Below are 72,089 nucleotides of genomic sequence, written 5' to 3' on the forward strand. Positions count from 1 at the left end.
GGAAAAGGCAATTTTTTGGACGTCTATAGTGGTCAATATTCATCATTAAAGCAATATTGAGAAAACTGCCTACACCCCTAGCAGCAAAAATTGTAAACTCTAAGACAATATGCTTACACCGAGCTGAGAAAACAGTCTTTAATGATAACCTAATGTCCTTAGAAAATTCCACAGTGACTAAATTAAAAAAAATGATCTCTTGAGTGTTCAAAAGTTTTCAATAAGCAATATAAGGAAAACGTCCCTGAACTTTTTGGCCATGTTCTTTAACTGATTGGAAGAATTGTCAAACTCAACTGCTACTAGAACAACAGTCTTATGTAAGCTTTATTACTATTACACATGTAGAGTGACCTCAATCTTGTCCTTTACTTCTATCTATTGATGTGTTTTTTAACCAATGCAACCCAGTTTTAAATTTAGCTGACATTTAATTGAAATAAATGTGCTGACTAGATTTCATAAAAATGGGCAATAGTTGTGGCCTCTTATGTGTATATGTTGTAAATATTGACAATGCATAACAAATGGCACATGACGCATGACAAGAGATCAACAAGTTGATAAGACAAACCTACTAGGAATGATGTGCTCAGGTGAGCTAAAATGTCATTTTTAATGAGAAAATTAAAATTCAGCCTTAATAAACTGATATTTCATTTGTACATGTTAATCTTAAAATGTCCACATAGTGGCGAATACTACATTATTGATACAGATATGTAATATACATTACTAAAAGCTCAAAAAGATAAATGCAGAAAGCAAAGTAAAATTATCATCAAAAGTACACACTGTACAACAATCGCCACAATGTATTACTAAAATTCACAATTAACTTTATGACCTTGATTCAATAAAATAGGAATGTTATTTTTAAACGATATGTGCTCTAAGTAAGGTAACATTAATGAATAAATCATACTGTTTGTACTGCATTTATCGTTGACTTAGCTTACAAATACATATAGCATTATTTTATTTATGAAACAAACAAGATGTGTTTGTGAAACACAATGTCCCCCTATATGACGTTTGACCTTGTAGGATGACCTTGACCCTTCACCACTCAAAATGTGCAGCTCCTTGAGATACACATGCATTTCAAATATAAAATTGCTAGCTTCAATATTGCAGAAGTGACATTACATGGGCAATTTTGACCCATACATTTGACCTTGAAGGATGATCTTGACCTTTCACCACTCAAAATGTGCAGCTCTATGAGATACACATGCATGCCAAATATCAAGTTGCTATCTTCAATATTGCAAAAGTATTCATAAAATTAGCGATTTGGGCCACATATATTTGACCTCTGACCTTGACCTTTCACCACTCAAAATGTGCAGCTCCATGAGATACACATGCATGCCAAATATCAAATTGCTATCTTCAATATTGCAAAAGTACTCATAAAATGAGCGATTTTGGCCACATATATTTGACATCTGACCTTGAAGGATGACCTTGACCTTTCACCACTCAAAATGTGCAGCTCCATGTGATACACATGCATGCCAAATATCAAGTTGCTATCTTGAATATTGAAATACTGCTAAAGTGTACATTAAATGAGCGATTTTGACCCATATATTTGACCTTTGACCTAGAAGGATGACCTTGACCTTTCACCACTCAAAATGTGCAGCTCTATGAGATACATATGCATGTCAAATATCAAGTTGCTATCTTCAATAATGCAAAAGTTATTGCAAATGTTAAAGTTGGCGCAAACCAACCAACCAACCAACAGACCAACCAACAGACAGGGCAAAAACAATATGTCCCCCACTACTATAGTGGGGGACATAAAAAATATCATGCAATTTGATGCAACCTGTCCGTCATTGCCAGTGCAAACCATAAATACTGAACATCAGATCAAAATACTATATTATGGACCAAAGGTTATACAATACAGCAGCATATATTAGTTGTAAAAATGTAATGTAAAAAAGAGTGTCATGGTGGCCAGCAGGCGCTTATCTGAGTTGAAGGCATGTTAATATTTGAAAACTTGACATTGTGCAGAAGTGTTCCAGCACATTTGCCCTGTGAAATTGATATTGTTATTCTAGCAATGTTTCATCAATATTGAGTCATAAATGAGGCTACTGGAGTGGCAAAATGGTTTTCCTAAGATCTAACCCGGTTACCTTATTTTTAGAGGCAAATGCCCATATTGGATCTAGCTTCATAGAGATTTAGTCATAAACTTTGCCTTTACAGTGGCAATATGTTTTACTTTGAAGATTTAACAAGAAGACGTTTTTTTGAGATGCACATGACCAAGATTTGAATCTGCCTAGATGTTGCTATGGTCATAACCATTATGAAAAAGTTTATCAAAATTTAGCAATAAATATGACTTCTAGCCTGGTATAATTTTTTTTCTAAGATTACACATAGTTACCTGGTTATTGAACACATTTGACTGGTATTCTAATTTTCCCAGGTATTTTAAAGACAAACATTCTGAACAAGTTTTATCAACATTGATTCATAAATAGTGCTCAAAGAGTGGTTAAAATGTTTTTCAAAATTTGACATGGTGACTTAGTTTTGTGACGCACAAGGCCCAGATTTCAGTATACAATGTAGTATACATATTGTCAAGAAAAATATTCTGACCAGGTGTCGTGAAGACTGAGTCATAAATGTGGCTTTTAGATCGTTTTTTTTCTCAAATCCAAACTTCATGTAGTGCCCATCTTTTGTACGCACCTGACCAAGATGAAAACTTGCAATATACATTGTCAAACATGTTGATAACATTTTTTCAAGAGCATAAAATTGATGGCATTGACCAGTGCATAACAATCAGAAGCTGGAAAAAAGGGTGATCACAATAGCTCACCTTGAGAATTTTGTAGTCAGGAGAGCTAAGAGCATTTTACAACATATGAATGATACTTGTCAAGTGAAGTCAGATTTTGTCTTTGGCGAGGATATGTATTAAAGCTCTTGGAAAATGTAAACAATGTGTAAATGATTATCCTATAAGCATATGAATACAAATATGTTCAATTTTAAAATGTTAACTCGAATGTAAAAACGTGTTTAAAATCAAATGCACACATATCTTGGTATGTAGTTTTGGGCAACATGCATCTTTGTATAGCCCTGTCTATTATCACATAATATTTTTCAAAATTGATGAAATTTCATAAGTTTCAACATGGCTGCACAACCGAGTTAATTTTATAAACATAGAAAAAGTAACAAATAAATTCTACTTCAACAAACTATACTATACATAGCATACAGTGAACACAGCCAAAAACATTACAATATGTCTCTAGTGCTAACAGTGTTGTTTGATATTAGAAAAAGTTGGCCAAAATTCTATTAAATCACCACTTTTAATTTAAATACCAGGTATACCATTTAGATTTGTTATCATCTTCTTGCAGCTATCAAACTATTTGCATACTTTTCATAATGGTTTAATCTTAATCTAAAAAAAGTTAATTTGCTTGTCAAAGTCTTAAGAACGAAATAAGTAATTGCATATTGACTAGATACTGGGAGACAAGTTTTCATAATAAAAAATTATCTATGAAGTACAATGCTGTATAAACACAATTCACAAAATATTTTTATAAAAACACTTAGCACAGTTATAAAGTAGCATGCGTGTACATCAAGTCATGTAATAAAAATGGTAACTGGTAGGTATACATTAAGTTCCCTGTTTGGTTAAAAGCACTCTGTAAAATATATAATTTGATAAAGATCTGGCAATTATTATGGCAAATATGGCTAGCTAGTTTAAAATTGACTACAAAATAGTAAATAAATTCATAAAAAAGATAAATATAAATTGATTAAAAGGGACAATGGAATTCATTAAAAATTAGTATTCATTAGTAAATTCAAGCAGGAATTTACATGTTTGATCCGCTTTCAAATAAAAATGACAGTGCAAATGACTTTTTGTGTGGGAGTAAGTAACAAAATCAGATGAAGACTAGTTTGGACATGTGTTTTTTTAAAACACTTCAGAAATTACTTGAACACACACAGCACCAATTTTTGTATTTTTATGCTAAAAACTTATTGGCAAGTATATAAGAAAACTTCTTATTGTTGTATATGTTAGATAACAAATAAAATTAATGCCAATGCTCATGAATTTGCTAGGTTTATATTGATAAGCTATCATGCAACATTTACTGAAGTACAGTCTTACAAGAATACAGTGAACACATCAAATTAAGTATCAATTGCACAAGTGCCCTGATGGTACAGCGCTCTTTATGGAATCTTAATAAATAAATATCAACAAATAAAGCTTGTAACAAATAATGCCAATATTAAAGGACTAAAATTAACAATACTGATGCTTTTAAGTACTGACATGTGAATGAAACAGAGCATTTATTGACTTTAAAAAACTTTTAAATAAAGCAGACATACATAACATATGGATACATTGGCAAACAGTAACATTGGCAAACAGTAATATGATAAATATCAAAAACAGGGACATCGATGTAATCTCTTGTCAACTAGTTTTATACTGTCTGGCAATAGTGTAAAACTGTTAAACAGCTTTGGATTTTATGTTCAGTAATGTGGAAATCTTAGTTAATTGTACAATTACAAAATGATAAGTCGCATACAAATGGAATTCAAGGATTTGTCATCAAGCACTCTACCAACTGAGCTAGCTGGCCTATGATGTCAGTCATCTTTTATAATGATCCTAAATACATCTTTTTAAAATTGAATATCTGTAGAAGGTTCTGATGAATACATGAATATATCTCAACTACAACAAGAGTGCCAAACAGTCACAAGATACGCCCGTTTGAAGGTTTTGCACAACCTGATCACTTTACCATTTGAGTTTGAAAATTAAGCAACACATAACTTAACGATTTAAGTGACACCAAGCTTAATCCTTGAGATGCACCACGTGACCCCCTGACCTAGTTATTTTTTACCTGGCATGACCCATATTTAAAATTGACCTAGATATCATCTAGACACAACTTCTAACCAAATTTGGTGAAGATCGGATGAAAACTACTTCAATAAGAGAGCAGACACTATGCTAAATGCTGGAAATGCACTAGGTGACCTCATGACCTTGTAATTGATCCGTAATGACCCATATTTGAAATTGACCTAGATATCATTTAGACACAACTTCTGACCAAATTTGGTGAAGATCCGAAGAAAACTACTTCAATTAGAGAGTGGACACCATGCTAAAAATGAACCGAGTGACCCGTGACATAGTTTCTGACCTGGCATGACCCATATTTGTACTTGACCTAGATATCATCTAAACACAACTTTTGACCCTATTTGGTGAAGATCGGATGAAAACTACTTCAATTAAAGAGCTGACACCATGCTAAATGCTTGAAATGCACTAAGTGACCCCTGACCTAGTTTTTTTTACCCGGCAAAACCTATATTTAAAATTGACCTAGACATCATTTAGACACAACTTCTGACCAAAGTTGGTGAAGATAGGATGAAAACTACTTCAATTAGAGAGCCAACACCATGCTAAATCCTTGAAATGCACTTAGTGACCCCATTACCTAGTTTTTGACCCGGCATGACCCATATTTGTACTTGACCTAGATATCATCTAGACACAAAAGGTGAAGATCTGATGAAAACTACTTCAATTAGAGAGCTGACACCATGCTAAATGCTTGAAATGCAATAAGTGACCTAGTTTTTGACCCGACATGACCCATATTTAAACTTGACCTGAATATCATTTAGACACAACTTCTGACCAAATTTGGTGAAGATCGGATGAAACCTACTTCAATTAGAGAGCTGACACCATGCTAAATGCTTGAAATGCAATAAGTGACCTAGTTTTTGACCCGGCATGACCCATATTTAAACTTGACCTGAATATCATTTAGACACAACTTCTGACCAAATTTGGTGAAGATCGGATGAAACCTACTTCAATTAGAGAGCGGACACCATGCTCATTCCTTGAAATGCACCAAGTGACCCTGTGTCCTAGTTTTTGACCCGGCATGACCCATATTCGAACCTGACCTAGATATTGTCTAGATACAACTTCTGACCACGTTTGGTGAAAATCGAATGAAAACTATTTGAAGATGAGAGCGGACACTGCTGTGGACGCCGTCGCCCGCCCGCCAAAGGTGAAACTATAATACATCCCGTTTTCAACGGGCATATAAAAAAGGCTATAGATTTACTGCTGACTAGAATACAAGTCAAAGTTATCAATATTGGCCAGTGAGTTTATACCAGTTGCAAAACACATGATGTAAACAAACTTACACATATACTTAAACCTACATTTTTGAACAACAAAAATGGTATCATTCTTCTATACCATATTGCAGGTCTGCGAAGTGTATGACATTTGAACAGGTAGTATAAACAATAACCCTGTAGACATGTATTACAAGTATCAAATATAATGGCAGATACAGCTATATATATAGAGAGAGTTATATAGAGTTGATGCAAACCAACTTTATAAGGCATTCAAAACAAATATATCCCTGGAAAAAACCCTTGTAAATTGTTGGTAAAAGTAACAGACCTCGATAAGCCAAACTATTACACTTAAGACTTGAATGGAGAAACATTAAAAATCTGTTCCGTTGCAAATCTTTCATCAGGCTGTTGTCTTTTTTCACATAGTTACTGGAAGTGCTGGGGACATGTCATTTTCAATCCATCTGCAACTACAAGATGAAATAAGTACACTTTATTTCATCCATTTAACAACAGTCAGCAAAACATTCATATGTTTTAACATTTTATTTCCTTCATCTAATGAACGAGTTAAGTAAATGTAGTTTTTATATCGGTGATTTACTCTGTATGACACAGACTTTTACTAAAAAAAAACACACACAAAGTAACCCTAGAGTAAGGCCAATTTGGACCCCAGTGGCATGATTAAAACAAGTCATGCATTGGATCATCATATCCCGTCACACACGTCACGTTAATATTCAACAGTAATCCTTGCAGCTTCAGTGATTACGATATTTAACGTTATTTACTTATTAAGTCTTATAAATAATTTGACCACTGGGTGTGTAAGTTTTGACCAGAGGCGTTTGATTTGAAAACACTAAGAAAAGGAATAGTATACTACATTACCCTTCAAATATCAAAACCAGGATCATTGCATTTTCATAGAGGAAGATATTTCAAGTTTATCAATATTTACTACATAAGTCTTTAAAAATAATATGACATGGCAAGTTTTGACTCCAGGTGAATGTAAATTTGCACAAAGTTAACAAAGGACCACTATGAGGTGTTACATTAAACCTTTTGTAGCCTTGAACCTGCAGTTTAAGATAAGATTTGTTTATTTTTTTAACTATATCTTTGACCTCCTAGTGTGACATTTACATGTGATTTTAGGTCACAAATCTTCCCTTCAACATGCCATATCTATTTAAATAATGCATGATAAACAGTAAATTATAGTCCTAAAAATCTAGAATGGACTGACGCAGAATGATTGTTTGAATGTGTTTGCCTTCATAGCATTTAATTTATGTTAATAATATTGTTTCATCTACATAAACTTTCTTATGAAGAATTACCTGACAGAAAAATCTCCATCTTCAATGTTAACAATCTCCATTTTCTCTTGCTTCTCCACCTATAGCAAACAATGTTTTGAAAGAAGATGTGCCTCAATACTCTCCATATGAAAAATTCGCAAGTCAGTCAAAGAGAACTTATTTCTTACACGCAATTCTCTTTTTAGATACTCAATGTTACAAAAAAAACTATATAATGCCACAAAATTGGTCAAACCTAAAATTCCTATCCCTGCCACAATTCTTTTTACAATTTTTAATTCACTGAGATCACTCTAAATCCACTCAAGGGGTATATATTGCAATTTAATTTAGATATGAGTGTCAGATGTAGATGAATAGATTAACAAAGCTATTAAAACACTGTTTTTAAACATATACCTCCATTATTAACCGCCCCATTCAGCATGGTGCCGTTTCCATTTTCCGCATACCTTAAATAATATAAAATATAAATCATTCAATGCATTCAAAGGCTGATGCAAAACAGATGAACAATTTATCATTTTCAAAAAATCTCGTGTGTAAAAAAGATTGACCATATTTAGTATTTGTTTTCAGCCAAACGTTTCTTGTTTAGACATTATATATATTTTCAGTGGCAAACAAATATAACTATTCAAAATTGTCTACATATTGTATTATTGGTACGCACACTCATATGCTTGAAGTACAATTTAATGAATATGTTTGAGTGATGAAATAATTTCAATAATACGTATATCTGCAAGCAAACACAGTAATTAAATTGGATTTCTGAAATTTTTGCAAACAAAGCAAAACTACATAATTATATTGTGTTCAATGTTCCATGTGAATGAAACAATATTACTGACTAGAAAAGCGCATCCAAAAGGGCTTTGTGAGTGTCAACTTAACATGGTGTTCTTACTGTAATTCAGAAAAAAATCATATCTAAATACAATTGTACAATAACCACATAATTTGTGTTTGTTTCAATCTTGAATAATTAAAAAAAAATGCATGCTGAGCATAGAAACTGTTTAAGTAATAATGCCAACATATGCACCTGATCAAATAAACCTTATGAAACATGAGCTGTATAATGAGCCAAAGAGTAATGTTTTGAAATCAATAGATAGAAAAAAATGTATACCTTGTCTGTCTGCGATTGTTTTGATATACACCATGCTCTAATATGAAAAATATAAAATAATAGTAAAGTAAAACGAGAGTGCCAAACTGTCACAAGATACGCCCCATTGAAGGTTTTGGACAACTTGATAACTTTACCATTTGAGTGGCAAAATGATATATTTTTGAAAATTTAGCAGCACATATTTGAACTTGACCTATATATCATCTAGACACAACTTCAGACCAAATTAGGTAAAGATCGCATGAAAACTAATTCAATAAGAGAGGACACCATGCTAAATGCTTGTAATGCACTAAGTGATCTCGTGACCAAGTATTTGACCCAGCATGACCCATCTTATAACTTGACCTATATATTGTCTAGATACAACTTCTGACCAAGTTTGGTGAAGATTAGATGAAAACTACTTCAATTAGAGAGCGGACACCATGCTAAATGCTTGATATGCCCTAAGTGACCTCGTGACCTAGTTTTTGACCCGGCATGACCCATATTTAAACTTGACCTAGAGATCATTAAGACACAACTTCTGACCAAATTTTGTGAAGATCCGATGAAAACTACTTCACTTAGAGAGCAGACACCATGCTAAATCCTTGAAATGCACCAATAGATCCCGTGACCTAGTTTTTTTACCCGGCATGACCCATATTCGAACGTTACCTAGATATTGTCTAGATACAACTTTTGACCAATTTTGGTGAAGATTGGATGAAAACTATTTGCATTAGAGAGTGGACACTGCTGTGGCTGCCGCCGCCAACCGCCCACCAAGAGTGAAACTATAATACGTCCTCTTTTGAAAAACGGGCGTATAAAAATGAGACATATTTATGTTAATATATTTTATTATTTAAGAACATAACTATATCTCAATTAAACACACATAACAAAACTACACCATTCTGACACAATATGTCTTTGTAAAGTCTTACATTAAAATACTTTTCTTGTTCTTTTATTTTACAAAAAGGGGGATATCAAACACAATTTTACATAAAAAGTTATTGACACTGATTATCCTTTGACATACAAACACAACTAAAATATTTCACTATGACAAATTAAGCTTTTATTAATACCTTTTGAAGTTCACATATATATCAAAGTGGCATAAACCACCAATATTAGTAAATATTTGCTTTACATGGTGAGAATATTTGTTTATCTCGGGATTCATTGTGTTGAAGTGCTTTAGAAGAGACTACGAAGTGAGCATCTACATTTTTATTTAAATTATGAACCCCAAATGCAAGGCCTTCAAATATTATGGACATAAAGGATAAACATTTTTCATATCATATTTGCAATATCTTGGTGTGGCATGTGGGAAATCATGTTTCTTATATTTAAACAGCTTGAGCTAAATGGCCATTTTTTGCATAGGCCAAAATCAAAAATCTTTATGGGGTATAAAAAGTCGCTCAATATTAGTTATTATATTTTTTAAAGAACACATATTTTCATCAATAATAGTATGTAATATTTATTTCATTACTCTTATGTTTTTGTTAAAATAAAGGTCCAATTATAGACCTCCATAAACCTTGTTATTTAAAAGACAAAAAAATTCACTGACCTTCAACCTTCAACAAATCTTCCCACCATGTCAAGGCCCTTCTCATCCAAGGGTAGAGGTTGAAACCTGTTTTACAATGAAAACAATATCGGTATTTGCAGATTACAAATCGGTAACATAACAAGAGGACCGTGATGCAGGAAACACTCACATGCAGAGTTCAAATGATACAAAAATTAAAAAACAATTGAGTTGGTGACTTTGTTAATGGCTTTTCTGGACCCACTTAAAACAACCCCATGATGTGGTTAAGACATACAGTGAGACTAACTTTAACAAGAGTACTGCGGTTGGAGACATATGCCCCCCAAAAATGGCTTTGAACTAGCGACCCCAATTTCAATAGGGTCATCCAATGTCCAAGGCCCGATGCACAAGTGAAGTATCAAGCCAATCGATCAATTCGTTGAGGAGTATTTGATCAGAAAGGATTTTCAAACTTATTTTGACAAGTATGATGGATTTCCTTTGACCTTGTTACTCCAATTTTGATAGGGATCATCTACTGTCCAAGGCCGATGCACATAAGAAGTATCAAGCCAATCAGTCAATTTGTTGACGAGTTGTTGATCAGAAACAATGTTCCCTGTTATTGTGTCAGTGACCATGACCTTTGACCTAGTGACCCCAATTTAGATACAGTTCATCTACTGAACAAGTCCAATGCATATGGGAAGTATCGAGCCAATCAGTCAATTTGTTGATGGATTATTGATCAAAAACACTTTTCACACTTCTTGTGACAGTGACTTTGACCTTTGAACTAATGACCCCAATTTCAATAGGGGTCAACTACTTTTCAAGACCAATGCACATGTGAAGTATCAAGACAATTAGTCTAATCATTGATGAGTTATTGCTCAGAAAGAATTTTCACACTAAGAGTGACAGTGACATTTACCTTTGACCAAGTGACCCGAAGTTCATTAGGTGTGATCATTTGTCCAAGGCCAATGCACATGGGAATCATCAAGCCAATCTGTCAATTCGTTGATGAGTTATTGATCAGCAACAATTTTCACACTTATTGTAACATAGACCTTGACCTTTAACCTAGTGACTCCAATTTCAAAATGGTTCATCTAATGTCCAAGGCCAATGCACCTTTTAAGTATCAAGCCAATCAGTCAATGAATTGATGAGTTATTGATCAGAAAGGAACTGGTCTACAAACAGACAGACAGACAGACAGACAGACAGACAGACAGACAGACAGAATGACCGAAGGACATCCAGCAAAACAATAAACCACCTCTTCTTTGATGGAGGATCCAGAGCAATTATAGTTTATGTTTCTTTGTTTCACTGCATTTAAACACTATGCTTTGTTAGCATTGATAAAAACAAGAGGGCCAAGATGGCCCTAGTTCGCTCACCTGAGAGGAGTCGGTTCATTCAATCTTTACCAAATGTCAAACTTGGCCTAGATATTGTCCAGACAAACATCCTGGTCAAGTTTCAGTATTATTTCATCTGCGAGTCATGATCAATGAACCTATGACGTTTCATGACCCTAGGCTTAAGCATTCTTGAGTTATCATCCAGAAACCATTTTTCTAAGTTGAGTCACCGTGACCTTGACAGCCATTGTGTGAATACGTTTTTTGGCACTGTGACCTTGACCTTTGACCTAGTGACCTGAAAATCAATAGGGGTCATCTGCGAGTCATGATCAATATACCTATGAAGTTTCATGAACCTAGGCATAAGCGTTCTTGAGTTATCATCCAGAAACCATTTTACTATTTCAGGTCACCGTGACCTTGACCTTTGACCTAGTGACCTGAAAATCAATAGGGGTCATCTGCGAGTCATGATCATTGTACCTATGAAGTTCTTGAGTTATCATCTGGAAACCATTTAACTATTTCGGGTCACCGTGACCTTGACCTTTGACCTAGTGACCTGAAAATCAATAAGGGTTATCTGCGAGTCATGATCAATGAATCTATGAAGTTTCATGATCCTAGGCATAAGCCTTCTTGAGTTAGCATCCGGAAACCATTTTACTGCTTTGGGTCACCGTGACCTTGACCTAGTGACCTGAAAATCAATAGGGGTCACCTGCGAGTCATGATCAATGTATCTATGAAGTTCCATGATCCTAGGCATAAGTGTTCTTGAGATATCATCCGGAAACCATTTTACTATTTCGGGTCATCAGGACCTTGACCTTTGACCTAGTGACCTGAAAATCAATAGGAGTCATCTGCGAGTCATGATCAATGTACCTATGAAGTTTCATGATCCTTGGCATAAGCGCTCTTGAGTCATCATCTGTAAACCATCTGGTGGACGGACGGACCGACATGAGCAAAACAATATACCCCCTCTTCATCGAAAGGGGGGTGGGCATAATGAGAAAACTGCCCCCCTCCCAGCAGCCATGTTATTCAACTGACCATAACCATTTTTGAACTCAACTCTCATATCAAGGAAACACATGTTCTGAGCAAGTTTCATGAAAATTGGGCCAAAAATGTGACTTCTACTGTGTTCACATGTTTTCACTATATACATATAGAGAAAAATGCCCCGCCCACTGGCGGCCATGTTTTTTCACCGATCCCGACCATTTTCAAACTCGTACGAGATATCAATAAAACCAATCTTTTGACCAACTTTCATGATGATTGGGCAAAAATTGTGCCTTCTAGAGTGTTTACAAGGTTTCTATATAGCCAAATTGGGAAAACTGCCACTATATACATATAGAGAAAACTGCCCCGCCCACTGGCGGCCATGTTTTTTCACTGATCTCGACCATTTTCGTCCGAGACATCAATTGAACCAATGTTTTGACCAACTTTCATGATGACTGGGCAAAAATTGTGACTTCTAGAGTGTTTACAAGATTTCTCTATAGCCAAATTAGGAAAACTGCCCCGCCCACTGGCGGCCATGTTTTTCAACAGATTGGAACCACTTTTGAACTCAACCAAGATATCATTAAGACAAACATTTTGACAAAGTTACATGAAGATTGGGTATGACAGGTGACTTCTACAGTGTGTAAAAGGTTTTTCTTTTTTTTGACCTAGTGACCTAGTTTTTGACCCGGCACAACCCAGTTTCGAACTCGGCCGAGATTTCATTGGGACAAAGCTTCTGACCAAGTTTCATGAAGATGGGACAAGAAATGTGGCCTCTAGAGTGTTCACGAGCAAATATTAACGGACGGACGGACATACGACGGACAAAGACCATGTTTTTCAACCAACGGGAACCATTATCAAACTTGTCCAAGATATTATTGGAAAAAATTTTCTGACCAAGTTTCCTGAAAATCGGACAATTACTGTGGCCTGAAGTGTGTTAACAAGGTTTTACTATAACCATATAAAGCCATAATAGGAAAAATGCCCTGCCCCATCAGTCCATGTTTTTCAAGAAACCGTGAACCAGAGCTCCAGAAATTTTTTCATCCGAGGTGTATTTCACTCATGAAATTTTTAATTGATGAGTAAAAATCAAAATCCGATAATTTGAAGGAGTATTTATGTTCAACGGATCAGAATTCATAATAATAAATTGTACATGAAGTGTTAACTCGCTATAACAAGCAGTCTTGTATACTATAAAGCAATCCCATTAATGTTTTATTTAACAGTTTTTGTTTTATCTGCCCTTGGCTTATAAGCAGCCCTTTATCTCTTTTCCCGGCTTGATTTGGCAAGCCACTGTTTAGCACACACTGTACAGCCATGATCAAAATCTTTTAAGCTTGACCCACAAAACTTGTTTATTATTTGTGTATTTCGGCTGCCATTTAAAAAGTGCCTGAAGGAAAAAGGGTTTTCCATAGTGCCACACAAGAGATGAACTGATAGCAAAAATTATATGCTTGATGTTGGGCCATTCGGGTTTTATCGAATGTGATGTCAAAGGTTTTCACCGTAAACGTATATCGATTCTCAACAATGCAGCGAGAAGCCCGATGTGTCAACATCGGCCTTTATCGTGGGCCAAAATGAAATGATACCGTTCTGACTGAGGAGTAAATTAGGTCGAGAACCACATTCTATACATAGATGGTGATGTCACTACGTTTTAACCGGTGTGGACACAATGACGGGAACCATTCATGTTTACATGAATTAATAATTATGCAAAATTTATATATACGGCTTATACGCATTGAAATTGCACACGATGCGTAATCCGAATTTGGCCAGGAGTTTTTTTACTCAACAAAGTTTTAAGTCATGCGTATTTTCTTTTTGTTCATGCGTATTTTACGCGAATACGCATCTTATCTGGCCCTCTGCCGTGAACTTGTCCAAGATATCATTGAGACAAATCTTCTGACCAAATTTCATAAGGATTGAACAATAAATCTGGCTTCAAGAGTGTTAACAAGGAAAATGTTGACTCCACACGACGCACGACGGATTACAGGCAAAAGTAGATCACAAAAGCTCACAATGAGCAAATTGTGCTCACGTGAGCTAAACATTAAAGCGTATTATGTACACTAATCATGATGGCAGTGTATACTATTATGGCTTCAGTAACAAAACAACTTACCGTTATGTTGTACAAATTTAACAATTCCACAGAAAAGTAGCACCATATAATGAGTGGCCAGCAGTCCAGCAACAGTGTCCTTTAGGTTCCCTGTAAATTAAATGTTAAGCCATTTAAAAGCATACTATATAGTACAATGTTATGTAATAATTGTTCGAGTACAAACTAAAGTAGAAATTCAACTCCAGTAGCATTGCATTTAGTTAAGGATATGGATAGTTCCCAGGAAAAAGAACACGCAGAACAACACATGCAATAATGGTTTCTATTAAAACTAGGGATGCAACAGGCAACAAAAACAGGAAACAGGCTTTTATTAACTGGTTAACTGATCAACCTAGAAAAATGCCCCCTGGTGGCTATGTTTTTCAACCAACCCGAACCATTTTCTAACTCGTCCAAGATATCATAAGGATAAATCTTCTGACCAAGTTTCATGATGTAATCTGACGATAAATGTGGCCTCTAGAGTGTTAACAAGGTTTTACAATAGCTATATAAGGAAAAATGACATGCCCCCTTGGCGGCCATGTTTTTCAAACAACTGGAACCATTTTTGAACTCATCCAAGATATCTTTAGGACATATCTTCTGACCAAGTTTTATGAATATCTGGCAATAAATGTGGCCTCTAGAGTGTTAACAAGGTTTTACTAAAGCAATATATATATGTCTAAAGCCATATAAGGAAAAATGCCCCGCCCCCTGATGGCCATGTTTTTACAGCAACCGGCACCTTTTTCGAACTCATCTAAGATACTATTCAGATAAATCTTCTGACCAAGTTTCATGAAGATCCGACCATAAATGTGGCCTCTATAGTGTAAACAAGGTTTGACTATAGCCATAAAAGAAAAAATGCCCCGCCCCTTGGCAGCCATGTTTTTCAAGTAAATTTAACCATAGTTGATCTCATTCAAAATATCATTGAGCCCAACCTTCTGACCAAATATCATGAAGATTGGTCAATAAATGTGGCCTCTAGTGTATTAACAAGGCAAATGTTGACGCCGCACGCCGAATGACGGACAAAGGGTAATCACAAAAGCTCATTGTGCTCAGGTGAGATAAAAAGAGAATAAATTCTACTGTTTGTCCTGTAACACGGATTAGAAGATATAAAAGAACAGACAAAACTGATATTCCATGGACGAAATAACTTAATTTGCTCTTTTTCGTAACAACTAGTTTTATTGATATATATTATATCTTGAAGATATAAATTGAACTAATTGTGTGAAAACATATTATGCTTGCCTTGTCTAAAGTTCCAGATTGCCCTCACAGCCTTTGCATCTAAAACAAATTAAATGTGAATAACTATGTACAATATAAAGAACTGAAATACATGGATTGTTTGCAATATGCACAAATATATAACCTTGCTAATCCCAGCAGCCAAAATGTGCCCAATTATGATTATGAGAACAAATATCCTGCACAACCATTTCAAGAATATTGTAATAAATGTTACTTCTAGAGTCTATTCAAGTGATACTATTAACATACTTGCAAGGGAACATTTCACAAAATAACGAAGTTTAATTAAAATATCAATACATACATACACAAAACAATTTACCATTAGGGCAGGGCCAATTTTGACCCCAGGGTCATGATATGAACAACTTAGGTAGAGGACCACCATTTGATATTGCACTTCAAATATTAAAAATGTGTCACTGATTAAATTTCGGCCCAGATATTGTCTAGGTAAACATTCTGAGCGAGTTTCATAAAAATGGAATGCAAATTGTGGCCTCTAGAGAGGTAAAGAGCTAAATTTGACATTGCATACACAACATTACAAGAGACATGACATGGGCTAACCCCAATAGTATACATTGAGCACTTCATGCCCAGGTAAGCTAAAGTTTGTGTAAGCCCCAGGGTAGAACCACGTTTGACCCCTGAGAAATTTAACAAATTTTGAAGTGGACCACAATAAAATAATTATTGTACACAGAAAATATTAAACCCCAGACAATAATGCAGTTTCAGCTGTGTATAAACCTAAAATGACTCATGCAAATTTAAACAGGATATCCCAAAAGCTCCGCCACTAGCATACTTTGCTCAGATAAGCTTAAAATGTGATTTCAATAGTGTTCACAAATCATGTCTTTAAAGGAACCGTCAACCGAGATTGACAAAAAAGAAAAATTCTAAAATACCGTGTTTTTTTTACAATTATTAGTTTATATTGATTAAAATATCACAACTGGTATATTACGTTACTTGAAAAAAGTTCATATTTTCAGTATATTCGGTAATAAAAGTTTGCGATGTAAATTGAAAAGTACGCGAAACTTGGTGACAAAACGATATGCACACAATAAATTACGCAAGTAGATTAATAATTTTATAAATAAAATATACAATTCACTACGCATGCACAATTTGCATTCCTGGGTTTACCACGTGACGATGATGTTCAATCTACTTGCGTTATTTATAGTTAACAGGTAGTTACCTGGTACCTGTACCCAGTAAAATTTATTACCGAATATACTGAAAATATGAATACTTAACAACTTTTTTTGTCAATCGCGGTTGAGGGTTCCTTTAAATTTTCGTAAAGACTTAATTTTTAATCCATGTGAGCCATATTGCGCCTGTCAATACCAACAGATATTTAAAAGGCAAAGGTGAAAATCAAGATCATCTTACTGACTATCTGGAAACGTTTGCTTCCAAATTGAGTTAAACTGTCAGTTTTCACAACACCATTATTTTCTGGTTCCTGATTGATGATATTTCGGGACATCATTTTTGTTAATACTTCTAAAAACCATCAGTAGTACACAAGATATTATTATAATAATTGTCCAGTTTTTTATTTTATCAACACTGTGAACCATAAGTTTTCTCAATATTCAAATGCTAATAAATGACTTGAAGACAACCCTTGAAGATTCCTGCACATTTTAATTTAACCTGCCAATTGTTTAACAAAAACATTGTTGGTATAATTTTTGAATGACTATGACAACAGTCAGCAGTGGACAGTTAGTGACTAGAAAAGCTCTCCATCAAGTACTTAATTTTCAGGATTGCTACAATTGTAAGCGCTAACTGCTTATAAATATAAAATATTTACCTCGTGTACGTTGGAAAAAGTGCAGAATAATAAATGGGATGACATTCAATGAAAAGTAGATAATTGTCCCTTGAAGAACCACAATCAGCCAAGCAGGCACTGAAAAATAATATAATTTAAAATATATACAGATATATCAAAATATATACAGAATTAACTTTTTTGGTATCTGAATCAGACTGTTTCCATCAGGTAAGGTATCTTATACTTAATTATTTCCTTGTTTTGATTAGCAAGAATTTAAAAGACTTAAAATGTTTTCTGTTTTTAGCATGAAGTAAATTATCAATTAACCACAAGTTCCTTGTTTTGGCGGTTAATTGTTTATCGCAATTTTTAAAATTATAGAAACACTTAGGTTTCATATCAATAAAGTTGTCTTTTAACTACTGTAAATTTCCTTACCCATGCAGTTGGATATAGTTTCAACAGCTAACTGGAGAACCACCAGGACGACCACATCTTTAATGGCTGAAACAGAAACAAAGCTACAATAGGATGGTCTACTAAGTCATGGATCATAATTCAATCTTGCAATGGCCGTAGTTACTTTTACCTCAGAAGCATCATATCAATGATTCTGTTTCATGGAATCATTGGATATTGCCATATATGAAATATGAAACTGTTGTCAAGTATTGTGATCACAAGGGCAACATTTTAACAACCTTCATAGAGAACTACGTAAAGTTGTTACATATCAAATATCAAAGCTATGTACAAAGAAGTTTTTGATGGGATGATTTGTCATCATATATGTATGTATTCATGTTACTCCTGAAAGGCAGTGTTTTTTTCAGGTTGACGGGTAAGGTGGCTGGGCCCTTCAGAAGGAGAATTTAGCGTTGTTTTGCTTGAAAAGGGGAATTTTTAGCTTGTTTTATAACTGTGTGTTTTAAAGGGTTAAATCACATTCAATAGCTTATATTGTTTTATTAAGTTAAAGAAGCATCTTTCCAGCTCATTAGCTATTCTCTTAGAGGATACATTTTCAGATAAGACAAAAGCGTCATGTAAAACATCATATTCTTCATAGCCAAAGACTTCAATGTAGATGGAAGAAGTCATGTAATGCATTGGGCAAATATGATAAATATGAGTAGGCAAACCAAATGTGAAGGCATACCGACTTGAAAAAACACAAGTAAATCTGCTTAATTTTAGTTTTTAAACCAGGTCAGATTTTCAGGTATTGATTATCACTTATACAATCACTGACTAACCACTTATTACTATGCAATGAGGCAATGACAGTTTTGAATTACCTTCAATTCATAATGTTCATTGTACCTGACTTAAGCCACCATTTGTTAAAATGGACAACGCCCTTTAACCTCAATGTGTGACCTTGACCTTAGCCCCAAGGATTATGGGTGTTGAATGTGAAGCACCCCCAGATGATTGAGATGATGGCAAGTTTCATGGCTCTGGCTCATGTGTTAATGGAGATAAAGCTCTATATTTATAAGCTTCTATTAAAAAGCATTTTTCAAGATACAAAGAGCCATAACTCCGTTATTAACAGATGGTGTATAATGCCATTTGGCGTGCATCATCCTATTATCCATATATACATGTATACTCATACCAAGTGAAAATGAAATCCCTCAAAGCACTTCCAAGATATGGCTCCGGACGGACAGAAAGACGGGCGGACTGACGGAAAGACGGATGGACGGACAACACCAAACAATATAGAATTATTATCCCCCGCCATACACTCGCCATAGGCATGGGTATGCCAGGGGATAATAATTTTCTAAAAATTGTGTAAAAATGGTTGTTATGCAACAAGCAAATGTAAACTTGACCTTAAAATTGACCCCTTCTTAATTTTTTCCACAATAACCGAAACATTAACCCATTTATGCCTAGTGGACTCTCCCATCCTTCTAAATTGGATCAATTTATTTCCAAAATTAGAGATGTCTAGTATATTTATTTCTATATTTAGAATATTTCTTAAAGAAATTACTTTAAGCAAACAACGCAGACCCTCATGAAACAACGCATTATGCGGCGTATCATCTGGGTCTACACTGTTTTCCAAGGCCTTTTTTCTAGACGCAAGGCATAAATGGGTTAATTATGATGATGGAAAATAAGCACATTTTCTGCATACATTGTGAAACAATAAATACAAAGGGGAAATACTTTCAATCCAACCAGCCTCTGAGTTGTTCACCTTATATGGATTGACCCCACAGCTGATAGATATGTTGTTGCTGTTTTAATCAACTAACTACCTTACAAACTTAGTTGATCAAAGCCAAGAGCATTCACTTGACTTTGAATAGGCTTTTTCTGTTACAAACCTGACCTTTGACATGCAGCCAGCAAAATCTACTTTCACGTACAATTATCTGAACCTTGTTAAAAGGCTTACTTCGACTTACTAATAATACACTGAACTTTAGTTGAATGTTAAGGACATAAAAAGGAGAGTGATTCTATTCATTTTTAACAAATGAATTACCAGAGAGAAACAACTCATGTTATTCTACTCACTTAGAGAACCAAGGACAATTCCAATAAAGCTACCAACAGAACGGGAATCAGCTCCAGGATCTGAAAATAAAAAATGTACAATGTGTCAGAATATGTCAGATAACTCCGCAAGCCTCGCATGTTCCTACGCCATATCAGACTTGTCTGCTATTGCAAAATATTAAAAGTCACCAATCAAATATTCTTTATATATCATTCAATAAAAGCAAAAACATCAGCAATTGCTGACAACAATGTTTGTCAACTAAAAGGAACAAATTTTCAAACTCCACCTAGATATGATCATGGAACATGATCTGCGCAAGTTCCATGATGAACATATGAAAAAATAAGTATTAAGTGCTTACAGGTGTATTTTTGAGGTTTATGATAGTTTTAGAGTTTATTTCAACATACATAAGCCCATGAGTACACACAAATTACATCACAATATATGACAGACAGTCAATGACTTACAGAATTTTTAACAGAACTAATATCAAAATCTTTTAAGAAAGTTGTAATACAACAAATATTTATACAATTCATCGTTTTTTATATGTTTAGAAAAAACAACATTTTTTTAGATATTAAGTAAATAAATAAAAGCACATTGATTGGGATTGATAATATAAATCAGCTCTCAATTTAAAAGCTGTTAAAAGAAAAGTGGATATATTTCATGCAGTTTTTTCATCGGTCAATTTGTTGATGAGTTATTGATTGAAAACAATTTTCACACTTATTGAGACAGTGACCTTATCCTTTGAACTAGTGATCCAATTTCAATAGGGGTCATCAACTGTCCAAGGCCAATGCACATGTGAAGTATCAAGCCAATCCGTCAATTTGTTGACAAGTTATTGATTAGAAACAAACTGGTCTACTGACAGACCGACAGGCACACAGACCCACCAACATCCATCAAAACAATATACCACCTCTTCTTGGAAGGGGGGCATAATAATGGCACAGTGTTTTTCGTATCATTACTAGTTATCATATTGCAAGGTAAAAATAATTGTTTCTAATATAATGTCTTGTCTACTTTAATAAACCTTGAACAATATAGTTGGGTCACATAATAGGACAATTAATTTGATGGGGTCACAATTTGACTAACCCTGATTTTCAATTGTCTTGTAATTGACCCCCCCCCCCTCCCACAAAGTATGATCAGGTAAGCGTATGACTGAGTTTTTACAGTATGTAAAACTGTTCACTATTTCTCCAGTGTGTCTTTGATTGTAATTTTTTGGGTGTCTATTATGACTGCCTTTTTCAAAAATCAGTATTTTGTTTTATTCACATTAACACATAGCTTCCATTTAGTACAATACAACTCTAATAACTCTAACCCTTATTGCAGTCCTTCTTCTGACTCCGCAAATATAACATTATCATCAGCATTACAATAAAAATAAAAACACTTTTAATATTAAAATTAATTCCTCCAAACTTATTAAGCATAAAATGTTCCTAAATATCATTTAAATACATCTGAAACAAAAATAGTGATAAAGATTCACCTTGTCTTCCTCCCGAATAGTATGTAAATGCATCATATCTGATTTCATTATTAAATTGTATTTTCAATTTAACAACATTGTACATCGATCTTTATATATTCAAAAATTTACCTAATTTTTTATTGTGTCACTTTATACCATATGACATCTTTTATTAAAAATGCAAATGCTTTCGTAAAGTCGACAATGATGTTTGTTGAAGTCTACTTTCTTCCTTTAAGCATAAACATATCCAGCACTAGTTTAAGAGGGCTGAAAGCTAATTTGGCGCTTGCTAATACCCAAATTAATTAGATTGTACTTAGCAGTGTTAACAATTGCAGCTTTCTTTATTTCACATGTACTATAAAATAAATGGGAAAAAACACTGATTGGCAGAAATGATTTCAACACAATAAAACCCTTATCATAACACAGTCTACATAAGCATACAAACCAAATAATGTTCTGAGCATGCATCATGGTGATTGAGCAAACATATTACTGCATTATTATTAATTTTGATAAACTTAAGCCAAATAAGTGCAACTCCATTGCCTTATGGCAGCCATGTGTTTCAACAGACTATAACAAATTTCGAACTAAGCTGCGATCATGTTAGAAAACAATTTTTAGGAACAGTTTCCTAAAAATTGGGCATTACAAATGTATATGTGCATCACATAGTGACCACAAGGGTTTATTTCAACTATTTACCTTATCAAAATACAGAAATTTCCAACAAATTGACAACAAATTTCAAACTTGGTCATATTATTCTTACACATTTTCTGATCATGCTGATAAACATAAACATATGGCCAGAATATTATTGTGATGAACAAGTCTTTGAGACTATTTAAAACACAACAAGAGTCCTTTCAGAGATACCGATATAATACTTCTGCGTATACAAGAGCCATAAGTGCTGTATACATCATTTGACTTTTATAATAATGTACAAGCTTGGGTTCATTTTCCAATCCAAAAAGCAGCTCACATGCAAATTTGTATCTGCATAAATTCCATTCTTTTTTAGAAATCACAATATCAAGTGAATAGAAAGACTGACTTACGGACAGGCAGCTCAGGCAAAATGGTTGTCGTTCCAGGTGCAACACCATAAAGAAAATACAAGTTACATCATATAATTGGAATTCAATCATTTATAATATGAACAAGGGTAGTTTCAGTATCAAATTCTAAGCAGCTCACATATGCATCTGTATCTGCATATATTCCATTCTTTTTGAGAAAGTGAATAGAAAGACTGACTTACGGACAGGCAGGTCAGGCATACTGGTTGTGGTTCCTGGTGCAACATCTTAAAGAAAATAAAAGTTACATCATATAATTGGAATTCAATCATTGTTCAATAAAGTAACTTATCTTTTCTAGAAATTGTATTGCTTAATTATCTTGGTATATTTATTGTTCATTATGAAGGAAGTGACTTTATATGTGATATGTTTCTGTTTAGTGAATACATTGCACGAACAACACATCCGAAAACAAGAGGATTGTTTGAATAAAGGTTAATACTGTGGTGTGTTTTTCAACCATCTGGAACCAATTAAAAATTAATCCATGATATCATCGAGATAAATATTCTGACCAAGTTTCATTTTCGAACTAGTATAAGAGAGCGAATGTTGAGCATAAGAACATATGTGTTCTGAACCAAGTTTCATGAAGATTGGACCATAAATGTGGTTTCTACAGTGTTAACAAGGCTGAACTTTGTCCACAAAAGGAAACATGCCCCCGCTCCCTGGCAGCCATATCTTTCCACAAACCATATATTTTTTTTAATCTGAGCCAAGCTATTATAACAACAAATGTTCTGACCAAGTTTCATAAAGATTTGACCATAAAAATGACGTCTAGAGAGTGACCAAGGTTTTACTTTAGCAATGTAAAAAAAATGCCCCGCTGTCTGGCGGCAAGGTTTTTCAACTGACCGAAACCATTTTACAACTCATCCAAAATATCATTAAACATTCTGACAAAGTTTCATTAAGATATTCAGACAATAAATGTGGCCCTTAGAGTACTAATGAGGTTTTACTTTAACCATATAAGGAAAAATGACACACCCCCTGGTGGCCATGTTTTTCAACCAACCAAAACAATTTTTGAACTTATGCAATATATCTTTGGGACAAATTTTCTGATGAAGTTTCATTAAGTTTGGACATATGTAAAAATGCCCAACCCCCGGCCTGGTGGCCAATTTTCAACAAACTGGAACCATTTTCTAAAATCTTCTCAAATATGATCATGACAATTCTTATGACCAATTTTCATTAAGGTCAAACAATAAATGTGGCCTCTCTAAATGGTATACAAGGCAAATGTTTATGCCGCACCAAGGACAATAGACAATCACCAAAACTAAGATATATCTGTGACAAATCTTCTGACCAAATTTCATAATGATCAGACAATAAATGTGGATTCTGGAGTGTTAAGAATGTTTTACTATAGCCAGATAAGGAACATTGCCCCGCTCCCTGGCTGCCATGTTTTTAAACCTGGAATCATTTTCCAACTCATCCATGATATAATCGGGATAAATGTTCTTAACAAGTTTCATGAAAATCAGATGATAAATGTGAACAAGCAACTAAAACAGGCAAAAATATACCCAAGTGAACATCTCACCCCATTACACCAAGATGTATTCAACTCTGTTCGTTTGAAGAAAAGAGACACCGTAGAGTCAGCCTGGAGTAGAGATGGAAAGATTTTTTACAAAAACCGAGATGGCAGTGTGCACAGAGTTTTATACAAACAGTATGACGAGTGGCTAAGCCTACCATGGCCCAAGAAGTAGAAAACACAAACAGAACTGCCTACATAAATATGTGAACACCAATGTGCATTCATAAATACTGTGGTAATACACAAATCTAGCAGAACTAAAAACTAAGGATTATCTACAATATGGGCAGTACAAATAGTGAGTATGTGGGGCCTAACACATTTTGAGAAGTATACCAACATGAGCATCGATGTACATTGACAAATACCTGTCTTTAATCCAGGTGCAGTTGTATAGGCAAAAAGGATTAGTGGTCACTCAACCGTGGTTATGGTCATTGTTAACTATTGTTATAGGGTAATAATGTGTGTTGGAAAAATATGTTATAAAATACCATGCATTAAGAAACAACTTATAACTATGTATCAAAGTAAAATGAATAAATAAATAAATATATAATACATACATATAATTTATATATAAACAGTTAAAATAAATAAGTACGTTTATTTCTTAGTACATAATGTATGTTGGAAAAATATGTAATATAACACCATGCATTTAGAAAATACTAACACTATGTATCAAAGTAAAATGAATAAATAAATATATATAAATGAGTAATGCATACATATAATTTATATATAAATAAATAAATAAGTACGTTTTTACTTAGTGTACACATACTAAAAATATATTTGTTATTTAAAAAAAAAAACTGCCTTAATTACACCCCGGTAAAACTTGTATTTATCTCCTTTATCTTTTCTTTGGTGATTAAGGAATAAATACAATAAACCATAATTAATCACTATCCTTGATAGAAACTCTTATAAGATATAAGGGTTTCTTCACCTTGCACTTTTAAAGGAAATGACGTAACAAGAGGGCCATGATGGCCCTGAATCGCTCACCTGACTCATTAAGATCAGATGAAAACTATGACCTCTATTGTCTACACAATGTTTTTCTATGATTTGACCTAGTGACCTAGTTCCTGACTCTAGATGACCCAAATACAATCCCAATCCAGATTTCATCAAGATAAACATTCTGACCACAGTTCATAAATATTGGATGAAAACTGTGACCTCTATTGTCAACACAAGGTTTTTCTATTTATTTGACCTAGATTTTTACCCCAAATGACCCAAATACAATCCCACCCAGATTTCATCAAGAATTCTGACCAAATTTCATAAAGGTTGGATGAAAACTGTGATCTCTAATGTCTACACAAGGTTTTTCTATTATTTGACCTAGTGACCTAGTTTTTGACCCCAGATGACCCAAATAAAATCCCAACCCAGATTTCATCAAAATAAACATTCTGACCAAATTTCATAAAGATTGGATGAAAACTGTGACCTCTATTGTCTACAGAAGGTTGTTCTATTATTTGACCTAGTGACCTTGTTTTTGACCCCAGATGACCCAAATACAATCCTAAACCGGATTTCATCAAGATAAACATTTTGACCAAATTTCATCAAGATTGGATGCAAACTGTGACCTCTACTGTCTACACAAACAAATTGTTGACGGACGGACGCACGGACACACGCAGGCACGCACAACGGACGCCGGACATCACACGATCACATAAGCTCACCGTGTCACTTCATGACAGGTGACCTAAAATATGTGTCGGAGATAAACATGAACAGTTGTGGTTAAAATCCCATAGAAACAAGGGCTGTTTGTAAAACATGCATGCCCCCCTATATGGGCTATAAGTTGTAGTAGCAGCCATTGTGTGAATACGTTTTTTGTCACTGTGAATGGTGGTGGTGGTGGTGGTGGTGGTGGTGGTGGTGTAGTAGAAGTAGTAGTAGTAGTAGTAGTAGTAGTAGTAGTAGTAGTAGTAGTAGTAGTAGTAATAGTAGTTGTAGTAGTAGTAGTAGTAGTAGTAGTAGTAGTAGTAGTAGTAGTAGTAGTAGTAGTAGAAGTAGTAGTAGAAGTAGTAGTAGTAGTAGTAGTAGTAGTGGTAGTAGTAGTAGTAGTAGTAGTGGTAAAAGTAGTAGTAGTAGTGGCAGTAGTAGTAGTAGAAGTAGTAATAGTAGACGTGGTGGTGGTGGTGGTGGTGGTGGTGGTGGTGGTGGTAGTAGTACTAGTAGTAGTAGTACTAGTAGTAGTAGTAGTAGTAGTAGTAGTAGTAGTAGTAGTAGTAGTGGTAGTAGTAGTAGAAGTAGTAGTAGTAGTAGTAGTAGTAGAAGTAGTAGTAGTAGTAGTAGTAGTAGTAGTAGTAGTAGTAGTAGTAGTAGTAGCAGTAGCAGTAGCAGTAGCAGTAGCAGCATTACAAGACCAATACTTAAGAATGATCAAATGGGAAAAGGTAACATAGCACCGGCAGTAAATATGGGGCTCATTTACAGGTCAGATTTGGAATCTCTGCTGTAAAATGAGATTTTGAATGAATTAAAGGGAGGCAAATCTGTAATAAAAAGAACATGCATTAACTGTAGTTGTTTCCCTTGTTTGAACCATGCTAAATCCTTACAAGTTTGGAAAGAATTGGATGCAAAATTTGGACTTTATTGCATAAACACCATTTTCTCAATTCAAGGGGAGGTAATTCTGTACTTCATGGACCAATAATGCTAATTTTTTGTAGGGTTCGTGTCCTCATTGATATAAAGACACTGTGCAAATTTGGAAAGGATCGGACAAAAAATGTGGAAGATTTTTGAAAGTTTTCACAAAATAGGCAAAAACGAATAAAGTTCAACGAGCTCCTGCGGCCATGTTTTTTGACGAATCAAATTTCTTTGAACAACTTTTTCAGGGGAGCCCTCAAAGGTCATCCCTCTGAAATTTTTTGAAAATCTGATGAGCGGTTTCTGACAAGAAGATTTTTTAAGGTTTTTACCATATATGGTCATGGCGGCCATCTTGGTTATGTGATCAAATTTTTTTTAACAATTCTTTTGTCCCATGACCTAGGGATGCTCCACATGAAATTTAGTTGAAATTGGCTCAATGGTTTAGTAGAAGAAGATGTTTACAAATTGTTTACAGACGGACGGACGGACGGACGCCGGACGCTGAGTGATCACAATAGCTCACCTCGAGCTATCGCTCAGGTGAGCAAAAAATATGAATCAGTATCCCCTTTTTGATCTTAGTAATTCTATATATTATAAAGACTGTACCATACTTTTATATTTTAGTTACCCGAGTGTTCACTCATGAATGTTTCCTTATTTGACAACTTAGACAGCAGAAGTCACCTGCTACACCAGTAACGGCCAAGTCCAATTTCTTTTTTTTTTTTTTTTTTTTTTTTTTTTTTTGTATCATTTATTACATTAAACAAATTGGATACAATTAATCATTATTAAATGACGTTAACATGTGCAAGTATAGCTAGTGAACTTAGGCAGTTTTAGAATAAGTTTGAAAAAACGTTGAAACTTTTAATAATACATGATGTTAACATGTTTATGTATATTGCACTAGCTATGTAACTTTATATATTCTTAGTAACAAGTTAAAAAAAGTGAAACTTTAAGTAAAATATATATAATGTTAACAGGTTTATGTATATTGCACTAGCTAGGTAACTAAAATATTTTTGGAACATGTTGGTAAAGCTGGTGAAACTAAAATAATATACCATATACTGTTAGCATGCCTATGTATATTGCGCTAGCAAGGTGGCTTAACTATTTTAGGAACATACTTTATCCCACTTTTACAGCGAAATCGGTTGATTAAAGCCCCGTTGATTAAATTTCATCTATAATCAACGGCAAGGCTATAATTAATGGCACGAAATGACGTCATCAACTGCCTAACCGGGACTACTTTTTCCCACGCACCTCGTCACCTGTATTTGCCAAGTGCATCAATAATAAAAACAATCTCAAATGTTTGTCAATCTTAATGACCTTAAGACAAAGAAAATAGTAAAAAAACATCTTTGTTGTCATTTATTGTCATTAAAACCTCTAGTATTAGGTAAATTTAACACTATGTTGCAAATAGGTTCTGTTGTTGTTGCTCCCCGAAAAATAGTAAAAAAACGTCTTTGTTGTCATTTATTGTCATTAAAACCTCTAGTATTAGGTAAATTTAACACTATGTTGCAAATAGGTTCTGTTGTTGTTGCTCCCCTTTGAAGAAGTCAGTTCGATTTGCCGCCCTTTGACCGTAGAAAACAATCGTCTGGACCAAGAAATCCTGTGTTAATTTACAAGCTGTACTCGGATATGCGTCCATCTGATTTTTCTTCAAGTTAGCACCCTTTCTACCTGACAATACGCACAAATGACACTGCATCCAGTGGTTCTTGCGTCAACAATTGGGTGTCAACAAGCTAGGTCAGATGCTGAAGGCCATGGCAAAAGACGCCGGCTTTCTCAAGCAGAAGAGAATAACGAACCACTCAGTTCGCAAATTCCTTGTCCAAAAACTTCGAAATGCAAACATTCCACTCACTGAAACCAGCGCCATAACAGGGCACAAAAATGTCCAGTCCATAACTAATTATTCCAACATATCTGTTGAACAGCAGCAAAAGTGGGGTACCCGCAAAAGTGTTCAAGCATTCTTGCTCAGTCCAGTAAATGTAACAATCCAACAGATTCCTCTTGTTCACCTTCATACACCGAAACCATGGCCGAAATGCAGCCTAGACAGCCACTGTCTACCGTCGAACAAGTTGATCTTGATGTTCGCCCCACCCAGTCACTTCACCAGCATATGTCTTTCTCTAGTTCGAACAAGTGTTCCTCACACTTTTTGGTGCCACTTTCCACATTCGTTAATGTATATAATGAGCTTAACTCCAAGTAATTTTTGTTATTTCGTCACGATATAACCACATATTATAACAAAGAAGCAAATATTGTGCACCTCGTGATCGACTTGATAGTTTGATATCGAAAGTGAATGGTGTGTGGTGTTAGGCTACGTTGTAAACAAATGTAGTTCCGTTTATATAACAATTTAATGTCATATTGATATTATAAAACTTTAAGATTTGCAATTCAATATGATTAAATTTGTAATTAATAATACACTACCCTTGGTTACGTTACAGTCATTATCAAAGTACGACAAACGCTCATGAAAACTAATTTTGTTTAAATAAAAAAAGTTTACTGAATAAAAAGTGGGATAAATAGAATAATAGGTTAGTGTTGATTATAGATCTGGTTTATCATGCTCGGCACGAAAACGAAAAAGCACTCGCCAAGGCTCGTGCTTTTTGTTTTCTAAGCCTCGCATGATAAACCTGATCTATAATCAACACTAACTTATTATTCTCTATGTATTTTATAATGTGATTTAAACAGGTTATTTTATAGGTATAGAAGGGCATATGGAATCGAATATCTAACATAGAACGAAAAAACTTTAAGAACACGGTGAAGTTGTAGGTGTAAGTTGTATATTATAAACCGTGTCCGTTGCACTATGAAATCGGCGGTGCCAAATGTACATGCTCAGTATTAGTTTGAATGGCTGCTTTCTCATTTGTTTGTACTTTTATCTTGTTGTTACTGTATATGCATGCATATTGCCCTCACTGTCTGTATTATTATTGCTCTGTGTTTGTGTACCCATAACCATATCGACCTGTCTGTATACTTTCCTTTTCATTTGAATATTTACCGTTGTGCTATTTGTATATGCATTTATGTACTTCTTTGGATCTGTACTTTTAGTGTTGTGTTGTTGTTTTGTTTTTTTGCACATATATCTATATATGTACCTTAATTGTTCAAAAAACATACATTCTATTATTATAAACCAGTAGGAAAAAAAAAGCAAATTTCCAACGCAGGCAAACAGGATATCAGTATGATTTTTTATAAATTGTATAGGCAAGTTCAATTACATTGCAATCTAGCCATAAACATAAAATATTTTAAATATAAAAATGAATGAAAAAATATGTTCTCTAAATGTAAGAGGTCTAAATAATTATAATAAGAGGCAAAGTGTATTCAAATGGTTTGAAGAAAATAATTACTCAGTGTGTTTACTTCAAGAAACACAATGTCTGTGAGCTCAAACAAAAGACAAATGGAAATCAGACTGGAATGGAATAAGTTTTTACAGTGGGAAAAAATCAAATAGTGAAGGTTTAGGTATTTTAATTAAAAATAAAGATAATATAAGTATAGGAGATTTTAAAGAATTACAGGCTGTCAAGTGACCTTTTTTCAAAAAGTAGGAAAAAATAGGAACTTCTTTTGCAAGAAAAGTAGGAAAAAAGTAGGAAAAAGTAGAAACTTTTCCCTCAAAAGTAGGAATACATAATACTAATTTTTTAGACACAGGTCCATGAAACATAGCTTGAAACAGAGCAGGAGTGCCATCACATGTTCTTTATGGATACCCACTTGAAGCTACCTTAAGGGCCGAGAGGTATTCCGCCTTTTGTATCTGTTTCTTGTGTGATGGTTGTACTTGCATACAGATATATTTATCCCCACCACCCTAAGAGCTGCTTGGCTTTGGGGCACTTCCACGCTTTTGTGAATTATCATGCATGTATTTCATGTTTTCCTTGTGTTTTTATCCATCTGCATGACTTATCAGTTGATTAGCACCAGAATTACAACAAGATGGACTTCATTCAGACAGTACAATATCTTGCAAACTCATTGCCGGTATCTCTCTTGCACCATGATCCAAGTGTTTTTCCACTGTTGTCCAACTTCTCCATCCATGAAGGGTTAAACTTTGTTTTCCCACTAGGCATTTTAGCACTTATAGAGCATCTATGATAATTAAGTTTCAAGCAAAGCTACCCTGTTAAAGAAGTATAAGTAGATGCTGTTCATTTTGGTGTATCATCCAATAAGTGGTTAGAGGTCTTCTGTGTATCGATATAAAAATGGTAATATATTGTGCAATAAAAATGGTAATATAGTGTGCATGTTATATCCTTAAGCAGAAGACCAAATTTATTTAGTGATACACCAACTTGTTGTACAAGATTAATACTAGTATATAAAGCAGTGTCAATGCTCTGCTACAGCTACATTGTGAAACCTTTAAATTGACAATAGGGTGCAGTTATAATAACTTAAGTTACATTCAAACTCACTGGTCATTGCACAGCAGATTATGCAGCTGGAGATAGGACCTTATCACCTGACATCTTTTATGACATCATTGATTGGGCAATGAAACAGTTGCACTACACTGTTTATTCCAGTTTCAAATAATGGTTTTTTCATTACGGTATTGATTACTTCGCCGGAGTGTAATAATGCCGTTAAATAATTTTAATACTACGCTGTAACACCTTGAAGTTACCTCACTAACTATGGCATCATTAGACAAGAACTGTGTTTGTCAGAAACACAATGCCCACTATTGCGCCGCTTTGAAATAAAATTTCAATATATCATTTGGCAGGTTTAGAAAATATCTCCCTTTTAAAGCTTATTACCTCCCTTGGATTGTACTTTTTTACTTTTGACCTTGAAGGATGACCTTCACCTTTCACCACTCAAAATGTTCAGCTCCATGATATACACATGCATGCCAAATATCAAGTTGCTATCTTCAATATTGCAAAAGTTATGGCCCATATTAAAGTTTGCTGACAGACACACAGACAGACAGACAGACAAACGGACTGACAGTACAACTGCTATATGCCACCCTACCGGGAGCATAAAAATGTATCGGGACATTTAGGCTCTGTGCATTTATTTTTAATTACTAAACATGATGTGCCTATGATATCAATAGAACATCATATCTGTTGTCATGTAATACAGAAGTTATAACATTATATTTTTAAATGATGAAAACTCAGCAAAGCATCAGTTTTATCTTTTTCCAATAACTTGTGTAATAAATTCCATATTTCATAACCACTCTTACAATACATGGTATCTCTATATCTCTACATTCCAAACAGCATCATGTAAATATGCATAAGGTTTGGTCAAATTGTTGTCAATAGAGACAAAATAAAACTGGAATAAACAATGGGTGCCCTCAGCTCTTGCATCACTGGGAACTGTGTAAGGTATGTGAAGTCTGCAGTGTACAAATGCTAAGGAAGTAAACAAGGCACTATTGTTACTTAAAAAAAATTGTCAATATTTTCAAAAGTTACATAAGAAATAAATATTTATGCTTCCTGAAGAGGTGCTAGAAGACAGTCAGCATGGGTTAATTGTCAGGTCTCATCTAGATGAATGCACATTACCAGGGATACAGTCATGCCATTGATTCATTCATCCTGCAAGTTTACTAAATAAACTCTTAAACTCTTAAAAAAAAATATTCTTAATTGAAAATGAAAAAGTAGGAATAGTAGGAAGATTTGGTAAAAAAATAGGAAAAAGTAGGATCCTGATGAAAAAGTAGGAAATAGTAGGAAAAAGTATGACCGCTTGACAGCCTGGAATTAATACCAGGGAGATTATGTACACTTGATGTTATTATTAATAATCAAGAAATCACTTTAATTAATATATATGGACCAAACAAAGATGAATCATGCTTTTTTGATAAACTAGAAATACAACTTCTGCAAAACATGGATAAAAATTATATAATAGGAGGCGATTTTAATACCATACTAAACCCAAACCTAGACAAAAAGAACGGAAAAAAGGATACACACATAAAAAGCAGGAACAAAATAAACTCTATTCTCGAGGCATGCGAGTTGATAGACATTTGGCGAGCACTTCACCCAGAGAAAAAATGCTACACTTGGCATTCAAGTGGAAAACCAGCCATTTTTTGTAGACTGGATTACTATTTAATCTCAAAAAATATATGTAACATCATTAATATTGCAAAAATAAAACCAGGATACAAAACCGACCACTCTTTAATTGAAATAATTATTGACAATAAAATACAACAAAAAGGACCTGGTTATTTTAAACTAAATAATTCCATGCTTTTAAATGATGAATACCAAAATCAAATTAAGCAAGAAATTCATTAAGTAGCAGAAAACAACACGAACTGTAACCCAAATACTTTGTGGGAAATAATAAAAGGAACGGTAAGAAACATAAGTATGAAATTTGATACCATAACTAAAAAACAAAACCAGGAAAAAGAACAGAATATCATTGAACAATTAGAGTCACTAGAGAAACAACTGCATACAAATAGGGATAATGAAACAATTCAAAAATTAATGAAAGAAACACAAATAGAGTACGAAAAAATTATAGATGAAAAAATAAATGGCATGTTAGTAAGAGCAAGAGCTATACACATTGAACATAATGAGAAAAATACCAAATACTTTGCAAATCTGGAAAAAAGACATTACGAAAGTAAAACCATTCATAAGTTAACAATAAATAACAAAGAAGTAACAGACATTAACGCTATTATGAACGAACAAAAAACTTTTACTCAAACCTTTATAGCAAGAAAAAAGACATTGATACAAATACTCTAAACAATTCACATTTCTTTAATTATAATATAAAAAGACTCACAGAAAATGATAAACAATCGTGCGAAGGCTTTCTCACAGAATATGAATGTCTAAACGCCTTAAAAGAGATGGATAACAATAAAAGTCCTGGTTCAGATGGTTTAACAGCAGAATTTTACAAAGTATTTATCATTCATTTGTAAACGGGCAATTGACTCAACTTCAAAAACAAAGTATTCTTACACTGATTCCAAAACCAGGAAAAAATCTTGAAACACTTGATAATTGGAGGCCTTTGAGTCTATTAAATGTTGATTATAAAATAGCGACCAAAACAACTGCAAACAGAATAAACAAAGTTATATCATCTGTTGTTGAATCAAGACAAACTGGATTCATAAAAGGAAGATTCATTGGCGAAAACGTACGCACAATTTTTGAAACAATAAATTTTCTTAATAACAATAACAAACCAGGCTTACTTTTATTTGCTGATTATGAAAAAGCATTCGACAGTTTAGATCATGACTTCATGTTTAACAGTCTCAAACAATTTAATTTTGGAACTGAACTCATACAATGGATTAAATTATTTTACACGGACATAAGTACCATTATTATTAATAATGGACATCTATCTGAACCTATCCCTATTCAAAGAGGCGTAAAACAAGGCTGTCCATTGTCAACAACACTTTTTATATTAAGTATAGAAATATTGTCCAACTATATTGAAAAAAATGAAGACATTAAAGGAATAAAAATAAAAGAACAAGAAATAAAACAAACACTTTTTGCAGATGATACAACCTATCTGACAGATGGAACGCTTAGTTCGTTCTCAGCACTGATAAACACTATTCAAGACTTTAGCCAAATATCTGGACTCAAACTAAATACACAAAAATCCATTGTTATGCGCGTTGGTTTACTTAAAAATACACAAATTATATTTAACAAATACAAACATTTTACTAGGACCTCAGAAGAAGCCAAAACACTGGGTTTTTACTTCACAAATGACGAAAAACTCAATATAGACAAAAACATTCAACCAAAATTGCAAGCCTTTAAAAATTGTTTAAAACAGTGGCATCACAGAAAATTAACACTTCTCGGAAAAGTCACTGTGGTGAAAACATTTGCCCTACCAAAAATTATGTACACATTGTCATCACTCCCAAACCCTTATCATGATATAATACAAACAATTAATAAATCTATATTCCAATTTGTATGGAATGGTAAACATGACAAAATAAAACGAACAACTCTTGTTAAACCAATTGAGCAGGGAGGGCTCAAACTCACTGATATAACCGCCTTTTTATACGCAAATAAGGCCAGTTTGGTCAAAAGATTAACAGACATTAATAATACAGGGCAGTGGAACATTTTCTATCAGAATGAACTTTATAAATATGGTGGAGATCTGATCTTGTCTTTGAATGTACCCTTAATGACAAAAACATTAATTCAAATTTTAACAAGAGTTCCGCGGTCGGAGATGACCGCATTGAAGCCGGATTTTTGATTTAAATGACAGGAAAGTACCTTTCGTGTTTTTGTCAATGCAATACTTAAATTACTGAAATATTGTTCAAAGGTCAAAATGAAATGTAATTTCAAGTTTGAAGACTCTAGGTACAAGCATACCAAAGTTATAACATGAAATAAGAACTTTAACATTTTTACATTCAAGGTCACAGTGACCTTGACCTTCAAATGAATGACCTTGAAATGTCCAGTGGTTACTTACTAGTTCTGGCCAACCTTCATGTCAAGTTTCAAGACTCTAGGTCCAAGCATACCAAAGTTATAACAACTTTAACATTTTTACATTCAAGGTCACAGTGACCTTGACCTTCAAATGAATGACCTTGAAATGTCCAGTGGTTACTTACTAGTTCTGGCCAACCTTCATGTCAAGTTTCAAGACTCTAGGTCCAAGCATACCAAAGTTATAACAACTTTAACATTTTTATATTGAAGGTCACAGTGACCTTCACCTTCAAATGAATGACCTTGAAATGACCAGTGGTCATCTGTTAATCCTGGCCAACCTTCATGTCAAGTTTGAAGACTCTAGGTCCAAGCATACCAAAGTTATACCATGAAATAAGAACTTTAACATTTTTACATTCAAGGTCACAGTGACCTTGACCTTCAAATGAATGACCTTGAAATGACCAGTGGTTACTAACTAGTTATGGCCAACCTTCATGTCAAGTTTCAAGACTCTAGGTCCAAGCATACCAAAGTTATAACAACTTTAACATTTTTTATATTGAAGGTCACAGTGACCTTGACCTTCAAATGAATGACCTTGAAATGACCAGTGGTCATCTGTTAATCCTGGCCAACCTTCATGTCAAGTTTGAAGACTCTAGGTCCAAGCATACCAAAGTTATACCATGAAATAAGAACTTTAACATTTTCGAGCACGCCGCCACCCCCGCCCGCCCGCCCGCCCCCCCGCCCGCCCGACAACATCAATCTATAAGCCGAGATTTTTTCGAAAAAAATCCGGCTAAAAATGTATTCCTCAGAGATGTAATTACTTCCTGGAACAAAATTAAATCAAAAGAAACGGAAGGACATGTCACTAAAACGATTATATGGAATAACTCGACAATAGCAAAAAATAACCAACATACCTTCTTTTACCAAAACTGGTTTGATAGGGGTATTAAGTTCCTAGAACACATTTATGACTTTAGGTCAAAAAGCTATTATACATTCGAAGCTTTCAAAACCCTTTATGAAATGCCCTCAACAGATTATCTTAAATATTACACACTAATCAAAAGTATTCCAATAACTTACACACACAAACTTTCTGAGATGGAATTCTTCAATTTCAATAATAATACATTACTTGAAAAGGTACAAAAAACAAAATCAGTGTGTAAATATTTATATAATCTACAACAAACCTTAGAAGAAAATAAAACCAAACAAGAACAGAAATGGGAAGAAATAATGTCCTCCTATGAACAAAGTACAGACTGGAAACATGCTTATATAACACCATTTAAAGCCACCATTGATAATACTTTACGCAATTTTCAATACAAGATTCTGCAATGCATATTACCAACTAATTCATATTTGTATAAATGTTATTTAATATCTTCAAGTCTCTGCACTTTTTGCTCAAGTTTTAAGGAAACAATTATACATGTTCTATATGAATGTAATTCTGTACAACCGATATGGCGGGAGCTGACATTATTTTTAAATAGTAGACAATTACACATAGATCTGAATATAAATGATATTGTATTTGGTACAAAAATAGGAGGCTATTATAATCAAGTGATAAACTATTTAATTATTCTGATGAAGTCTTACATATTTAATACTAAATCAAAAGCCCAAAAGCCAAATATTGAGACCTTCAAAAATGCTCTAAGAATGAAAATTATAATAGAAAAACAAATTGCTTTTGAAAAAGATAAAATTTATCAACATAATAGAAAATGGCACAACTTTGCAACACCTTGAAAAAATCTTGCCTGTATCCTCATCATCATAGGATGTTTCTTTGAAGTACTGTTTATTTATCTCTCTTTATCTTTCCTTTTTTGTAAATATTTGAGAAATTTTGCAAAAATCTAATGCTTTTTGATTATTTTTGATAATGTTTATCAATCCCACCTCTCTCTTATGATTTAACATAGTTTCTCCGCTCTCTCTTTCACTCTTAACCAAAATGCTATAGCATCGTCTCAAAAATATATTTTCTGGGAACAATATCAAGCATAAGCAAGTTAATGCATTAATAACGTGTTATTGTTAATATATACCAAAATCACTTGCTTGCATATTAATAGTAAATATATATGATACTTCAGTATGTATAACTATGCAGCTTCATATGTATAACCTTGTTGTAATTGAGATGTATGTTGAAAATTAATATAAAAAAAAAAAAAAAAAAAAAAAAAATGTGGGCTCTAGAATGTAAACACGTTTTTCTATAGCCATACATGGAAAAATTCCCACCCCCCTGGGGGCCATATTTTTCAACCAACCGTAACCATTTTCGAACTCATCCAAGATATGAATAGGACAAATCTTCTGACAAAGTTTCATGAGGATCAGACAATAAATTTGGCCTTCCACGTGTCAACAAGGCAAAAGTTGATACGGCACAGCGCACGCCAGACAAAAGGATATCACAAAAGCTCACAATGAGCACATTGTGATCAGGTGAGCTAATGAGCACATTGTGCTCAGGTGAACTAAAAACTATGGGCTTTTTAAATTATAATATGGGTAACTTAGTTATTAAACAAGGGCTGTTTGTAAAACATGCATGCCCCCCATATGGGCTCTCCGTTGTAGTGACAGCCATGGTGTGAATATGTTTTTTGTCACTATAACCTTGACCTTTGACCATGACCTTGACCTAGTGACCTGAAAATCAATAGGGGTCATGATCCTAGCCATAAGATTTCTTGAGTTATCATCGGGAAACCATTTTACTATTTCGTGTCACAGTGACCTTGACCTTCGACCTAGTGACCTCAAAATCAATAGGGGTCATCTGCCAGTCATGATCAATGTACCTATCAAGTTTCATGATCCTAGGCATAAGCGTTCTTGAGTTATCATCCGGAAACCATTTTACTATTTCGGGTCACCGTGACCTTGACCTTTGACCTAGTGACCTGAAAATCAATAGGGGTCATCTGCGAGTCATGATCAATCTACCTATCAAGTTTCATGATCCTAGGCATAAGCGTTCTTGAGTTATCATCCGGAAACCATTTTACTATTTCGGGTCACCGTGACCTTGACCTTTGACCTAGTGACCTGAAAATCAATAGGGGTCATCTGCGAGGCATGATTAATCTACCTATCAAGTTTCATGATCCTAGGCATAAGCGTTCTTGAATTATCATCCGGAAACCATTTTACTATTTCGGGTCACAGTGACCTTGACCTTTGACCTAGTGACCTCAAAATCAATAGGGGTCATCTGCCAGTCATGATCAATGTACCTATCAAGTTTCATGATCCTAGGCCTAAGCATTCTTGAGTTATCATCCGGAAACCACCTGGTGGACGGACCGACCGACTGACATGTGCAAAGCAATATATCCCCTCTTCTTCGAAGGGGGGCATAATAATAAGACAACAAAGAGGTTACTTTCCGTTTTTATAGTAGACTAGATGAATTACTCTTCCGGAGTGTTACAAAAAACGTTTCGAAACTTTAATTAACTTAAAATACAATTAAACCACTCGTGTTTTTCTTGTATGTAATGTAAATACGCTGCTGTCGTTAAGTATAGTTTGGGAGCAAAAAAACAGATTAATCATCACCTTTCAATTTCATTCGGCAATCGGCAGAAAGGTGTAATATTATCGCCATATAACTAATTATTTAATTATCACTATTTAATTCAGATCGGTGAATATTCCTTAGAAAGATAAAAAGGGGTCAGCTTAGAAATATTTATTTACGGGTATTGTCACGTTGTTTTGTTCATTTGCTAATCTCTTTTTACAACTTTGCGACCGGCCGCTATTTTGTAGGCAGACGGCGATATTAACTGTTTATTCAAAGTTTACAGTGTCTGCGCATGAATGACCCAATATTATCTGATAGCTCCACTCATTTTCACGTTTCATTTGACAACGTCATGTCATGTGTATAAGCAAACTCAATTTTGATTGGCCAGCTACCATGTATACTTCAATAAAAATAAGGTCAAGCAATGTCTAATCGGGTACAGACCGGGTTTCGTTTACTGTTCGAATTGCGAACACTTTCATTGAAACAAATAGACAAATATAAAAAACCAGTCCGGATTAAAATGGCGGATGTTTTCAATAAAATTTTACTAGATTTTCGCAAATAAAAATTTTCTTGAGCCAAATTCTCAATATTTCCGCAAATGGCACAAATGGCAAATGACAGCGCAAGCCCTGTTGCCCCCCTTTAATGCAATGGTGTATTTAAAATAGCTGACACGCAGCGAATAACAACGATTAAGGTTAAGTTTTTCACAGGAAAAAATTTGTTCTGCTCTACATTCGTATATAATACGCACCATCTATTTGAAGAATGTATTATTTGATGTCAAATTAATAAATTAAATTCTTAAGATATATTAAGAATTTTGTATTTAATCCAATCCTATGCATACATGCAACAAATATTTTATTATCATCTGCAATAATATCTTGTGATTAGAGATCTGTATTTAAACAAAAGGGCCTGAAAGGCCCAAAGTCGCTCACCTGATATTCAAAGGAACTGACCTGTTCTGTGCAGCCCAAGATGTCATAAAAACAAATGTTCTAACCAACTTTCATAAATGGTGAACACCATAGGGACCACGTTTTTCTACAGACCAGACACATTTTCGTATACATCCAAAATATCATTAAAACAAATATTCTGACCTAGTTTAATGAAGAATGGAAATAAATGTGACATAAAGAGTGTAAACTGGTTAAACAATAGCCATTTCAGGAAAAATGCCCTGCCCCCCGGTAGCCATGTTTTTCAACCAACTGGAAAAAAATTGAACTCGTCAAAGATATCATTGGGACAATTCTCAAGTTTCATGAAGATCAGACAATAATTGTGGCCTCTAAAGTGTTAACAAGGTTTTACTATAGCCATATAAGGAAAAAATGCACCGACCCCTGGTGCATATGTTTGTCAACTCACCTAAGATATCATTAGGACTAATCTTCTAACCAAGTTTCATGATGATCGGACAATAAATGTGGCCTCTAGTGAGTATAAACAAGGCTTTACGTAAGCCACATAAGGAAAAATGCCCCACCCCCTGGTGGCCATGTTTTTCAACCAATCTGAACCATTTTGTAATTCGTCCAGTATATAATTAGAATGAATCTTCTGACAAAGTTCCATGAAGGTCGAACAATAAATGTGGGCTTTACATGCAGTGTTGATATGGTTTTACTAAAGCCATATATAGCCATTTAAGGAAAAATGCACCGCTTCCTGGTGGCCATGTTTTTCAAGCAATTGGAACCATTTTCCAACTTGTCAAAGATATCATTGCGACCAAGCTTCTGACCAAGTTTCAGGATCGGACAATAAATGTGGCCTCTAGAGTGTTTTACTATAGCTATTTAAGGAAAAATGCCCCCGCCCCTTGGCAGCCAAATTTTTCAACCAACTGGAACCATTTTCAAACTCATCCAAAAAAAAATTGGTACACATTTTCTGACCAAGTTTCATGAAGATTGGACAATAAATGTGGCCTCTAGAGTGTTAACAAGATTTTACTAAAGTCATATATAGCCATTTTAAAAAAAAATGCCCCGCCCACTGGTGGCCATGATTTTAAAGCAACCATAACCATTTTTCGAAATTGTCCAAGATATCATTGGGACAAATCTTCAGACCAAGTTTCATGATGATTGGAAAATAAATGTGGTTTCTAGAGTGTAGACAAGGTTTAGCTATAGCCATATAAGGAACAAGAGATGTGTTTGTCAGAATCACAAAGCCCCCTACTGTGCTGCTTTGATTTTTTTTTATCATTTGGTAGATACAGATAATTATCTCCCTTTGAAGCTTATTACTTCCCTTAGTTTTGTTTTTTTGACCTTTGACCTTGAAGGATGACCTTGACTCTGACCTTTTACCACTCAAAATGTGCAGCTCCATGAGATACACATGCATGCCAAAAATCAAGTTGCTATCTGAAAGGACATAGAAGTTATAAGCATTTTTCGAAACCTAAATGCAAAGTGTGACGGAAAGACGGACGGTCAGATCACTATATGCCCTCCTTCAGCCATGTTTTTCAACCAACTGGCCAAATTGTCGAACTCGTCCATGATATTATTAGGCTGAATCTTCTGACAAAGTTTCATGAAGATTGGACAATAAATGTGGCCTCTAGAGTGTTAACAAGATTTTACTATAGCCATATATAGCCATATAAAGAAAAATTCCCGGCCCATTGGCAGCCATGTTTTTAATCAAATGTAGCCTGATGATTTTCAAAATCATCCAAGATATCATTGAGCCCAATCTTCTGACCAAATTTCTTAAAGATTGGACAATAAATGTGGCATCTAGAGTGTTAACAAGGCAAATGTTGACGCCACACGACGCACAACAGACAAAAGGCGATCACAATAGCACACCATGAGCACATTGTGCTCAGGTGAGCTAAAAAGTAAAGGCACACACTAATTAAAATTGTATTATTGAACACTTAACCACATTGCTTTTTTAATGCAGTGGGCAGATTTAATTTTCCACAGATAACGACCATTCAAGACTATGTCATCTAAGGGCTGTGCAATATTACTATTTTAAGCTTTTTGATTGGCTCAATAGTCTACATTTTGTCCTTCATTGATTGCTTACATGAATAGGAATAGCATATAACATCACACTGACAATTTTTGTTCAAAATCATAAATGTATACGAGACCACAAAGTCAGCAAATTGTTGTCTAAAAACAAAAGTTAGCAAATGTTTGCACTATTTTAGATAAATTGCATAAATTATGATATTACATTTTGAATATAATAACCGTATATGCATGCTCTTTCATCAACTCTAAGGTAAGTAAATATACCTTTAATGTTGTCGTCTTTAGTGTAACAGGATCCATCTGCAATTATGTTGATTAAATTATGTACAGATTAATAAGATAAACATTTTAAGGGTTATGAATAGCCCGTTATTGTTATTACCACGTAATATTATAGAAGATCCAATATTACGAAATAAAAATCTTTGACAAATATTTCAAGGTAATGGTGTTTTGATATGAATTGAAAAATCATTGAACTTATTACCACACAGCAGACTTTATGTGAACTTATAATAGATCCTCGATAAACTTAAAATAAACACAATAATGATTGCAAAAATTTGCGTACTAAATGAAGATAAAACAATTTTTATTCTGATATTTTATAGTGTATGCATGACATTTTACCTTTTAATTCTACTGTCCGATTTGACCTTTCCCCAGAGGATAATGATGAACAGCTATATGTAACATTTTCATCAGATTTTTTACATGTTATCTTGAACTCCCATACACCTGTACTTCCATTGTAACTGTGATTGAAATCCGTGACCGGACTGCAGGTTAAGGAACTTGCTATACACGTTGTTATAAAAGTCTCATTCCTTCGTAGGGTGAAACTGCCGTTCAGCTCTGGTGGACATGCGATTCCAAACAATGTCGAGGCAGCAATATCTACGTATATTAAAACAATTATCAAGACAAGTACATGTTATAACACACTGGTATTTACGATAACATCCATTTATCCATCAATCCAGCCATTCATTCTTAATTCACCAATTCATCCATTCAAAAACTTAATTCAAACTGGCCCATCACAGCCAATGCATACAATTAGTGTACAATCAATTCATCAAGGTTTCTCATTAATCCCCATATATCCCATAGCATCCACATCATACACTGAAAGGCAATTCTAACGCATCACTTTTATCATTCTTAATTCTCAGAAACAGCCCACAGTATAAACTTAAAGTCAATAACATTGTTGATTAAGTTGATGATTTTCTAAATCGTTTTATTTAAATTAATTACCCATGACGCTCGTACATGTCTTGATAATGTGCGCATGTGGTTTCCACGTGCTGCACGTGCAAATTGAAGCATGCGAACAATATTGATTTTATTGCACATGGCCTGAATGGACTGACCAACAAACTTATAAATCTGACTGAAGGTTGCCTTAATGGCAAGGGCAATATATTTCTTTCTCTGAAAGCAGTGGGCATAAATTTGTTTTAAGTTATTTTATAAAACATGGCTCTTTTAGGCATTATTTGAACAGTCTTTTTAGAAAACCACTATACATGTATACCAAACATAACCACAAAAGCACATCAAACACAAAAGCACAACATTATTAAGCAGTGAAGCATAAATTCAATTTATGTAGCAATTATTTAAGGTTCATGTAGAGGCTTCATTTTGAAAAATGTGGGACCCCTAGCATTGAACTCAATTTTGACTTAAGGAAGAGTGCCACATTGAAAATGTATACATATATGCTTTAAAGGATGTTTTTCCTTCAAACTGCTACCAATTTTGTACAGTAACGTATCATAACATCCACAAAATCAATCAAAATACAAAGCGATTTTAACAATAAAATATACATTATTTTCAAAAATCTGAATCATATTTATTCCACGTATTTCGGCGGAAAATTATATAACTAGTGATTAATATGGACATTGACGAGGGCAAGTTACGCTTAAATAGTAAAAAAAGTTTACATATCCAGAAATATCAAAACTCCAACACATGTCATTTCATCACCATGGGGGCAGCCAGTCTTTAAATTAATAAAATAGAAAGAAACATGCTAAAATCTCACTCATCGCCTAATTGACATTCCAAACGGTTGACGATGACAAATGCATTGGATTGTAATCTTTCCGTTGATGTTTGCAAACTGCACGATCAGACCTCATAAACACTCAAAAGAATAACTATGTAAGAAGCATTTCACCAATGTTTACAATCGTTGTCGAATCACATGTATTATATTATTGCGCATAAAATAGTACGCTTACAGACTGAAAGAAAGATCGATACGTAACTCCGTTTAATTCATCACGGTATACTATTGTATTGATGATATATAATAATACATCGCTTTAACAATCTTAAAGTAGAAATAATTCTTTTTAACAGAGTTTTTAATAACGAAAGTGAAAACAACGGAAGTTGGATGGATATGCTGTGAGATGCTCTTCGGCTCCAGAAAAACAATACATATAAACTAAAAAGACGTGTGGGGGATAATTTTCAGCTGGAAAATATTTGAAATAGGGTAAGTGATGATATCTCTACGTGGTCATTTCTGTTATTTAGTGCGATCTCTTGCTGATTAATGTTAATAGTTGTTTTACTAGTTGCCACCCAACTGTCAAAATAAGTTTGTGTTTTCTCAGGTATGTGTATACACATACCCGGTTTTCTCACCACTGCACGTGGTTTCGACCGATTTGTTTTGCACGTTTTTCTACGGAGCACAGCGATGGCCACGCTTTCAAAATGGGTAGAAGGAATCGAAATATAAAATCAATCGCTTTGCCAATTTCTTTATATTCCTTTACAATTTTATATGTCGTCTGCAATCTATTTCAATTTGAGATGGTTTAAAATTTGCAATTTGGTTGAGAGGTAAATAACAAAATTGTTAAGCCTTTGAAATAGAATTGTGACTCTTATTATCCACCATACCTGGATTTTAAAAAAGTAGTTACGATTTAGTTATTTTTAGAACTTTGTTTAGGAAATTTATCCAAAAAAGGCAGTTGAATAAAAACTCATTTGTTGTTTTATGACAATAATTTTCAGTGAAATGTTGCTAACTTGACCTTGTATATGTATATAGCTTTGTATTTATTCAACTTAAGGTAGTGCATATCCTTCCTAACTTTAGATTGAGATTTTGTAAATTAATGTAAAAATGTATTGGTTTTAAACCAAAATATGAATAAAGCACACAAATATTGAATGTCAAAAATGTGTTTATGTTATTCTATCCGTCTTAAGCTTTAAAATGATATATAGTTTGACCATATTGTACCACATTGAATGAAGAACAATCAAAGCAAAGTTTTAATGAATTTTATCCCCCCCATGAACCTTAAGACAAGAAACCATCGGAGACGGGTGATGCTCCCCAAAGTTTTTTTGTCACAATATTGCACTATATATTCAGATAAAAGGAAATGTCTTGAGGGCACAGTAGTTGGGGGGACAATAATTTTTTTATAGAAAATTTCAAAGGGCCATAACTCTGTGCAAAAATCATCCAACCAGAACCGGCTGATAATATGCACATCTCCTCTTGGTAGTGAAGCTTCCCATGAAGTTTCATTGAATTCCGGTCATTAGTTGCTGAGAAATAGCCCGGACAAAAATTGTGCATGGATGGACACACGGACGGACAGACAAAGCAGCGACTATAAATATTATGCTCTCCCCAAAATAAATTTTGGGGGAGCATAAAAATGAGAGAATTTCAGTTAATTTATTAATTTCCTTACAATCATTTGCATAATACATTTTATGAACATGTTGATCATAATGTCTGTAACAAGTGATATAGAATTTCGTAACTTAGTTGTTTTAAGATCCTTGATAAAACTGGACCATTTGTCCCGTTACGTGCAACGAACTGTTGTGTGGTAAGTGATTTTTGAACTGCATTATGAATGATTTTACTTACCAATGGACCGACAGACAGACCCATAAATGTCACATGATATCAAGCTGACTAGCAGTTGGGCTGATATAATATGATCTTAAATCACAGTGAACCAAATTGAAGAAGAGAAACCTTATTTGACAGTATAATAACAGTGAAATATACTTACGGATACACAGTAGTTCAATGATGATACTTGAAACAACTGCCAGCATTATCATTGGTTTCGCCATCATTTACACTGTAATATAAAACAAAACAAGATATTTCTATGAATGGCCCTCAATGATACTCACTTTGATTCACAAATTCTAACACTGTCTAGATCAATCAAATATAAAAGATTTATTAAAATCTTTTCAGAAGTAGCTGTTTAACCCAGCTTTTTACCTTAGCTGAACATTGTAAGCAACCAATCAATTTGAATATGAAATTTCCTGCCAGTAAGAAACCTTTCAAAGTACAAAATGTGTTTTCATATTTACAGTAATATATTATTCAATCAACTTTCTATATTTTGGAAGTATACTACAGGATACTACAGTTCATGTATCAACACTGTTAACAGCGTGTTGAGAATGAAACAATTTTATCTTTTATGATTAGCATTGAGAGATAGAGCAGTGTCACACTCAACTCTCGACATCAATACAGAGTGTGTGCCCCTTTATATTTAGAAAATTGTCAGCGCCAGAGTGTTTGTACTTCAAGGCTGTGTTCTCATATTTTGTAATTACTAAAATATTTCATAAGTGTGCACTCATAAATTTTAGATCATATAAGTATTGTTGTTCAATAACCTGAAATAAGCTTTGATGCAAAATATTTTTAATTGTTTTCGCTATTGACTGTTGTATGTATGTATGTTTTAATTTTTACCTTGCTGTCAAGGATAACCCATGAAAGTGCAAGCACTTATTTCTAACTGGGTCCTTTGGTTTTGCTGAAGAGACAGCAAGCAGAAGAGACAGTATTGGGATACAAGGAATCCGGGTGTGATACCCTAGCTCTTTGCAAATAGATCCCTTGGTTCTTTTACGTGCTCAGTGTATAGCACCGATACACGCGAGAGTTACCTAGGTTTCATACCAGTACATCTCTAGTTGGGTGGGAAACACTTTAACATTTTCTAAAATTTTCAGTGACCAGGCCGGGAATTGAACCGGGGACCTCTGAAATGGTAGACCAAAGTGTTAGCACTCGACCACCGCACCACCAAAAACACGTACATGTATAAAGGTTTATACAACCCGTTGTTCCAGCAGTGGAATCATGGCCTCACTTTCATGCATTGCAATTTCCAATGCGCAAGGTACATATACAGGTCAGTTTGTGGTCAGTTTCAAAAATCGCAATAAAAACTTGTTAACTACATGTATGTGAACTTGATGTTTAAATTTTCATTAGAAAGATATTAAATGAAGATATTTGGCGATATTATTCATGGATTCTTAATGTGTTTTTAACAATCGCATGATAATTACAAAGTTTTTATTTATTTAATTAGAAATATTCCACCAAACAGATCAATTTATTAAGTTAGCAGTGACTTAATGGACATGAAGTCCACCAAATAATCTGGAGGTCAGGGATTCAATCCCCACTCGGGGAGCGTTCTGTAGATCTTCCCCAAAGACACCAAGTACTGGTTATAGGGCCCAGAAAACTGACTTGAGAGCGTTTCTATAGGCCTGAGGCTTTCATTGCAATCAAGCTTAAATAAATAGGTTTTAGTTATTAAGCATGAGCGAGATGATGGACAATACTATTAATAATGGAATCAAATAACAAGGTTCGACAAACCATGTCTGTTTGAAAAAAGCGGGTATAAATATTTAAAATTATGTACGGATGATTTGTGTTTCGCCATCTCACCATTCATAAATGTTCATTCGCGTTATGTTTTTTCTATTCTGTTAATATAGATTTCTGATCGATAATATATAATGAAGCGAAATAAGCCACAAAATCTGGCACAACATCCCATAATTGATTTGTGTGTGATGCAGCTAAGAACACAGAAAAAAGCACTCACTATCTGTGATCTCATAGGTACAACTTTTGATCTTGACATCAAAACTGACCACAATCATAGCCGTATATATACCTTTTTTTTAAAGATAATTGTTGTATAAACATAATAAGGAAAACAAGTTTCCTCACTTGGCTGGGCCATTTTGACCACATATTCTTTTAATACATTTGATAGATGAACACTTAATAATATTACATACTAAATATTCAACTGCTACCTGAAGAGTAAGCGCATTAATTGTCTGGCTGTGTGTCACTGGTATTTTAGACTAAGGTTTCTAGGATCAAAGTCAAGGTCACAAACTAAGGTCGAATGTAACACATTTTGATTACAAACAATGCCTTCTTTGTTAGGATTTTACTATACATCACAGAATTTTTCATGCCCTCGTGTAATTATTCATCGTTATCAGGCAGCGAGGCCATGCAAGACCCATGGTCTTAATTAAGTGCAAGGTCAAACAAATTTCTTTGCATAATATCACTCCTTAAAATGACTTTTTATAAGCTTTTTTGGTAGTTCAAATTAAAACTTGCTGGCGAGTATATACACAGATAACTGAATGAGGCACAACCATTGTCCTTACACACCATCTTTTAATAACACCATCTCTTAAAATCATCCTTTGCGACTTTAAAAAACTCCTTCTATGTTTTGGATTTGTTTATTGGAGCTTTATTTTTGAACTGCTTGTATAGGTTTTCTTTAACCTTCATTCAAGAGCATCAATTAATGATAAAATAAGTAGGTTTGTACATAATTTGGACTTTAAAATGAGCATTTTGCAGGGGTTTATAATCAATGCAACACACTTGCTTGTTTTTGACCTCAAGAGACAAAGTTTCCAACTTTGCCAAGATATTATTGAGACAGTACCAGACATTCCTCAAAGTGTGGGACTGTCGGACCCGACCATTTTTTTAAAAGACAGGTCCAATTGAAAATGCCATGTTGCCTGTCCAAATGTCCGCAAAATAATTCAAAATAAAAAGTTGATTTATTTCATAGAATTTAAAACTGGAAAGAAAAAGCAAGCAGGCTGTCAAGTGACCTTTTTTCAAAAAGTAGGAAAAAATAGGAACTTCTTTTGCAAGAAAAGTAGGAAAAAAGTAGGAAAAAGTAGGAACTTTTCCCTCAAAAGTAGGAATACATAATACTTATTTTTTAGACACAGGTCTAGGAAACATAGCTTGAAACAGAGCAGGAGTGCCATCACATGTTCTGTATGGATACCCACTTGAAGCTACCTTAAGGACCCAGAAGATTTCAGCCTTTTGTACCTGTTCCTTGTGTGATGGATGTACTTGCATACAGATAGATTTATCCCCACAACTCTGAGAGCTGCTTGGCTTTTGGGCACTTCCAAACAAACGCTTTTGTGAATTATCATACATGTATTTCATGTTTTCCTTGTGTTTTTATCCATCTGCATGACTTATAAGTTGATTAGCACCAGAATTACTACAAGATGGACTTCATTCAGACAGTACAATATCTTGCAAACTAATTGCCGGTATCTCTCTTGCACCATGATCCCAGTGTTTTTCCACTGTTGTCCAACTTCTCCATCCATGAAGGGTTAAACTTTGTTTTCCCACTAGGAATTTTAGCACTTATAGTGTATCTATGATAATTAAGTTTCAAGCAAAGCTACCCAAAGCTATAGAAGTATACATGTAATTAGATGCTGTTCATTTTGGTGTATCATCAAATAAGTGGTTAGAGGTCTTCTGTGTATCGATATAAAAATGGTAATTATATTGTGCATGTTATATCCTTAAGCAGAAGACCAAATTTATTTAGTGATACACCAACTTGTTGTACAAGATTAATACTGGTATATAAAGCAGTGTAAATGCTCTGCTACAGCTACATTGTGAAACCTTTAAATTGACAATAGGGTGCAGTTATAATGACTTAAGTTACATTCAAAATTACTGGTCATCGCAGAGCAGATTATGCAACTGGAGATAGGACCTTATAACATAACCTACGCCCCAGGAGTGAAATAACGTAATGCTCAATTTTGTTTATTACACGGGTGTTATTACACTAGTTATATAACTGTGAAAGGACGTCATTTTTTTGACGAAATGACGTAATTAGTCCAGCGAATCTATAAAGTTAAACTCTTTTACAATGTGAATAAACAGTGAAAAGAGCATAAAATAAAAATAAATGTGTTGGTCATGTTATAAATAGAATCTTAGATTCGTGGTCATTTTGTATTGAATTTATTAAACTCGTCATCTAAATAAAGATAAAAACTCGGCAAGCCTCGTTTTTATCTTCATTTAGATGACTCGTTTAATAAATTCAATACAAAACGACCACTCATGCAAGATCCTATATTTATCACCTGACATCTTTTATGACAGCATTGATTGGGCAATGAAACAGTTGCACTACATTGTTTATTCCAGTTTCAAATAATGGCTTTTACATTATTGATGACTTTGCGGGAGTGTAATAATGCCGTTTAATAATTTTAATACTTCGCTTTAACACCTTGAAGTTACCTCACTAGCTATGGCATCATTAGACAAGAATTGTGTTTGTCCGAAACACAATGCCCACTATTGCGCAGCTTTGAAATAAAATTTCAATATATCATTTGGCAGGTTTAGAAATTATCTCCCTTTTAAAGCTTATTACTTCCCTTGGATTGTATTTTTTAACTTTTGACCTTGAAGGATGACCTTCACCTTTCACCACTCAAAATGTGCAGCTTCATGAGATACACATGCATGCCAAATATCAAGTTGCTATCTTCAATATTGCAAAAGTTATGGCCCATATTAAAGTTTTCGGACGGACACACACACACAGACAGACAGACAAACGGACTGACAGTACAACTGCAATATGCCACCCTACCGGGAGCATAAAAATGTATCAGGGCATTTAGGCATTTATCTTTAATTACTAAACATGATGTACCTATGATATCAATAGAACATCATATCCGTTGTCATGTAATACAGAATTTATTACATTATATTTGTAAATGATGAAAACTCGGCAAAGCATCAGTTTTATCTTTTTTCCAATAACTTGTGTAATAAATTCCATATTACATAACCACTCATACAACACATGTATCTCTATATCTCTACATTCCAAACAGCAATATCATGTAAACATGCATAATGTTTGGTCAAATTGTTGTCAATGGAAACAAAATAAAACTGGAATAAACAATGGGTTCCCTCAGCTCTTGCATCACTGGGAACTGTGTAAGGTAGTGAAGTCTGCAGTGTACAAATGCTAAAGAAGTAAACAAGGCACTATTGTTACTTAAAAAAAAAACTTGTCAATAATTTTAAAAGTTACATAAGAAATAAATATTTATGCTCCTGAAGAGGTGCTAGCAGACAGTCAGCATGGGTTGTCAGGTCTCATCTAGATGAATGCACATTAACAGGGATACAGTCATGCCATAGATTCATTCATCCTGCAAGTTTACTAAATAAACTCTTTAAAAAAAAAATCTCCATTGAAAATGAAAAAGTAGGAATAGTAGGAAGATTTGGTAAAAAAATAGGAAAAAGTAGGATCCTGATGAAAAAGTAGGAAATAGTAGGAAAAAGTAGGAAAAAGTATGACCGCTGGAATGGCAGAATGGTCTAAGTCGTAGACTTTTTACTCAAGGAGTCCAGGGGTCAGTGTTTCGAGCCCTGCTGAGGGTTACCTTTTTTGTCTGTTTTAATTTTATTCTTGATTTTTTTTCTGGAGCATTTTATATCCAATGTTTACATTTATCAATATAAAGCATTTAATGACAAACTTCAAAACGTGCCAAAATCTGTGAAAAGGCCCCTTTAATTTTGAGTTATCATATATATTTGGCTACCCAGAAGTATTTGTCAGTGCAAATTTCTACATTCTGATATATTTATTTCTTTGTGCTTTTAAAACTTAATCTATTTAATGTTGTAATTTATATTCTACATTCTCTTGTTTTAAGTAAATATTTTCCATTTTATGTTTCCAATTATCAGTAGGTCAATTTTGTCAATACATTTCGAGTTGGTTACTTGATGTTTTGGTAGTATGAATCCCAGTCTGGTCCTGCTTGTCAACAAAGTATATAGGAACGGATGTCTTTTAATACTTTTCAGAATATCTTGGGTAATTTATTTTTAATATTTTAGGGAATTATCATGCTATTAATTTGCCAATATTATGATGGTCATAATTAATAGGTACATAACATAACCAGATCATTAAACCTGTTTGAAACATAGTTTAAAATTTGTGACCATTTCCGCAGGGACTGTTTAAAGAATGTTGGGGAGTCAGAGACAACAATGATGGCTCTTAAAATAGCTAATTATTGATCTTTTTCAGCAAAGCTAGGTTAGATAACATATCTCAGTGAATATTTCCTTTTTGCAAATTCAATACACACATAAAGCAGGCAAGCATTGCATTAACCCTGGCTTGGACATGTATGAAGTAAAAATGTAACTACCTTAATCAACCAGCCATGGTGTGCTTAAAATGAATGATGAAACAGTACACTTAAGTTACCCCGGCGAAATGTTGTTCATGATTTCATGAACACTTCAAGCCAATCAAGAACTGTTCATGAACGGTTCTGAAAAAGTTCCTGAGCTTGGTTCATGAACTTTTGGACATGAACTGTTCTTAAGACATGTTCATGAACTGTTTATGAATTATTGTTGAACATTTCAAAGTTCATGAACAGTTCTTCATCTAACCATAAATACTTAGTGATGAACATTTCATGCACAAGTATTTCTAATGACTTTTCTGAGACAGACTTTAAGGATCCATCATGAATAATTCATGAATTCCTTTGTGCTAGATGTTTCATACATATTTTTGAAAGTAATATTGAAATGTCTAGCATACAAATCTTGTAGATTTGTGAAACATGTGAAGTTAGTATGAATATGCATAGTACTTTCACCACTGTAAGTTAGAGTTCTTGACCTGTACTAGAGAATTTTAAGAACATTTGTACAAGAACTGTTCAAGAACTGCCTTCAGGAACACTTCAATAACTTTTTAAGGACCTTTCCTGTTCTTGAATTATTCTTAAACTATTCTTGAACACTTTAAGAACTTTTTTGAACAACATGTTTCCTTCTGATGTTCTTAAACAGGTCTACACAATGTTTTTGAACGTATGATGGACTTTTTAAGAATCCAATATGTTCTTAAAAGGATCTGTCATTGTTCTTGGAAGACTTAAAAGACAAGTTTAAGAACGTTTTAAGGACATCTTATTTCAAGAACATTTTAAGATGATATCAAGAACTCAATGTACATTGCATTGCTGTTTTTACAAAGAAAGAATATTGTGTGCACAGGAAGTTGAAACGGAAGGCACATGATTTATGTTATATTTGAAAATGTAAGTCTTTAATAATTTACTGGCTGAACTGATCAGCCAGTGGTTCCATTTCAAGTTCTTTGGCACTGTAAGTGTAACCATTTCAGGGAAACCATTGCTTAGTAAATGATTCTTGAACTGAAAATGAGACTATTCATAATCTTTTCAATACATGAATTATTCATGAACATATAGTGCAAAGTTGTATTATGAAATTTAAAGAGTATTATCAAACCACTTGTATCTCAGTTATTAGTGTTATATTTAAATTATTGTTATATGTTGCTATCAATATGTTAAGTGCTAATACAAGACTTGTTTCTTCTTACCCTGACCTGTTTGTTGAGCTTTAGTAACACTTATGATAACCTTTGCATAAATTGACAAATTCTTGTTCATGAATAGTTCATGAACACTTCATGCCACCTCAGTTCATGAACTCTTGAAGAACTATGGTTCATGAACTATTCACTTACAGTTCGTGAACAGAAAATGAGCCATTGAAAAATAGAAGGAAAATGTTCATGAACTGTTCGTGAACAGCAAAACCCTGAAGAATTTTTCAAGAATTGTGTTGTTCATGAACTGTTCAAGAACACTTCATGCCAATGATGTTCATGAATAGTTCATGAACATTTCATGCCATAATGGTTCAAGAATAATTCATGAACACTTCATGCCACACGGGTTCAAGAATAGTTCATGAACACTTCATGCCATAAGGGTTCAAGAATAGTTCATGAACACTTCATGCCATTTGGTTTCAAGAATATTTCATGAACACTTCATGCCATTAGTGTTCATGAACAGTTCATGAACTAAAATTTCAAGAACTTTTCACAGACGTGGCTCATTTTCTGTTCACAAACTATCCGTGAACAATTCATGAACTCAGTTCACGAACAGTTCATGAACTGTTCACGAATTATTCGTGAACTGCAGAACAACATTTCGCAGGGGTAACACTGAGCAATATATCATATTACTTGAATAATTAGGTGCATAATGACCTTGACAATTACTTTGTAATTATAGGTGTTCTGGTGACTATCGCATTTACAAAGTCTGGATACAAACATGATCACAATTTTGTGTTAAAGTTGTTTATGCTTTTTAAATTAAAGCATTACTTAAATATGATCTTGCATTAAAATTTAGACAAACACAAAAAGGATATTTGGTCACTCTTAAACAGTAAGTGAAATTGTATTTTATTGTATTTTCACAGAACTTTAACTGCAGTCATACGAGTTAAATAATAGAAGTATGTGAAAAAGTAGCAGTAGTAGCAGTGTTTGTGTTGGTGCTACTGGTGGCAGTAGTAGTTAAATTGTCTTCAGATCAAATATGCCACAAGGTCAAATGTTCCGCATTATTTTGGAAAAAAAACGCATCAACTCTGACCTCAAGTATTAGGGAATTTATAATTGCCTCTTAAGCAGAGGGGGGAATCACATGACAAACAAGATGGCGACGTCCTTGCCGAGGCAGGTATTTTTCGTCGTTTTATACCCTTTATTACCTGTAATATTATTTTTTATTCCGCTCACTTTCCAGCCATAAGAAGAAAGTAACTGACTTTTATTTCATAGTAATATTGGTTCTATATCTCGGCTTTACTCGGTGCAAAATTTCTTAGTGGGATGACCTAATTAGAGCTCCACTAAGAAAATTTGCAGGGTAAAGTCAAAATATAAATCGAATTTAAATACGAAACAAACGCACCTTTTTCCTGATATGGCTGGAAAGTGTCATTTAAAAAAAGAAAAGAAATAATAGACATAACCATCTTGACTATCACGTGATTACCCCCTCTGTTAAAGGGGCCTTTTCACAGATTTTGGCATGTATTGAAGCTTGTCATTAAATGCTTTATATTGATAAATTTAAACATTGGACCTGAATATCTCCAGTAAAAAAACAAGAATACAATTAAAACAAGAGGGCCATAAAGGCCCTGTATCGCTCCACTGCTGAAAAAAGGCTGAAACAAATATTCTCTGCATGCGCAAATACTTAACAAGGGCTGTTTGTAAAACATGCATGCCCCCCATATGGGCTCTCCGTTGTAGTGACAGCCATTGTGTGAATATGTTTTTTGTCACTGTGACCTTGACCTTTGATCTAGTGACCTGAAAATCAATAGGGGTCATATGCCAGTCATGATCAATGTACCTATGAAGTTTCATGATCCTAGCCATAAGCGTTCTTAAGTTATCATCCGGAAACCATATTAATATTTTGGGTCACCGTGAGCTTGACCTTTGACCTAGTTACCTGAAAATCAATAGGGGTCATCTGCGAGTCATGATCAATCTACCTATCAAGTTTCATGATCCTAGGAATAAGCTTTCTTCAGTTATCATCCAGAAACCATTTTACTATTTCGGGTCACTGTGACCTTGACCTTTGACCTAGTGACCTGAAAATCAATAGGGGTCATCTGCGAGTCATGATCAATCTACCTATCAAGTTTCATGATCCTAGGCCTTTGCGTTCTTGAGTTATCATCCGGAAACCATTTTACTATTTCGGGTCACTGTGACCTTGACCTTTGACCTAGTGACCTCAAAATCAATAGGGGTCATCTGCGAGTCATGATCAATGTACCTATGAAGTTTCATGATCCTAGCCCCAAGCGTTCTTGAGTTATCATCCGGAAACCACCTGGTGGACAGATCGACAGACCGACCGACATGTGCAAAGCAATATACCCCCTCTTCTTTGAAGGGGGGCATAAATATAGGCCCTATTTAAGCACATGTACACTTTTGTGACCCCCTGGGCTTGGTCAAATTTAACCCCAGGGGCATAATTTGAGCAAACTTTGTAGAGGACTACTATATCTCACTACATGTACATACAAAATATGGTAGCCCTAGGTCCTAGAGAGGACAAGAATATTTTAAAAGTTTTGACAAAATAAGCAAGATATAAGCGTATATAATGTTCAATTTTGTGACCATGTTACTGCATACCAAATTTGGTAGTCATAGTCTGAATGGTTTTCGACAAGAAGCTTTTTAAAGATTTCACAAAATAGGCGCTTTATAAGCGTTTATTCAATTTTGTGACTCCCCAGGGCAGGGTCAAAATTGACCCCAGAGGCATTATTTGAACAAATTTAGTAGAGGTTTATTAGATGTCACTACTGTACATACCAAATTTGGTAGCCCTAGGCCCAATGGTTATGGACAAGAAGTTTTCACAAAATAGGCCCCATATAAGTGTATGTTCAGTTTTGTGACCCCCCGGGCAGGGTCAAATTTGACCCAAGGGGCATAATTTGAACAAACTTGGTAGAGAGCTATTTGATGTCACTACATACCAAATTTGGTAGCCCTATGCCTTATGGTTAAGGACAAAAAGATTCTTAAAGTTTTCAAAAAATAGGCACTATATAAGCATATAATCGATTTTGTGGCCCCCAGGGCAGGGTCAAATTTGACTCCTGGGGCATAATTTGAACAAACTAAGTGGAGGACTATACAATGTCACTACATACCAAATTGTGTAGCCCTAGGCCTAATGGTTATGGACAAGAATTTTTTTTAAGCTTTCACAATAGGCATTATATAAGCATAATATGTTCAATTTTGTGACCCCCGGGGCAGGTTCAAATTTGACCCCAGGGATAAAATTTGAACAAATTTGGTAGAGGACTATAAGATGTCACTACATACCAAATTTGATAGCCCTAGGCCGGATGGTTATGGACAAGACAATTTTTGAAGTTTTCACAAAATAGGCCTTATATAAGCATAGCATGCTCAATTTTGTGATCCCCCTGGGCAGGATCAAATTTGACCCCAAAGGCATAATTTGAACAAACTTGGTAGACAACTATAAGATTTCACTACATAACAAATTTGGTAGCCCTAGTCCCAATGTTTATGGACAAAAAGATTTTTAAAGTTTTCACAAAATAGACTCCATATAAGCGTAATTCCCCTGCAAAGATTTGTTCTAGAAATTGGAACGGTTCTGGAACTGTTCTAGAACATCAAGAACAGTTCTAGAATGTTCCAAATTTGCGTTCTAGAACTTATGTTCTGGAATTGTTCCAGAACTGTTTTCTAGAATAATTCCAGACATTTGTGGAACAAGGCTTAGTTCTGAAACTGTTCCAATAATATACAAGAACATTTTTAGAACATTTCTAGAACAAAATAAGTTCAAGAAATTTCTAAAAATGTTCTAAACTGTAGTTCTAGAACACATTTAGAACTCTTTAAGAACCAGTAAGTTCTACAAACGTTCTAATGGGGAATAAGAACACATATAGAACAGGTCTAGAACCAAAGTCTACAATTGTCCTACATATTTAAAATAAACTAGTTCAGACAATGATAATTTGACTTCTTTCAAATTATATTTCAAAACAATTTTCACATTGAAACTTTGCTTGCTGTGGTGTCTGCAAGATATTGCTGTCATATCATGAGATTTATATATATCATACACAAACAGAGGACTAATGTTAAGGAGGAGTGTTTGTTGATAGGTCTGGGATACTTTGTCTTATTTCTTATCCTAAAAAATTATGTGGGTACTCACTAGAAACAACATTACGAGGCACTCTTAATGAGTATCCAAACATAAGCTTTTATGGAAAACTGGAGAAAATTATCCCTGAAATACCAAATAGTACTTCTCCTTTAAGTCCTTACAAAATCTTCTGGTACACACATACATATACATGTATATAACCGACTATAATTTGTCACAAAATTACACAGACAAAAAATTACTGTATCTGTTCGGAATTCTGCATACTTAGTGTCTTCTGAATTTGCATGTAATCTTGTGTCAATAAACACTAGGACTTCACAGAGTTCCTCAACATTCACCATCACAAGAATCTCAGAGAACTAAACTGGAATTAGGTGACTAACTACAGGAGCTTCTGGTAACTGTAATGGGTGGATTTCATCCATCTTTTTCATAACATTATTCAGATATTGTGTAGTTTTTCTGCATTAAATCTGTCTCCAATAGTGCGTAGAACGTGGCACTGAAAGTGTTTCATCATCAAAATCCAGTATCTTCACACGCTTCAGTGGACCTGGAAAAAAGACATGTGAATGTATATTTTGAAACAAATATTATATAAAACTCTTTAACTTATTAACAGGTTTATAATTATAGAAACTTAATTCACAAGCAAATGATTGTGGTTTAAAAAAATCAACATGTTCGAACAAAATTAAATTCTGTACAGTATTAGGTTGTTTTGCACCCAAGTAGTTTCCTTTCCCCTAGTTGTTTTTCCTCCCAACTTCCAAGTAGTTACCACGGCCATTTTACCTCATATGTGAGCCACGTGTACTACCAAGTGTGAAACTACTTCTGGAAGGCAACATAATTCGGACAAAATAATACACTTGTTTCTTCGTTTTATGTAAACAAAGTGTTTTCTTCTGTAATGATGTTTTAGAAATATGCTTTTCTTAAAATTTCAGTAATGTACCTTATTCAGTCAGGCATTCCAGAATACATGGGTGTAAAGGTGACCAATGCCATTTTACTCTTGCATGTTATTAATGTTAATTTCACAAAATTTTAGATTATTTAATGTTTTGCAAAGTCTCGTCTTCTTGTAGTCATCGATAGATTCAAGTCTCATAATAAACTATTCCCGGGCCTCAAGAAGTTATTTTAGTGAGCATCACAGGTCTATAATCCCAGCCTGAAGTTGCGTGCAATGAGACTTTCAATGTAAACATTGAGCATTGTTAAATACTGAAATCACTTGCCTAACTTGCAGTGTAATCTTCAAAAAATAAGCATTGGTGTTTATGTGGTTTAAAAAAAATGATAACCAGTTATAAAACAGAAAAAAATGCGTCCATTCGCCTTATACTCGCCCTTCAGCAAATGGACCACTTATGAATTGTAATAACAGCTGTATTAAAAATAGTGTTCGACCCACAATACACGTTGACTTACTTAACTCGTGTTTCGAAGTGTAAGAACTCTCTGTCTGGTTGATTATTCTTTATCACATATCAAGCACTGGTACTTACCATTTTCCGATACATGAAGATGGTTTTCCTTTCGATGTGTCATTTAACTTAACATGAAGATATAAATTTAGTAAGGGGGGATTAGTTTTAAGTTGGAAAATTAAATTCCAAAGCTTATTTCAGCACTGCATCATACGGGTCTCTGAAAACCTACCCAGCCTAACCCCAAATGTAAGAGATAATTTCATTGGCCAAAAGTCACAAAACAGAGCTGACTGGTTTTTTATTTTATTTACGTAGACTGCCAGCGAGCAGCATTAACGATAAACAGTCGGGTGCATATAAGCGCGCTTATTTTAAATGGCAGACGTTATTTTCTTGTTCAATCGCGTTTTGAGCTTTATCGAACCACAAAATGTAGTCGCACCCAAAATAGATGTTGCTCACTACCAGGAGGGAGATCTCATCAAAGCCACTTACCAAAAACAAACATACGATGCGGTGATCAGTGAAATCCATCGTAAGTAAATTCGTTTGATAGCCAAACTTTTTGGTACCAATCTAAACTTAGTAAAAGGTTCTTGAATGGGGTGAACACTTTTTAATGACTGAAAGCGTTAAGCCAGCCTCGTCACCAATGTTAATAAATTCCTGCCGGAGAATATCGCAAAGTGATATTTCAGTTCGCTCAACGCGGACATATTTGACGAGGCGGTGTCTCCGTTAACAATGTCCCCTAAAAAATGTCCATATTTCAATTGCCGTAGAGCAAGTATATTTCACTTACTGTTTATAACACTGTGTATTGATAAAAAACACAAAGAATTGAAATAAATCAATATTAAAGTTAAGGGGTCTTCCTGATCATTGTTAAACAATCTGTTGTAAATAGTACAGGTTCGGGCAATCATATTTTCGGATAACGAAAAATAATCTTGTAAATAAATATATTATCATAATAATTATATAAAAAAATTTATATACTGTTGATTACAGATGACGAGGTTTCTCTTAAAGCAAGCAAAGCTACCGCCTAAGCATGCTTTGGAGGCAACTGTAGATAGGAAATAAACTCAAGGTAGGTATTATTTTCAAGGCATGTTCACAGTTCAGTGACAGGCAGGTAGTCCAAAATTACAGGCTTTAATATTTATGAATGTGAGTTGGACACTTAAATGAGACTCAAGAAATTCAATTTGCCTCCATTGAATAAGTGTTATTTTAAGTATTTTTTATCAGTTGGTCAACACTGCCTATAGATATGATTTTTTCCCTGTTATAAATAAAACATGAACACATTGTTTACAGTTATCCAATTTCACACTCACTCACTAGCCATTTGAAAAACAAATCTGATGAACAAACGTTTGAATCTGATGAACAAACGTTTGATAACATTAGCTAATTGTTTGTATGAGTAACTACTCGGACTAGCCAGAATTTCCAAATGTGAAATTTGATGGACTAAAACAAAGTATTCATGATCGCATGACACAATGCTCAAGTTTAGTTTTCAACACATTTCATAAATGATTTTAGAGTTCAGTGATCAAACACCAACAGAGCCTCGTGATAAGTTGCCTATAAAGAGGAGCATGATCCCATTAGATGCCTCCGAAGAGATTGACCTGACCAACAATGCTGCAAAGCAAAATCTCAGTAGTATGTTGGTTGTCTAATACTTTTTATTTTAATCCCTTAGAAATATATAAAATCCAGTATTTGATGCGTTCAAATCATAAAAAACTGCAACAGTGTCTTGAATATATTGCGTTCGTATTTAAGTTGGTGCTGAATGTCAAATTGTGTTATCCATCACCAGTTTACTTACAAGGTTTGCTGTATTGAAGAATTCTCAATTTGAAAATACTAATGTTGTGATCAAATGTGTAATAATTTGTTTGAATACTTTGATAATAAGTACACTCAATATTGATCAATAAAAAAGAATATGACAGTATCAGACTAAATTAATAGTCAACGTTATGTCTATATTTGTAATACTGTCCTGCTGGATCATTTAGACTTCTTGTTTAGTTTAAGTTGTGACTACATTTGTTATCTAAATGATTTCAGAGCAAAGTGCTCAAACACCTACAGAGCCTCGTGACAAGTTGCTTGTACACAGAAGAGCCTGATCCCATCAGATGCCTCCGAAGAGATTGACAAGAACTGTTCACGGACATTTTCAGAACTGTTTTAGAACATTTGTTCCAGACTTATTTGAAGCAACCTTTCGAAACTGTTCTAAACATTTCTAGAATTGTACTGGAACACACCGGCTGAGAACTGTTCTGTAATCATACTGAAAATGTTCTAGAATTATTCTGGAACAGTTGTTGAACGTTAAATGAGAAAAATTTTCTAGAACAATTCTATAACAGTTCTGGAAATTTATTCAAGAAAAATTCTGGAATAGTTCTAGAACGATAGTTCAAGAATTGTTCTAGAACAGTTGTTGAACGTTAAATGAGAAAAATTTCTAGAACAATTCTATAACAGTTCTGGAAATTTATTCAAGAAAAATTCTGGAATAGTTCTAGAACGATAGTTCAAGAATTGTTCTAGAACAAACCTTCAGAACTGTTTCAGAACAAATTGTTCTAAAAATTATTCTCATTTAACGTTCAACAACTGTTCTAAATCGTTCTAGAGCATTTTAAGGATGATTCCAGAACACTTCTAGTCATTAGTTCCAGTACAATTCTAGAAATGTTATAGAACAGTTCTAAAAATCTTCGCAGGGGATGTTCAATTTTGTGACCCCCAGGGCAGGGTCAAATTTGACCCCAAGGGCATAATTTGAACAAACTTGGTAGAGGACTATAAGATGTTACTACATACCAAATTTGGTAGCCCTAGGCCCAATGTTTATGGACAAGAAGATTTGAAAGTTTTCAAAAAATAAGACCTTTATAAGCATTATATTTAATATGGTGACCCCCGGGGCAGTTTCGAACAAACTAAGAAGAGAACTATTACATGTCACTACATACCAAATTTGGTAGCCCTATGCCATACAGTAATGGACAAGAAGTTTTTAAAGTTTTCACAAAATAGGCCTTATATAAGCATATGTTCAATTTTGTGACCCTCGGGGCAGGGTCAAACTTCACCCCAGGGGCATGATTTGAAGAAATTTGGTAGAGGACTATTAGATTTCTCTACATACCAAATTTATTAGCCCTACTGGCCCAATTGTTATGGACGAGAAAGATTTTGAAAGTTTTCACAAAATAGGCCTTATATAAGCATATGTTCAATTTTAAGACCCCCGGGGCAGGGTCAAATTTGACCCCAGGGGCATAATTTGAAGAAATTTGGTAGAGGACTATTAGATGTCTCTACATACCAAATTTGATAGCCCTAGGCCAAATGGTTATGGACGAGAAAGATTTTGAAAGTTTTCACAAAATAGGCCTAATTTAAGCATATGTTCAATTTTGTGACCCTAGGGCAGGGTCAAATTTGACCCCAAGGGCATAATTTGAAGAAATTTGGTAGAGTACTATTAGATGTCTCTACATACCAAATTTGATAGCCCTAGGCCCAATGGTTATGGACGAGAAAGATTTTGAAAGTTTTCACAAAATAGGCCTTATATAAGCATATGTTCAATTTTGTGACCCCGGGGCAGGGTCAAATATGACCCCAGGGGCATAATTTGAAGAAATTTGGTAGAGGACTATTAGATGTCTCTACATACCAAATTTTATAGCCCTAGGCCCAATGGTTAAGGACGAGAGGATTTGAAAGTTTTCACAAAATAGGCCTTATTAACAAATATAAGCAAATTTTCATTTTTGTGACCCAGGGGCAGGGTCAAATTTGACCCCAGGGGCATAATTTGAACAAATTTGAAAGAGGTTTACTCCAGGAACATTCCTGAGAAATTTCATCAGAATTGGAACAGTAGTTTAGGAGAAGAAGATGTTTTAAGGAAAAGTAAACGCACGCACGCACGACAGACACAGGACCATGACATAAGTTCGCTGGCCTCTGGCCAGTGGAGCTAAAAAGGGAAAAAAACTAACCCTCAACTGGGCTGGAACCACTGATCCCTGGAGTCCTGGAGCAAAAAGTCTCCCGCTTAGACCACTCGACAATCCGTGCTCATGCTATGAGTAGATGTATTTTTTACTGATATAAGCAATCCTCGTAGTTTCCCAAAATATAACTACAACAACAGAACTTTCTAAATTATTCAATTGTTTTGCGTTGCAACGCTTTATAATTTTCAAGTTTTCAAATCATCAAAAGATGCGTATAATGGATATTTTAGAGCATGGTTAATGTTCAGTATTACTATTTCCTCACAAATATCAACAAACATTTTCGAATCTGAAACAACTTTTTTAATTTTGTCAATTTACCAAAACGTGAAAAGGCCCCCTTTAAGGCCAGACTATAATATTTTAAAGATTTGTGTTTATCCATATCAAATTTCCACATTATTTTCCTGGGTTCATACATTTTCACACAAAATTCAAGCACATGTTTAAGTATAAGGTCAAAAAGGATGAAGTCAACTCATTTTTTAGCCTCCATAGGACATAATATACACAATGCCAATTTGTTCATAAGATATATATTTTATATTTTAAGGAGACAATAATTATTATAGAATAAAATCAGTTTAGGTTGAGGGGGTGGGGGATGGGCGGTCCGGTTAATTAATTAATTGACAATTAAACCTTGTAATTAAAATGATTCTTAAATCTCAATCATCCTTACAATCACCTTTTAAAACATAAATCTGACCTATTCTGAAGTATATTAGAAAACCCAAACTTGATAGCAATGTCGGGAGCAAAACACAAATTGAAGTGCTTTGTAAGTCTGTAGATAACCATAATTAACCCATTTATGTCTAGTGGACTCTCCCATCCTTCTAAATTGGATCAATTTATTTCCAAAATTAGGGATGTTTAGTATATTTATTTCTATATTTAGAATATTACTTACTGAAATTCCTTTAAGCAAACAGCGCAGACCCAGATGAGAGGCCGCATCATGCGGCGTCTCATCTGGGTCTTCGCTGTTTGCAATGTCCTTTTTTCAGGACGCTAGGCATGAATGGGTTAATTAATATAGAGAATACTAAGTAAGTGTGATTGCTGCAGTGTACTTAAATTCATCCCACGAGTGAAGAACGTTTACATGGCAAGGCTTGCAAAGCCTTGTAAGCCTTTCTGAGACAAGTGGGATAAAAATCGATACAGGTAGAGCATTTTTGGGATTGGGAATTGTGTCAATTCAACCTCTTTTCAGTGAATGGTTATAAGTCAACAGGATGTTAATGAACTGTAACTTTAAGCTTAATGAGAGGGTATTTTATTATATGTATAACTGTTGTTAGGTAGAATTTCAAGCATGTTGAGCTGCAACCTTATAGTCGTACTGTGTTAAACTATTTTTTTGTTTAACATTCCAAAAAGATCTATTTTGTCAGATCATTTTTTTTACAAAAATCTATATTATGATTATATTGTGTCAGATAATTATTTAGTGCATATGTCTTGAAAATTAGATTTTAACAAGACCATTTCCAAGCTATGTATGTCCCCTACCAGCTCCACCATTGTCAGATTAAAAAAATAATATTTGTTGCCATAGCAGCAAGAATTCTTGACGTAGAAACAAATGAAAAGAAGTGCATAATCTCCATATTGCCATCTGACTATGTTTCAAGTTTCATGAAAAAATATGAAGAACTTTTAAAGTTATTGCAGGATCCAGAAAAGTGTGACAGACAGACTCACAGACAGACACACCGTGCGCAAACCATAAGTCCCCACCGGTGAAACCAGTAGGGGACAATAATGTATTGATAAATAAGAATCTGATTTTGTGTTGCAATATTCCTTTCATTGTTGATGATTATAGAGGAATTTCACTACTAGATATATTTGGCAAAATATTTACTAACATAGTAAATAGACGTTTGACTTTTTTCGCAAATGTTTACTCAAAAATAGACGAGTCGCAAGCGGGCTTTAGGGAGGGTTATTCAACTACCGACAACGCCTTTGTGCTTCAGACTTTGATTTATAAAACCTTATCGCAGAAGCGCCGGAAACTCTATGTAGCGTTTATTGACTTTAAAGCCGCGTTTGATTCTGTGGTGAGAGACAAGTTATGGGAAGTCTTGATTAAATCTAATGTCAAAGGTAACTTACTAAAAGTGCTAAAAGGGATGTATAAATCCGTGAAAGCGCGCGTTCGCACCAGCACTGGATTAACGGAGCAATTTGAGAGTAACATCGGCTTAAAACAGGGTTGTTTGGCTTCGCCGAAATTGTTTACATTTTTCATAAACGAACTAATAACATACCTAAAAAATAAAGGCATACGTGGGATTCAGCTTAAACCGTGTGATATTGAAATTTTCAGCCTTATGACACAGTAGTTGGCCTACAAAGACAACTGAACCTACTTTATGATTTTTGTACCGATTTTTATTTAGCTGTAAATATCAGTAAAACTAAAGTTGTAGTTTTTAAGAACGGCGGTCTCCTAGCAACAAATGAGAAATGGTACTATAACGGTAATTTGTTGCCCGTGGAACAGACATTCACTTATGTCGGTGTATCGTTTTCTTCGTCCTTGTCGCTCACTCATATGGCTGAAGCAAATTGTATTAAAGGTAAACGGGCAATAAACAGTATTCTATCATCTATGGCCAATTATGGCCAACTGCCAAATTCAATTTTCTTTAAACTATTTGACTCAAAAGTTGTGCCAATTTTACTATACGGGTGTGAATTGTGGGGTTTCAAAACCAGAGATTGTATAGAACAAATACAACGTTATGCTTGTAAAAGATATGCATGCTTAAATGAAAAAACACCAAACTCTGTCACACTTGGCGATTGTGGTCGTTACCCGTTATTTATTAACGCGCAGATAAGGTGTTTAAAATTCTGGCTAAAAATACTAAAAATGCCTGACTCCAGATATGTACGAAAATGTTACGATTATTTGGTTGATACTAAGGTCCATCTAGCTGTGAATTGGGCAACAGAAATTAAATGTTTATTGCATGAAAATGGATTTGGATACGTTTGGAACAACGGTCATGTACCACACTTAAGCACTTTCTTAAACGAATTTACGATACGGCTCAGAGACCAATACATCCAATCATGGAGAGAAACTATTAACCATTCACCAAAACTGAGTGTGTATAAACATATAAAGTCATCGTACAGTCATGAAAGGTACCTTGACATTCTATGTATAAGAAAATACAGGCATTGTTATTCACAATTTAGATCAGGTTACCATGAACTTGAAATAGAAAAGGGCCGGTATTCTAATATTCCAATACATGAAAGAATTTGTAAAGTTTGTAACTCAAAACAAGTTGAAACGGAATATCATTTTCTTTTTATCTGTCCAGTGTTTAAGGATCTAAGGGCACGATTTATTCCGCAAAAATTTCTTTTAAATCCCAATGTAATGAAATTGCATATATTAATGTCAAGTCGAAATGAAACTTATATTAAGGATCTAGCATCGTATATTTACCTTGCTTTTGTAAGACGTAAGGAGTTACTTACGTTGTAGGGTAGCTCAACTTATCCTTTACTACCTTTTTCAATATGTTAAACCTATACCATTTCATGCTTGATGATGTTATGTGCACACATGCTTTTGTACATATATATATAATTATGTTCTATAACTGTGTCAGGGGCCGGCGGCCTGCATATAACAATAAACCTTTGTTGTTGTTGTTGTTGTTGATTGGTCACAATTTGATGTTTAAACACCATTTTTTTAACATAAAGTTTGTATTATATATCTTTAAACTTTATGTGAATCATTCTAAAGCATGCCTTTAATTTTTTACTTGGGCTAATAGTTAATTGAATAACAATTTTCATCACAGGCTATTTTTCAAGTTCACTTACATCACCTTTTTGGGGTTTTACAATGAATACATGTTTTAAGTTTAGGGTTTCATAATTACAATAATTATTGTTAAACTATAACTATTATTGTTAAAATATAGTTTTTAAGAATGTTATACCATAACATAATATAATTACAATTAATTACAGTGCTTTGACTAATTTTAACCACTTTTTACAACAAAATTGTGTTGTTCCTTTCAACTTTTCAATTTCATAACTTCAAACATTTTGTAATACCTTGTTAAAACCATGGCTTATGCAATATAAACAAGTGATGTGTTTGTGAAACACTATATCCCAATATTTTGACCTTGAAGGATGACATTGACGTTTCACCACTCAAAATGTGCAGCTCCATGAGATACGCATGCATGCCAAATATGAAGTTGCTATCTGTTACAGGTTTTTTTTTCCACTTTTTGGGAAGATAGCCCATGGCTTTGGAATTGGGAATTTTATCGGCATTTACATGAAATTGGGAAAATAAATTCATTAGCCTTTTTTTCCACATAAAAAGGCCACTGAATTGGGAAATACTAAATTTGATATAACTCTTTATAATCATTGAAATTAAAAGAACAAAATCATAAAATACTTTGTTAGATGTAATTGAATTGAAATTGAGATAAAATACGCATTAGACTTCTTCCTAAAAAAAAAAAAATTTTTTTTTTTTTTGATAATTGGGAATTTTTTGCCACATTTTGGGAAAAAAGTATACTTTTTGGGATTGGGAACATAGCCGAATTTCGGCTATAAAATCGGGACAAAAAAAACCCTGTGTTAAGCTTCAATATTGCAAAAGTTATGGCAAATGTAAAAGTTTTCACAAACAAACAAACACACAAACAAAGCAACAAACCAACAGACAGGGCAAAAACACACAAACAAAGCAACAAACCAACAGACAGGGCAAAAACAATTATGTCCCCCACTATAGTGGTGGGGGACATAAAAAGGCAGTAAACAGATCAATGACAGTTCAGTGGTCTAGCCTAATAGCATAAACTAACTGAAAATCAATGCACTTCGCAACAAGTTTATTATGCAACTAAAGTTAACACAGTTTACAATAAAATACAATCAATGTAAAGTATTAAAATAGATCAGTATAAACTATATAACTTACCAAGTATTTAAAAATGTTAATCTTCATCACAAAAACACTTTTGAATAATCTATCAAATCATATTAAAATCACTGAAGTTTTAACAATTAAGTGTATTGAAATCACAGATAAGAAGCTGGCTACCTTTTGGCTGAACTCTCTCAAACTGAGAATGTTACCCCCAAACAATAACGCTGCCGTCAAATTTCATAGGTGTCACTGTTGTGTATGGTGAGACTTTCTTGAACCTGACACAGCGAGTCATCTATATTGATATTGGTAATTGTTACGTTTAAATGCAAGCAGCCCGATTATGAGCGTTTACATGCAGGTAAATCAGGCGATTAAACAACAGGTGTAAAGGTGTTTAAATGATCAGATGATACATTCCATTTCAATTAATGATTAAGTCTCTCAGTATGAAAAATAGTTAACTGTGATATACGGCATTCGTTCAAGTTGTTATTGGGGGATTCCCCACAAAAGTCATTCTTAAAAAAAATACACAATGCGTACAATTATTGGTGTCACAAAGTCACATTATATTTTAAATTGTATTCACATGAAACATAGTTTACCCTTTTTATGCCTAATGAACTCTCCCATCCTTTTAAACTGGATCAATTTATTTCCAAAATAAGGGATGTTTAGTATGTTTATTTCTATATTTAGAATATTTCTTACAGAAATTCCTATCAGCAAACAGCCCAGACTCTGATAAGACGCCACATCATGCGGCGTCTCATCTGGGTTTACCGGTACGCTGTTTGCCAAGGCCTTTTTTTCCTAGAAGCTAGGCATAAATGGGTTAAGTTAAACATTAGACTGTAAAAATTAAGCATTCATGTTTTCTTTCAACTCAAGATATTACATCTCTCAATACAAATCTTGACTTAAATGACTCATTTGTGAAAAATAAACATGTACATGTGGATCATGTGGTCACCAGTGTCATAATATTAAATACTGTATAATCAATATTATATGTGGGGCATTACTTTTCATTGATATCTTTTACTTTTATTTATAAAAATTGATATTGGAAAATACAGGTTAGTTGAATGCCTGGGGCTTAAATCCAGCTGTAGTAAGATTCATTTTGTTGTCCACTTTCTACAACTTTTGCACTCCAATAAAGGCTTATTGTACTGGTCTCAATTGAGCAAGGGTTAACTGCATGCATAGTTGTTCTCTTATTTTAAACATATACATATATTTATATGAACATAAATATATTATATTTCACAACCAACAGATTTAATGCCAATAGAATGTTAAAAATGAATTAGTTAATAATCAATGTAATTTCCCAATACTGAATCAGCCAGAGCGTATTACACACTTTGATATTACACAAACATTTCCAATGATCTTTTATCTCAGGCTATTTTATCATATATTAAACTGACATCTTTTGAAATCTATGTGACAAAGAAATTGAAGTATGTTAGCAGGGATTTATCATAGTTTATTATTGAAAAAATCATGCATGCAACGTTTTCTGATAAAATAATGTGAAATAAGTGAAATTGGGTCAGTTTGTTACTTCAGTTGATTTTCTGGGTTTCATTATTATATTATATATTATCAACTTATAATATCCTTTATAATTCATGTATGTTAAGATTAATGAATGTTAGCAATTTCCAATAACATTTAAAAATACTGCTTTTTTCTGTTGAATTTGCGTAAGCAATCTTGTGACAGACAAATTTTATATATTTATCATTACTTTTATACTTTAATGGTACATGATCAAAATAATGCCTTGTTATAATCTTTGCAAATTATGTACATGATGTTTATAGCACATGCGTGTTTGTCGATTTTGTGTGAAGTGTGATTTATGAGCCGACCCATAATTAACCATTCTTACCCCTTTCTCCAGACCTACATGAAGGGTGTATTGGATTCTAAATATAGGACAATTAAGACAACATCACGCCCATACTGTAGGACAGCACACAAACTGTTTTAACGATGGAAAGAATAATATGTCAAATAATTAAATGGCTGAGCAATCAATTATTTGGCAACTGGTCGATATTCAGGCTTATTGTAACTATCATTCAAAACCAACACATTACTTAAAAACTCAGTCTACTGCCTGAAAATTGTTTTTTATTTAAGATTTGATAACATCAGAGGCAGTCAAAATCACTTTGCAAAAGAATGTAATCTACCCAAAATGTTAAATTCAATTATGACAGTGACACAAAGGATCATGTGAAGAAAAACAAACAGATTCATCCAGACAAATTTAAAGCATTCAAAAGTACTTTAGGAATGTTATCAAGGCACACGCCAGACATCAGGTACATGTACATTAGGACACTTGGTAAAGTTATATTGACAAAGACATTCAATCAACAAATCCTTACAGCCATTAAACAGGTATTTCATTATAAATTGCAGGGCTTAACCTTAGCACCCACACACATTCAAAATGCAATAATAATGTAAGCGCTGAAGGCACTGTAGGTGTTCGCTGTTTAGATGCAACTCAGTTTTAAAAATTATGTTATAGCTTTTTATAATTTGCAAATTTTAAATGAACACAACCCATTCTAATTTATAAAGAGTGTGTCTTAAAGCACAGGTCCAGATGTGTATTTTTTAAAATCATAAATACAAAATATAATTTAAGCTTCATTTAGGGAAAACACGGCTCAATGCATATGCATTAATTGTCATCCCAGTACCAGAGACTCTCTTTAAAAGAAATACATTATAAAATCAGAAATGTCCTCCTTGATCAGCTTGTGTGCATCGCACAGGCTAATCAGTGTGCACAGGCTAATCTTATTTTACATGCATTAAGCCTCGTTTTCCCTGAAAGCAGCCAATATGTACAGATTTCAATGATAAACACTAGACTGGCCAATGTCGTCTTACAAGCTGTTAAACACTATTAGTCATATACACACTTTGCAGTGTACCAGTGGTGAACTATAAACAGGCAGATGTGGTGGTTATCGTTCCTATCAGACGCTCCTAGAATTTGTTGTCTGCATAATTTTACTTCAACAGGCAGTGGTTGTCTTTCCATAGCATAGTTAAGCAGTAAAGCGCATACTGATTTGCAAAACTTGCTCTGTAACATTAGTATGAGCTAACGCTCACACTTAAAAAATTTGTGAGTCTATTACTGATGTTGCTGAGATACAAATGTTGGACCTGTCATTAAAACAATCATCGCGCCTGTTTTAAGATAAATAAATTAAAATGGGCATAAGTGGACAGCCCAATGTAAATCAAAAACTACTGTTTCTACTTATAACCAAACTTTTTTTTATTAACAATTTGATTTAATGCACAAATTTACATATCATTACTACCATTACATATAAATACAGTATAAACATATACTAAAAAAACACATATTTTAACAACATGGCTTTACTGCAGAATTCACAA

This window comes from Dreissena polymorpha, chromosome 7 (genome assembly GCF_020536995.1).
Source record: "Dreissena polymorpha isolate Duluth1 chromosome 7, UMN_Dpol_1.0, whole genome shotgun sequence".
Classification (NCBI taxonomy): domain Eukaryota; kingdom Metazoa; phylum Mollusca; class Bivalvia; order Myida; family Dreissenidae; genus Dreissena; species Dreissena polymorpha.